This window comes from Panthera uncia, chromosome X, assembly GCF_023721935.1.
Source record: "Panthera uncia isolate 11264 chromosome X, Puncia_PCG_1.0, whole genome shotgun sequence".
Lineage (NCBI taxonomy): Eukaryota > Metazoa > Chordata > Mammalia > Carnivora > Felidae > Panthera > Panthera uncia.
In genome coordinates, this window is record NC_064817.1 from 40241953 (window position 1) to 40312447 (window position 70495).

Consider the following 70495-nt stretch of genomic DNA (forward strand, 5'->3'; position numbering starts at 1 on the left):
TTTAAACTTCTGACAATCTGTATGCCTGAAACTGTCTCTATTCCACCTTATATAAAAGTTCCTTTCTTTCAACACTTTGGAGTTATTACACCCTAGTCTGCTTGCATCCGGTATGGTATTTTAGAAATCTGATGTCAGTTAAATTACTTTTGCTTTGTAAGTAAACTTCTATTTCTCTGTAGATGTTTTAAAAATCATTTTGGGGGGGCACCTGACTGGCTCAGTCAGTGGAGCACGTGACTATTGATCTCAGGGTTGTGAGTTTGAGCCCCATGCTGGGTGTAGAGATGACTTACAAATAAACTCTTTAATAAAATAAAATGAAAATACTTTTTGTTATCTTTCATAATCTGGAATTTTACTGTGTCTAGGGGAGTGTATATATGTGCATGTCTTTATCTATTCTGTTCAGCATACTATGATCCCTTTAAATCTGAAGTCATCTAAGTCTGAGATATTCTCACTCATTTTTTTAATTTAAGCATTCTGTCCTTACGAGGCTACTATTAGATGGGTCTTGACATGTATACATCTATCCTCCATATTAATTAGCATTTCTTTCATTTACTCCATCTCTATCCATTCCTCATCACGTTTCTTGCCTTTTCAAATGCATCTGTTTTAATATCCAACCTAGCCCACTGAATTATTTATTTGAGAAATTAATATCTAGTATTCCTAATAGTTCTGTAAGCAGAAAGAGCTGGGGTCCCCAGAAAAAGAAAAACAGACACAGCTTTCTTGACATAAGAAGTTATTTTAGGCCCCCAGTCGACTTGTAAAAGAATATAACAAACAGTCACTATCAGTCCAGGAGATAGTCTAATCCCACTCAAAAGTGAAGACTGACCAGATGCATGCTGAGTTATCTTTGCAGGATCTAAACCCCTTTAAGCACTCAGAGACTGGATGATCTGGAGCCAGAGAACTGATGATGCTGGCCCTTGCTGGCCCTTGTGACTTTGACCTGGACTCAGTCACCTTAAAATTACTTTTGCCCCAGTTCCGTGCTGTAATTCCCTATTGTGCAAGCCCCTTCATAAATATGTATGCACTCTTAGCTTAAAACTAACCTGGTTTTAGGGGCACCTGGGTGGCTCAGTCAGTTGAGCATCCGACTCTTGATTTTGGCTCAGGTCATGATCTCAAGGGTTCGTGAGTTCGAGCCCTGCATTGGGCTCTGTGCTGACAGCATGGAGCCTGGTTGGGATTCTCTGTCTCTGTCTCTCTTTCTCTCTCTCTCTCTCTCTCTCTCTGCCCCTCCCCCATACTCAAAATAAATAAATAAGCTTAAAAAAATTAACCTGGCTTTAGTTGTTGGAGGAGACACTGCTTTGGGAAATATCTCTGGTGTTCTCCTATACCTGTTGCAAGTAAAACCCTTCCTTTTCTTATTCTTTGGCTTAGTTTTGTCTTTTAGCTAGACACCTACCAAAAGGTGAACTCGGGTTCAGGTAAAAGTTCTATATAACCTTCTGGGAAGATATGTAGCCTGGACATTCCTTGTGGGTTTGAGGGTTTGGAGGTTGGTATGTCAGGGTAGAGAACTTCTAGAGTTGTCCTCTGGGCTCAGCTAATCCTTCTTTTCCCTCCCCAGCCTGTGACTCCCCAAAGAAACTTCCAGGACTTCTGCACCAAGTGAGGATGTAGAGGGGCTTCGGTGGGGGGGGGGTGTTATTTGTTGTAGTTTCCTAGCCCAGAGGGTGAAGGGAAGAATGCCTGCCTATATACTGGCTAGCCTGACTGCACATTTTCTATGAGCTTTCCAACCCCACTCTGCCCCGATGTAACCATGCCTCCTCAGACTGGCACTGGGCCAGCCCTGACACTTTTCTGCTTTGTGGTGCTTACAGGACAGGTAATGAGCCTTCCAAAAAATATAAGGAGACAAAAGGACACAGTTAGAGAGCTCCACCTCAGCTTATCCTCCATCGATGACCTCTGACCTTTTCCCACTCTGGGCCATCGCATCCCCGACTGGGGACCAAACCATCAAGAGTTTTGTGACTGGGAAGTATTCTGAAACCTGACCAGCTCCTTACCTCTTCTGTGGTATCTGCTTTTGCTTGTTCAACATCTTCATCTATAGCTACATTTACATTTTATTTATTTATTTGCTTACTTACTTATTTATGAGTTTGTTTATTTTGAGGGGGGAGGGGCAGAGAGAGAGGGACAGAGAGAATCCCAACCAGGCTCCATGCTGTCAGCACAGAGCCCGACACAGGGCTTGATCCCACACACTATGAGATCATGACCCGAGCCAAAATCAAGAGCCGGACACTCAACTGACTGAGTCACCCAGGTACCCTGCCTTTACATTTTAGCAGACATTTGAAGTCATTACTTAAGACAACAACAACAATAGCTGAAATAGATATACCAATTACCATGTGACAGGGGCTATTCTAAGTGCTTTACATATATTAACTCACGTAATCATCATAACCATCCAGTGAGTTCAATAACTATCCCCAGTTTACTCTTGAGTAGACTGAGGCACAGAAAGATTATGTGACTTACACAAGGTCACACTGCCAGTAAATTGAGAAGCCAGAATTTGACCATGTGCAGTTTGACTCCAGAGTTTACACTTTAAAAAGCAACTGTTCTACAATTCTACCATTAATTTGCATCTACAGTCATCCCTTAAACAACATAAGAACTCTCTTTTCTTTCCTCTTCCTCCCCTCATCTCCCATGTTTATATTACCTGGAATTTTAGTTCAAGATGGTGATCTTTAAATTTTACAATCAAAACTTATTTAGACTTTTCAATGAATGTTACTATTTTTCCCCTCACCATTGCTTACCAGAACCCCCTTCTGGCTCCTTAATCCAGTTTTCTTCTGCTGGATCACATACCCTAATAATCCTTTAAGAAGGGGTAGGTGTGTGATGAATTTTCTGAAATATTTTTGCTCTCATCTGGATTATCTTGTCTAGATACAGGTTTTTTGAAATATAGGTTCAAAGTTATTTTTCATCAGCTCTTTGAAGAACTCCTCCACTGTATTCTTTCTTCTCTCTTTTCTCGCTGGGGCCTTTCAGGATTTTGTTATCGTTTAGGATTTTATTTTTAACCTAGAAATTTTATTTCTATGGTGTGTGTGTGTGTGTGTGTGTGCGTGTAAATCATGCTTAGAATTTAGTGGCTCTTTTCAGTTTGATGATTGTCTTTTTTCAGCTCAGAAAATTCTAGAACTATTTCTTCAAGTATTGCCTTCTCCCCACTGTCTATTTTCTGTGTCTGAAGCTCCTATTTGATGAATGTTGAAACTTCTGGGGCCTATCCTCCATTTCCTCTATTTCTTTCATACTATCTACTTCTTAATCCTTTGTGCTGTAATGTGAAGTAATGCCATTGCATGAACACATTTTTTTTTCATTGAGCTACTCCAGTTTCTCTTATTGATCTGCAAAAGCTTGTTTACACATTAGGGATAATTACTTTTAATTTGTCGCATATTGTAGGAGACCAGAATATGCCACCCCAAAACATGCCTCTTTGGCATAAGGATGGCTTTGAGCTGATCATTCTGAGAAACAGCAGATAGAAGCTCAGGTCATGATCTCGCAGTTTGTGGGTTCGAGTCCTGCGCCAGGCTCCATGCTGACAGTGTGGAGCCTGCTTGGGATTCTCTCTCTCTTCCTCTCTGCCCCTTCCTGACTCGCATTTTCTTTCTCTCTCAAAATAAGTGAATGAACTTTTTAAAAAAATAATAAATAAGCTTTTTAAAAAAGCCAGCTTGTTGAGCTTTAGTGTTGAGCCTAGTGGCAGTAAGGAATGAAGAGTGAAATAAGAAGGATACCATATTCAACTACAGTCAACTGCCCTATTTCTAAATATAGAGACGAGAAAGATTATTATCTGTGGTGGCTTGCACATGCATTAAAAATTATCTGGGAAGATAAACAAAAAGTCTCTTAAACATCCAGAAACTTCTCTCATAAAGAAACACATGCGAATTTTAACAGCAATACCATTTTCACCTAGTAGGTTGGCAAAAAATCCATGTCTCATGACTCAGGATGTTGGCAAGGCTGTGGTGAAATTGGCACTCATACACATTGCCAGTGGGAGAGCAAAATGGCCATGCTGGCTCCTGTTGGACCTGCCATGCTTGTTTCTACCTCAGGGCCTTTGCACTTGCTGGGGCCTCAGCCAAGAACACTTTGTCTAAATAAGCATGGGACTCACTCCTTCTTGCCAATCTAGGACTGACTCAGCTCCTTGTCTGCTCGACAGTGAGGCCTCCCTGACTACCTCCTCACTGCCCCCTGCACACCACACTCACATCACTTATTTTCCTCACAGTGTGCATCTTTTTTTAAGCTTATTTATTTATTTTGAGAGAGCCAGAGACAGCTTGAGAGGGGGAGGGATAGAGAGAGAGGGAGAGAGAATCCCAAGCAGGCTCTGCACTCCCAGCACAGAGCCTGACGTGGGGCTTGAAACCACGAAACTGTGAGATCATGACCTGAGCAGAAACCAAGAGTTGGACGCTTAACTGACTGAGCCACCCAGGCTCCCCTCTAAGATTTTATTTTTAAGTAATCTCTACACCTCACGTGAGGCTTGAACTCACAACCCTGAGATCAAGAGTCGCATGCTCCACTGATGGAGCCAGCCAGGAGTCCCTCATAGTGCTCATCTTTATCAGAAATAATTAATCTCTTTTCCTCTCTTCTGCTAGATCAGGGATCAGCAAATTTTTTTTTCTGAAAAGGGCCAGATAATAAATAGCTTAGGCTTTGTGGGCCATGTGGTCTCTGTTGCAACTCGTCAGCCCTGCTGTTGTAGCAATAAATAACCATAAACAATATGTAAGTGAGCAAGCATTATTGTGTTCCAATAAAAGATTTGCAGACACTGAAATTTAAATTTCATACTTTTCTGGTGTCACAAATTATTCCTCTTCTTATTTTTTTTTCAAGCACTTAGAAATGTGCAAACTATTCTTGGCTCAGGCCATACAAAAAGAGGCAGCAGGCTGCTGAATTTGGCCTGTAGGTCATAGTTTGCCTACTCTTTTGCTAGAACACCAACTATAGGGATTATTGTCTGCTTGATTCAACCCCAGCACCTAGAACAGTGCTCTCAAGAGGCTCTCAAGAGGTTTCTTGAGTGAGGAAGTGAATGGAACAATGAGTTGAGGAGTAGCAAGTTTCTGAAGGAGTGGAGAAGTGAGTGAATACTTGAGAGCCAGTTCAGTCCTACTCTCAGGGCCTTAGTTTACCCCTGTCTGAACCTAGGCAGACTCCCCCAAGAAGACGTAGAAAGAGATGAGAAGGCTGAGACCAGAGTTGCAATGCAGCATCTTTATTCTTCCCCTTTAGCTCGAGGGTGATCCTGACAAACAGCTTCTGCCAAGAGAGGCAGAAAGGACTGGGCTGGGCAAGGATTCCCCAAAGACCTGGTCTCCTCCTCCTCCCATGGTGTTGGGCTTAGGGCCATGATCCAAGCTCAGCATCCCTGGGGAGGAGGGAAGTGGACCACTCTACAACCTCCGCAGCCCCCTACCTCCAACAGCCATGATAATGGGAACCAGCCACCTCCACACACCAGGCAGGAGGGACCCAGGAGAGGGGCCCCATCTTCCTCCACGTGCACAGGAGCATGCACACGGGGGCCCAGGGAGGAGCAGGGCATGGTCAGTGTCCAGACACAGGGCTCTGGACTGTGGCCCAGTTGGCAAACATAAAGCCTAGACTGATTGCCATGAAGAGGACCCCCAGGAGACCAAAACACAGAGCCTGTGGATGAGAGGGAGACAAGATGCAGTTGGTTGGGTCTCCACACCAGAGCTCCTCCTGAGAATGTCCTTCAAGCCCTCCATCCCCTCCAGAGTGCCCCCATGCATTCCAGACCCTCCTGCTCCCTCCCCTTCCTCAAAACCAGCCCCTTCCTAAGAATTCTTCTTTCATCCTTCTAGAACACTTCAGAGAGTATTCTCCTTTATCCTCATTGAAAGTGCTCCTGACCCTCTTCAAATAGTACTCCTTCTGTTGTCTGTAGAATGCTCCCTCTGTCTTTGCAGACCCTGCTGGTACTCTGTCTGCTCAGCCCCTTTCTAAGGCAATCTCCTTCATTCTTCCAGACCACCTGCTCCCTTCCCCCCAGCCCCCTCTTGAAAATTTTCTTTTTATCTCTGGCCATCCAGGAGTGCTCTCTCCTCAGAATTCTCCCTCTTCCCCCAACCCTTTCCTGGAATGCTCACCTGGATCTTAGGCCAGGAGTAGAGGGGCTCCACCTCAGTTGGTACAATGCGGAGGTAGAAGATGCTAGGAAGGATGAAGATGAGGCTAGGGGCTGAAGTGGACCCTGAAGGACAAGCAGGAGGGACAGAAGCCAATGTAAGTTTGGGGTACCAGGCCCGTATTAGGTGGGGTCTGGGATTGGGGTTAGGGGTACTAACCAATAACCCCAAAGATATCCCGGATGGTTGGCACACAAATGACAAGAACATTGACCAAGACAAGCAGGATCAGGGCTATGGCCACGTGTCGTGGCCAGCTGAAGTCTCTGCTTGGGAAGAACAGCTGCTGCAGGGCCCGGCGGATCTGTGGTCAGAGTAGGGCAGGACACCAGTCAGGGCCCACGTGCTGCCTCCCCACTCCATGCGGTCATCTGACTTTAACTCCACCCTCCATCTGAGCACCCATCGTGCCTCCACCCTGTGTGAGATGCCTGATTCCCCCTCCATCTGACTATCTACATGTCCCCCTTGTCTGACCACCCATCGGTGCCTCCACCTTCTGAATGAGCATCCCGCCGCCCTTCTGACAATCCATGTGTCTTCCTTCTGTCTGATCACCCATCGATGCTTCTACCCACTATCTGAAATCTCTGCCTCCCTGTCTGACCACCCTCTTGTCCTTCCATTCTGTCTTAGATCCCTGCCTCTCTTTTGCCATCTGACTACCTCAGCCTCCCTCCTCTGTCTAGTCATCCCACCTCCCCATCTGAGAGCCTTGGCCCCCCTTATACCTCACTACTTCTGCCTCCACTCTTTTTCTGTCCATCCCTGTTTCTTCATTCTGAGTGTCCATCTCTATGCCTCTACCCTGTCTGAGTATTCCTGCCTCCCTCTTCTGTCTGGCCAGACATCTGTGCCCCCTCCCTCCAACTGACTACCCCTCTCCCTCTCATTCTCTCTGCCCTGACATCTATCCCCCATCTGTGTGACCATCTATTTTTGCGTTCTCTGTCCATCTGCCAACTTTGCCTTCCCTATCTGTCCATCCCTGCCTCCTCCATCCATAAATCCACTCCTATCTCCACCCCCCAGTCAGACATCCATGCCTATGCCTTCTACATCCATCCACATCCCTCCACTCCATGGGCCCACCCTCAACCCCACGCACAGGGAACAGCACAACTGGCACAGTGAGAGTCACGGCGAGCAACACGGCCAGGCGCACACAAAGGATGAGCAGGTCCCGCTGGCTGTACATGTGCAGCATCTCCGCCTCCATGCTATCTGGGATGTGGGACATGGGACATGGGATGCAGGATGTAGTGGGAGCACTAGGACCAGTGTCCCAGAAACACAAACCCATACACACACACACACACACACACACACACACAACCAACAAAATCTACATGTGTGATGTGCACCCTCTGTTTGGAAACTGATGGGTCCAGGGCACGGAGGAAAAGCACTCAGGTTCCTGCCCCAGCAGTCTGCCCACTCCCCACTCCAGCCCCCACCCAACCGTGGCCCCAGCCCCACTTACTGTAAAAGGTGAGGTATCCAAAGGTCGCAGTAAGCCCATACATGCAGAACATGGCCCCAATGGACACGTTGGCCACAGCCTGCATTCTGTGCTTGGAGGGCCTGAGTCATAGAGGTTATGGAACTGTCATGCCCAGACCCCTGGACTTGGTACAGGCGCTTCCAAAGTAGCCTGCACTCTCCAGAGTCCCCTTGTTCCTGAGCTGACGTTCAGCTGGTACATGCTGGGATGCCCATCTCTACCTCCCCTGTGTGATTAGCCAGGCCTCCCTCTGTCCAGCCATCTCACCCCATATGACCATCTTTGTCCATCTCCTCTGTCTGCCCATCTCTGCCTTTCCCTCACATCTGACCATCCATGCTGTGCCCCCATCTGATCATCCACACATCCCCCTACCATATAATCCCTGCTCCCTCTTTTGTTCACCCATCCCCCATTCTATCTCCCCATCCCCATCTCCTCATCCCCATCCACGCATGTTACACCCTCCTTCTGATCATTCCTGCCTCCCCACTCTGTCCATTCACACTTGTACAGGATGTTAAAAGTAGAATATTTAAGCCCTAATCAGTAAAAAGTCACCGCGCTGCATTCCCCAAGACCACTTCAACCGCCCCCCACCACCGGCACCAACTAGCCACCATCAAGCTACAGTACAAGGACCACTTGAGGGGCTGTCAGACATTATGACTCTCCTACCAGTTGCTGGCCCATCACATATGCCCCCTTGCCTGCCCACTCACCGGCAGAGCTCTGTGTAGATGGGCAGCACCTCAGGGTGACAGACGAAAGCAAAAGCCATAATGGGCACCGTGTAGAACATCTAGGGGAATGGCCCAAGTACATGAGGTTAGAGCCTACAGGGTTATATCCCCTCCTCATCCGCCTGACCCCACCATTGCACTCCATATAAGACACATGGAAGCCCCCCGATATCTGATGCCCAGCTCCACTGTGAACAGAGTGCACCATGTGACGGGACCAGAGGGCCTAAGTGTGGTGCAAGCTCCAAACACATGCCTGCACACCCACCTGTGAGTCAACTGTGAACATATGGGCCTCACAGCTTCTGTTGAGTCCCTGGATGGGAAGGGCCGTAGGGTTCTTGCTCTCCACTTCCGTCTCATTGAGACCTACAGGACAGTCAAGCTGGAACTTCTTATAGATGACCTGGGGGAGGGTGGGGAAGCGAGGTCATAGGGAAGGCTATGACCCAATGTTCCAAACTCTTGCTTCACTTTTTCATGTTCTTCTCTTTCAGACTCACCGAGATGAGAAAAAACAGCATACAGGTCAAAGAGAGACCGCTGGTATATCCCAGGTAGCCTGCAAGAGGTAATATAGAGAGCCTCAGAAATCCAGGGACTCCCTACAGCAAATATCAAGCCCCAGTTTGGCCTTCAAGGCTACCTCACCCCAGTTAGGCCACATGTTGCACAAGCTTTTACTTCTTCCTACCAGCCTCCTCTCCACAGCAAACTCCTATTTATCTGTTAGAACCCACATCAAATAAGCTCACCCCTGGTATTCCATAGCCCTTGAAAATGGGGATTTTCTCAATCTGGCTCCCTTTTTCTGACTCCACTATCCAATGAACAACACAGGAAGCCTCTTACCCAAGTGTCTCATGAGGGCCAGTGGCAGGATGATTAACACACTGACAATGATGATGAGGAGGTTTCCCTTCAAGAACCAGCCCCTAGGGAGACAGGTAAACACAGTGACTAGCTGCCTGCCAAAGAAAACTGTCAGGCAGACAGTCATAAACGACAGCCGGACACACAGATTTCTACCTGCAGTCAGGGGAGGTGAGCTGACATCTCAGCTGTGAGAAGCCATTCAGGTGGTCACAGTGACAAATGGCACAATAGGATTGACAGAAACAACCAGACTGATTATCAGACTGTCAGTCAGACACTGTCAGAGGGACACAGCTAAGAAAGAACACACGCACAGCTGGACAAAACTGTGCCATCAGACTCGCCAGCAGACATACAACCAGATGGGCAGAAAATGCCCCAAATCAGTGAGACTCACACAGTCCAACACAGAGTACCAGACACAGAGTGAGTCATGACCCTGGTGTGTCTGACAGGCAGAACAACAGTCTGATGATCTGGTAGTCAGGCAATGATGCAAAGTCAGACAAGAAGTCAGGAACACACACATGTGGTTTTTTGAACAGGTCAAGGTTTGTCAAATATCTAAAAGTAGCCAGGCCAACTTGGCCATATAGCCAAAGACCGAACTAGAGACAAAATCAGCCAGCTGGCTATACTGTTGGAACCAAGTTCAAAAAAAGAGTGGAAACTGTACAGATATTGGAGGGAGGTACCCAGGTAAGACAGTTACACAAAATCAGGTGAAAAACTGCTCATTTGTTCAAAGGAATTTTATTAATTGCCTGCTATGTTCCAGGCATTCACACACTATCTCATACACACAGTTACACAGAAATAAACCAACAAAGCACCATTGGCCATATATATACAGTGGGAGATAATTATAATAATTAGACACACCTAGTCACACAGATTGTCAGATACCTAAATGGCTTCAGAATGAAACCAAAGATCTAACAGGATACACAGAGTCAGCCATTATATACAAACAACTGAACAGATTTAGCTAGCAGATGGATCCAAAATCAAACATACAGTCAACTAGACGCATACGTAGAACATCAGTCAAACACACACGGCTGGAACCATAGTACAGAGGACATATAGTCAGAGTAGAGGATCACACATACTCAGCCAGAGAGAATTTGCCAGAAAAAAATGGTTGCCAAATTAAACACACAGGTGGGATTCTACTGGAACATACAGTTGGAGCAAATCACATATACGTAGTTGGCACCACAGTTCGCTGCACACACACGGTTGCAGTTAGTGACCGTGCACTTCGAGCTAGACAGATTTCCGCCAGCCTGATGGACCTTGAATCAAACAGAATCTGCTGGACAGGGAAAGTCAGAGTAAGCAAATGTCAAACACACATGGTTGGGATCGCAGCATTCAGAACACAGCTGTAGTCAGTTGTCATACAGCTGGCCACAGAATCTGCCAGAACAGCAGTCCAGAACCAAATCCACAGAGTTTAGGTCTACTTGATATGTACAGTCGCCTGGTCAGTATCAGAGTGTACTGGACATATGGAGTCGGCTACCTGACAGAATCAGCCAGAACAAGTCACAAAAATCAACGTGTGGTCTGCTGTATAGTCAGATCAACGGTCACACTTTCTGTCGGCATCATAATATGTTAAGAATCACAGTCTGACCAGACTGGCCAGCCCAACAATCTCTGAACACCTAGAAGTCAGCTGAGCACAGAGTTGAAGATGGCAGCCAGACCGCACAGGTAGAGTCAGTGGCCTGCAGGCCAGAGCTAAGGGGTGTTTCTCACTCACCCCTCAGGGTCCATGTCCAAGAAGGTGCCGATAACCAGAGGGAGTTCGGATTTGATGATGAACAGGTAACTGGACATGGCTGGTGCAGGTGGGGGGAGGTATAAGCAGAAGGATTCCCTTCATCCTCCCAGCCCAGCCTGAGGAAGCCCATCCCACCTCACCCTCTTCCCCCAAGCTGATCCCCTACATCCCAGAGTCCTCACCCCCAACATTGTGCAGACAGATCACCGCAGCCACCACTACTTTCCCTGCAGGCCCCAGCGCCCTCTGTCCCAGCTGCTCATAGGCTCGGATGCCTGGGGTAGGGAGACAGAAAGGAATGCACTGTGGGTCCAGGAGGCTAGGCAAGGGGTAAGGAACTGGGGGGGGGGGTGGAGGGAAGCAGCTGAGGGTCAGGGAGCTGAGGAACTGGGGCTTGGGGTAATTGGATCTGATTGATGGAAGCTGGAGATGAGGGTTAAGCAGTTAACTTGGGCTGGGCTTGCAGTGGAGCCTGGGAGGTGGGACTCTGTGACCAGAGAAAAGGTTGGGGACCAAATGTGGGTAGTGGGTCGTGGGATTCTTGGGTTGTGAAGCTGGCTTCCACAATTAGGGGGAGCTGGAGACTGAGGAATGGAGGTGAGAGGTGGAGTAATCTGGGTGTGGGGAGGGTCTGAGAAATGAGGTTTGACGCCAGACTGAAGGTGAGGGGTGAGGATTGAGAAGAGGAGATCTGGGAGCCCAGATAAGTTCTGAAGGCCAAGGTGCGGTTTGAGGTCTGGAGTCCAGGGAGTTAAGTATGGGGTCTGGGGTCCTGGGTCCAGGATCTGGGGTTCATGTGGTACTTTCAGAATCTAGGGTTTGGGTTAAGGTCTAGGGTCTCAGGTCAGTGGGGTAGATCCAGAGTCTGGGATCCAAGATCTGCGTTGAGCTCTGGGCCTTACCTACAACACCGGCACAGGTCAGCAGGAGATGGATGGAATATGAAGATAGAAACGCAATGCATAGCAGCAGGGCCCTGTGGCAGATGGCACAGCTCAGACTTGGCCCCCAGGCCTCCTGCATGTCCCACACAGCACCCCTGCTCCCTGGCCCAGGCCACCCCGGCCGCCCAAGACTCACAAGAAGAAGAGGACCCCTGTGTGAGCCATGGCATAGGCCAGTCCCAGGATGCCACTGCCCATGATGGCGTTGCTGAGATTGAACACGGACATTCCAAACGATGTCTTCCCTTCGAACTGCGGGTAAGGGCCAGGCCGGGCACACATGGGGAAGGAGATCAGGTAACGGGACCAGCGCTGGGGCCCAGGAAAGACTAGAGGAGAAGTGACCAGGGCGGGGAGAAGCCCAGAAAGGACTATAGGATGGAAACTAGGAAGGAAAAAAAAAGTGGAAGCCAGGGAGAAGCTGGGGAAGCAAGAGCTAGGAAGGAAGAACTAGGAGGAACTTTGGAGGGGAGCAGCTGGAAATGGAGAGGAACAGGGGAGGAGGGCGGAGCAGCCACCAGAGGCAAAACAGCGAGGGAGGAAAGTGGCTGGGGGACCTGAGCGGCTGGGGACAGGAAATAGCCAGGCAGGGAACCCCTGGGAAGAGGGAACAGTAGGGGAAGAGATGAGCTGGGCAAGGTGAAGCCAGGACAGATCCTGTGAGGTCACTCACATCCATGAACTCGACTGGCTTCCTCCCAGGAGCAGGAGGATGGCTGGGCAGGAAGCCCTCGCGTTCCTGCCTGTAGCTGGAGAAGGCAGGGAAATTGGGGCTGGTGAGAGGGTAATCCTGACCTCTAACCTTTGTCCCCCTGGGCCCCCGACTCACCCCAGAGCATCCGCAGGGAGGGCTCCGTTCATCTTTGGGTCCTGAAGTTCCATCCTGTGGGCAGAGAAATGGGGGTGGGGATCAGAGATGGGGGAGCTACAAAGTAGGGAGAGCTAGAAGAATAGGGTAGGGGGTCAGACAGAGACAGATGGAGAAACAGAAACAGAGGTGAGGCAAGAGGAACAGGAACAGAGGGATGAGAGAGACTGAGAGATAAATGGAGAGACTCGAAGACAACAGTGAGAGGACGACAGAAAGAGATGGGAGGCAGAGAAGGGAATCGGAGGGGGAGGGATGACAACAGTTACTCAGACAGGCAGAAAAAGAGGGCAGCGAGAGACAAATAGAGGGGGAGAGGGGCAGAGACTGAGAGAAAGAGAGAGAGAGAGACCGACCCCACAGCAGACGAGATGGCCGTTTGGAGCTGGGATAGCCTGTCCTTCCAGAACCCACACTCACTCTGTTTCTCTTACGGTCTCTTTCCTTGCCACCTCCCCCAGCCGCCCCTTCCCTCCACCCTCACCGCTTGGCCAAGCCTCTTACTCCTTACAGGGACACGTGTCGGCCCAGCTGCCCCACCCCTCCTAACGCCCCCTACCCCGCCCCCTCCCGGCCTGGGCCCCGAGCCGGAGCCCAGAGCTGATGCAAGCTGTTGCAGGAGCTGGAGGTGGGGGGCCAACTTGGTGACCTTAACCCCCCACCCCCACCCCATGCTGCAAACTGCCCTCCGCCACAATTCTGAATATCCTCACTAGAGGCTAAAGACAATTCTCCAATCGGAGCCTCCTTCCAGGGATAGAAGTGACCCAGGGACCCCCACTTAATCCCCCTTTTAGAGATTAGATTAGCATTTTTCTCAGACCCCTGTCAAGTCCTAAACACTCGTTCTTCTGGCAGAAATAACTTTAGAGACACTTCCAGACTTAAGATCCTTCTTGGTCTTGGGGTGTCTCAGGAACCTGCTCTGAGCCCTAATTTCCCCCTCCTGACGATGAGCTATCTCAGAAACCTGCATCAAAAGCCCCATCCCAAGGCCTGATGTGTTTCCTGGGGTAGAGGTGCTCCAGGAGGGGCCCCTGTCTTCTGGATGGAGTGTCTCTGAAGATACCCCCTCACCCCGCGCGCGCGCGCGCGCCCAGAGCTCACTTCCTGGGAGTGCAGTATCTCAGAAACTCCCATTCAAGGTCCCCATCATTGCTAAAAGTGCCTCTGGGAAATCCCCTCCCCAAGCCCCTAATCCCCTTCCTGGGAAGGGGAGGGCTCTCAAGGAGTCCCATCCTCAGTCGCGAGCACTCTCTGGAGACTCTCAATCACTTCTGAATTCACTTCCTGGGAGCTAGGTACCATTCAATTCTCCACTAGGGCTAAAAATGTCTCCAGGGGAACCCCCCTCCCCGCAGGTTCCCCCAGAGAACCTCTCCCAGGATCCCCACTCATGCCTCGGGGTCTCCGGAGCCCCAACCCGGCCAGTATCCCCTCCTCACCTCCCTGCTCCTCTCAGCTCCTGAAGCCACCGTAACTCACTAGGGCTCTGGGACCCCACGGCCCCGGCAAGGCTCCCCTTCAGCGGACCCTGCCCCCGCCCCGCCCCGTAGCCAATCAGCTCCTCCGCGCTTGCTAGGTGGCTAATCAGCGCAGCCCGCGCCGCATCTGGCCCGCGGATTATTTTTTTTTCTAGGAAGAACTTTTAATTTTAATTCAGTTTCCCTCCATCTGGCTCTCGGCTGAGGACAGGGGGTGGGGGAGGAGGGCGCCCTCCTTCACCTGCACCCACGTGGAGAGAGACAGAGGTGTGTGGGGGCCTTGGGTAGGGGGAGGTGGACAGAAAGATTGAGGGGGTAGATCCACACTTAGAAGGACACGCAGGCAGAGGCAACTGACTCAGGGATCAGACACACAGAGGATGCAGAGAGGAGAGACAGACATCGTAAGGGAAACGATCACAAATAGAGAAAGGCGGGCAGGTGACACAACACAAGGACAGACAACAGAGAGGGCAGAAAGACAGCCATGTTGAGTGGTCGATAGGCAGAGGGGCAGCCATGGGGAGAAAGAGAGGTGCAGACAGACTCAGAAGCAGACGGGGGGAGGGGAGGCCTCCTCAGAAGCATCTGGAGGAAGGCGACAGGCAGTCAGGCCCAGTAATAAACAGGAGATGCAACTGGCAGACAGACAGGTGGACACAGCCAGACACATCCCCAGAGGCTGGGAACAGACACACCAGCAGAGAGAGACAAGGGGAAAGAGGGAGTGGTTGAGGTAGGGAGACACCTAGAGGGACAGATGACGACAGGCAGAGGGAGAGTCAGATTCAGGCAGAGGGACAGACAGGGTAGATGGACAGACCTGGGAGCGGCAGTGCGACAGGTGCAGGAAGACACAGCCAGGCCACTATGGGCTGACCTCAGAGAGAGAGCCTAGCTTAGGCAAAAAAAAGTGCTGGACCCCAGCCCAGGCATTGGGTGGGGATTGTCCACACCCTAACTGAGGAGCCCCACTGTCTGTCTGTCTGCCTTCTATGTGGGTCTGTCTGTTCACTCTCATCCAAGCATGTGACAGGCATGTCTGTCCCAGGCAAGGCATGTGTCTCCTGCACAGAGTCAGGCGGATCGGACTTGGGGTCCGGGCCCAACTCCACTGGGCTGCTTGAGGCCCTGGTGGACAAGAGGCCTCTGTCTGGGCCTCTTCACCCTCCTGCCCATCCCCCACAGGGAGCACAGAATTCCCGGAAAGGCCAGGGGCTGGCTGGGGCTTCAAAGCTAGCCTAGATGCCCCCACCCTACCCGCAGTCGGAGGAGGGTGAGGGATGGGGCGGTTACTTCCCCCACAGCAGGAGAAAACACTCAGGGGTCACAACCCCACCCAGGGGCTCAGAGGTAGAGGCCGCCTCACCCATCACCCACAGAAGTACAAACTTGCACGCAGACTCACAGCCACACACAGAGAATATGGGCTGACATAAGAGCACTCACAGACTGCGCATCGAGAGCCCAGGCCGTAGTACAGTCACACACTCAACAGCCATATCAAAAGACTCACTATTCCAGGTGTCATCACCCCCAGCCTCAGCGTCGGGTCCAGAGAACACAGACTGACACGCTATGGGCTCGTGCTGATTTACAGCCCCTCTAGACTCATGGACATCATCACCCAGGGACTCAACAGCCATACCCTAGGGAGCTGACAGGCAAATCGCGCACAGACTCACAGCTGCACACAGAGTACACAAATATGATTTCCTACAGCCGACAACATCATGCGTGGGCCCAGTGTCTCACAAATCAAATCAGAAGAAACACATATAGGGGTGCACAAACAGGGAAAGCAGGGAGGCAGAGAGTACACTTACTGTCATTACAAAGGGGGAAATCCAGAAAATACATCTCAAACTGCATGAAGAGGAAACAAAGGAACCAGAGAGTACACAAACAGCAGCACCAAAAGAAACACCCAGAGGGCACACACACCTACACTAGCTCACCACAGACAGACACAAACAGGGTGGCAGAGAAGAAAGGCACACAGACACAGGAGACACACGCCTACGGGCAAGACAAACACACTCAGCGCCCATCAGCATTACGAAGGAGACACGTAAACACCCAAGGAACATACACACGACCCCATAGAGACGAACTGCGTAAACAGACCACCGTTGCCATAGTGACACACCCAGTTGCCATAAAGGGAACACAGGAGTTGGACAGGCAGCCATAGTCACAAGATACACCCAGGCAAGTTGCATAGGAAGACACAAGTGGAGCTCACATACGTGTGTTTGTGGCTGAGAACATGTACAGGCAGATGAGATACATTGAGGGTATTCAAATACACACCCACACACCCACACAGATACACACCACAGAGTCTCCCCTTGTCTATCCCAGCCTACTCTGATGTCTCTCTCCTCTCATGGTCCTCCTCCCCCTAGAGCCATTACACATCTGTGCTAGAGGCTGGCCAGGGAAAGAGACACCTGTTGGCAGAGGCCTTGGCCTACATGGCTATGGTATGTGTGGCGGGTGGGGTTGTGGGGGGGGGGGTGGAGGCTAGGCAGATGTCTAGATTTCAAGAGAAGTCTGAAGCGTCCTGCCCAAAAAAACTAGTGTACCTTGGACAACAAACAGATGCCCCCCATCCACCACCTCCCAGCCCCAATGTCCTGCCCTGATCATTCCCTGGCCCTCCAACATTGCCCAGTGCAGGACCACCAGGCACACAGCAGGTGCTCAATAAATGCCACTTATCAAGCGCCATATTATCATCATTCTTATTTTTATTTCTTCCAAGCGAACTCTTCTCTGGGAGGGACGAACCTGCACCCAGCTCCGCACCCTATAGTTTAGCTAAGTTTCAGGGCACTGAAAATGGCAAATGTTCAACATATGCTGGTAGGAGGGAAAACAAAGGGAAAGGGAAATCTGGCTGCGGAGGGAGGGCAGCTTGCTTTAGAAGGAACAGATGTCTTTAAGCTTGACCGAGGCCTTGAGACTGTGCCAGGGATAAGAATGCTTTGTTAATTCACCGAAGTAAGGTCCTTTCTCGGGGTCATTTAAGGCTTTTGTTGGTTCAGTAAAGCAGACCCTTGTGTGACGTTTTGGATTCCTATCGAGTCTATTAAAAGTCGGCTTGGGTTCCTGTCGGTTCTTATAAGCAGATCCCTGCTTTTCATTAAAACAGGTCACTGCTCAGCAGCCTTCAGGGGAGGGAGCCACAGAGCAAAGCAGTTAACGGCAAGAGCTTTCCCCGCTCTGCCACTTACTAGCTGTGTGGCCTGGAGCATGTTCTGAAACCTCTCTGTCTCAGCTTCCCCCTGCGGCATAGTAACACCTAACTCTTAGGACCCCTGGGGAAACCCGAGTGAATTAACACAGGTAAAGCTCTGAGAACAATGCCTGACACACAGTAATTGCTCAATAACATATTTGTGAAAGGAATTAATGAATTCTTCTCCGCCTGTGAATGCAACCCCCTACTGGGCTGCATTTAGGATTCTAATCTCCCCTTTCAGGCAGGCTCCCCACTGAGAGACTCTTCCGTCCCTCAAAGCAGCCCCGGGGCAGCAAGGCTTTTTTGAGTCTGTGTCTAGTCCCCTGCACCTGGACCACCCCCGTCTTTCCCTCCCCCGGTTAGATGCCCTCCGGTACAGAACTGGCCTGGCAGCTCCCAGCTCCTTGACCTCTTCAGGAGGCTGAGGGGAGGACACCTTTACACTCAGTGGGGTGCCGGGTGGGAGCTGCAGGCCGACACCCTACTTCGGGAAAAGCCTGGGGAGTTCAGAGCCTGGATCCTGTCCCCCAATTCCCCCGGGCCCTGCTGGAGGAAGCAAGTTTCTTTGCAAAAAATTAAACATCCTCTTTGTGAGAGTCAAGAAAACAGGACGTGGGAAGCATCCCACAGGGTGAACATGGGCCCCCAATGCCTGGCACCCCCTCCTCTCTGTGGAGCAGAGGCCAGGTGGCTTGAACCCTTGCTTTCTCACACTTGCTCACCTCTGCAGGGGAGCCGTTGTTCCCACCGCCCCCACAAGGCCCTGGAGCGCTGCCACCAGCTCTTGCTTCCTCCCTGGCTCTCGGGAATCCTCCAGGAAGTGCTTTCTCCGTGTCTCTGCTTGTCTGTCCACAACTCCCAGGGCCTGGCATAAATGCAGAGCGCACCACTGAGGAAAGAATAAAGGACCAAAGCAACAAAAGCGTGGATTCAACAAACATCTACTGCATGCCACCTGTATGCCAGGCCCTGTTCCAGGGTCGGGAGGCAGCGGTGAAAGGGACAGAACAAAATTCCCACCTAGTGAAGCTCATATTTCTAAGGAATGATGAATCAATCGTTCAGTCCTTTGAATACTCACCAAGCTTGTTCTCACTTCAGGGTCTTTGCATTCGGTGTTGCCTGTGCCTGGAATGCTCTTCCTCCAAGTATTCCTAGGGTGCGTTTCCCTTTAGGTCTCAGCTCAAATGCCACCTCCTCAGAGAAGCCCTCCCTGACTATGCTGTCTAAAAGAAAAATTCGGGGCACCTGGGTGGCTCCGTCGGTTAAGCGTCCGACTGTTGGTTTCGGCTCAGGTCATGATCTCACAGTTCGTGAGTCTGAGCCCTCCATGGGGCTCTGTGCTGACAGTGCGGAGCCTGCTTGGGATTCTCTGTCTACCCCTCCCTCCGTCCCTCCCCTGCTTGCTGTCCATCTCCCTCTCAAAATAAATAAATAAACTTTAGAAAATAAATAAAATAAAAGAGCAACTCAAATCCTCTGCTACTCTCCATCGCTTTCACCCTACTTTATTATTCATCATGGATTTTATCACCACCTGACAAACATTATATATTTACATACACAATAGTATGTTTAATTTAGTACAGTTATTTTACTAAGTAAATGTATATAGATACCAGCATATTTATATATATCAGCATACACATTTACATATTATATGCATAAGATATGTGTATTATATGTACATGATACAAAATGCATAAATAGGTTATATATTTTCTTATATTTACATGTAACAGTATATTTATATTTATTATATTTCTTACTAACATATAACCTATATACTAGTGGATGTTATACGTCACTATATTTCTATATAATCACATACATATCAAGCAGCACATATGTTTATATACCTAATGTAATCTATATTCTCGCTATATATCTACAACCTGGGGATAATTACAGTAACTTCTTCATATGGTTGTTATAAGGATTAAAATGAGTTCAAGGAAAGAATTCAGCAGTGCACTGGAGCCAAGCACAGGTTTGCAGACTGCTTGTTCCATTTTCAGGAATCCTGTCAACCCGTTGGTAAAGAGCTATTGTTTAAAATGAAATAATATAAACTTACAATTAAATAAATTAGTTTTTTTAAAAGGTGATATTCAAAACTCGTCACTTCCTGATTATTTTACTACATTTCATTCTTTATGCTCTTGAGGAAATTTACCCCTATTTGAACTGTATGGTAGAAATATTACATAATGGTGCACTACCGCCATCTCTTCCGAACTCTGTGTTCCGTGACTACACTTTGGTAATTTAAAATCTGACAAGACGATACTATGGAAACCATGTAAACCTGGCAAATGTGAGAAATCAGGGCTTCCCCCCCCTTTCCCCCCGCCCAGAGAATCGCTTGTTAGCCATTTACCAGCACATCACTGAGAGCACTTTAGGTGCTTTGGCACATTGTAAACGCTATAATGAATGTTTCCATTATTCTATTTGCTTGTGCACTGGGTCGCATGATCTTTTTTTGTGGGTTGAAGTTCAAAACGTTTGAAGAACACAGAATTACAAAAGGACAGACGCTGTGCTAAAGTACACGCATTTAATCCTCCCAATAACTCTGTGAAGCCTATATTAGTGATCCCCATTTTACAGAGGGAGAAACTGAAGTTCTGAAAGGGTACAACTGAAGCAGCGCTATGAATTGGCTGACGTGGATTCGAATTTTGGCGCACAGCGGCTTCAGCGATTTCGCGCACTAAATTAACGCACTTTGCTCACTCTCACGTTTGCGACCCTAGCAGTAACTTCACCTCGCGCCACGCCTAAAAGGAATGGGTGCCGTCGTGCTCGTTGCATCTTGGGAAATGTAGTCCCCAGTGAACCCGATGGTCCAAAAACACGAGGGGCGGGGAGTAAAGCGATCTTAGCCTTGGAACACGAGAAGGGTCCGTTCTTGAGCCTCGCGACATTTCGGCGTCCCGGTGCGCGATTTCAGCGGCTTGGGTCTTGCCCGTTGCATGCTGGGAACGGCAGTCCGCGAGACCGGCTACGTCGACACAAGATGACGGGGCTCACGTCGTACGTTCAGGTTGGCCCCGCGTCGCGCCGGAGCCTTCGCGTTCCGCGATGACAGGCCCCCCACGCTGTGGGGGCCCTTAGGCATGCGCGACAGGCATTCGGGTTGACTGAGAACACAAATTGAATCAGCCTTGCGACTTCTGGCCGGTGTGCGCTCTCGCCGAGGCTCGGGCTGCTCACGGACCGGTCTCCTTCGTCCCCCTTCTCCCCACTCCGAAAGCTAAGGTAGGCCCTGGGGTGCGGAGGATGGGGGTCCAGGCCGAGACGGTTGAGGCACACCTGCTCTGTCCCGCCGACGAGGGAAGGAGAGAAGTTCGCCTTCCGTGCTGCAGCCGAGTAGTCTGGGCGCCTGGTGCCGGGTGGGCTCCAGACCCAAGGTTTGTCTTTAGAAGGGAACCGCTGTGCGGGGTGGACGGAGGGGTGAGGGTGGGGGCTCAGGGGTCCAGATATCGGCGGAGCCTCCTTGAGTGGCGTCCGGTGGTCCCAATGGGGACATGGACATTGAGGTAATGATGCGAGATCCGGAGTGTGGCCAGAGGACTGTTTAACGGAGGGGGCGGGTAGGTCGCATGAGAGTAATGAAGGTCTGATGGGCGTGTTACCGGGGAATCAGTGGGGGGCTAATAGGAGTGTTTTAGTCAACATGCTCACGGGGGCAGGGGTGTGTTCATTGATTAACGAAGGGATGGTAGAATGGACAACTAGAAAGAAATTGGATAATTGGAGGTAGATGGGGTGTGATCTGTGATCCCTGAGGGATTGCTGGACGTGTGGTATTAAACAGGTTCATGAAGAGCGGCAGGCGATAGTAATCAAAAGGATAATGGTGAAGCAGTGGAGGGATAATAGAGGCCAGTGGGAGTTATGATCAAGGAACTAATGGGGTCAGTGATCAAAGAAAAGTGAATGAGAGGTTGAAGGTGGGTTGTAGTCACGGGCTTTAGGTAACCACGGCATGATAATTGTGGAATTAATGGGAACAGAGTGAGCAAAGGGAGGGTAATAGTAAGCTGCTGGGTGTGGTCATCAAGTGATGATTGATTGGGCGCTTGGGTGGCTCAGTTGGTTAAGCATCTGACTCTTAGTTTTGGCTCACATGATCTCACAGTTCATGGGTTCGGGCCCCACGACAGGTTCTTCACTGACAGCGGGGAGCCTGCTTGTGAATCTCTGTCTCCCTCCCTCTCTGACCCTCCCTGGCTTGTGCGCTCGCTCGCTCTCAAAAAAAGAAATAAAAATTTAAAACTTAAAAAAGTGATTATTTGAGGGGGCAAGGTGGGCATTGAGGGAGAATGGGGAACTGATGGATGGTCATCAGGGATTAACGTGGTAATGAAGGGATTACAGGTGACTAATGGTGTGATGTATGAGGGATCAATTGGAGGGCTGAGTTAATGGGAGCTGATAAATCATAGTCACCGAGAGCTTAATGGGGAGTTAATAGGCCATGATCCTCTATGTATTAATGGAGGTTGATAAAGATGTAGTAATAAAGGAGTTACTGGGGACCTAATCATTTTGGGATTAATGGGGAATGGTGTGGAGAGAGATTAAGGGGGTGAGGAGTACAAGGAGGTAGTATTAGGATAACGAGGGCGAAAGCAAGGGATTGACAGCGGGATGATAGGGCTGTGTGAATCTAGGGGCCATGAAGACAGCTGGGGAGATGGTCAGTGAGATGTTAATGGTGGATGGAGAAGGGTTCAAAATGAGAGTTGTGGGGCTAAGTGTGTGCAGCATGGGTGGCAGCAGTGGGAGGTCAACAGGGTCAGTAATGGGTCATCTAGAAGTGTTGGGTTTGGGGGATCTGTGAGGTGAGTGGGGGGATCTTTGAGGGAGGAGTAGAGCCTTAGAATTCAGTGATGGGGTCCCTCGGGCCTTGTGAGGTCAGTGGGGTCAGTGACTGGGCTCCACTTTTCCCATCTGCTGAGTGATTTGTCATGGGGCTCATGGGGAGTTTGTGTGGTTCTCACTGCCCTGCAGAAATAGGTGGTAGCCCACTCACGCAGTTACTGATATAGGGTGGCATCAGCTTACTGTTGGCAGGTCCCTGGGCAAACAGCGTGTGAGATGGGACGGACATCAAAGGACAAGCGGGATGTCTACTACCGCCTGGCCAAGGAGAATGGCTGGCGTGCCCGCAGTGCCTTCAAGCTGCTACAACTTGATGAGGAATTCCAACTCTTCCAAGGTCCCCACCTGGCGGGCGAGTCACCGGGGGATGGGGTGGGCAAAGGGAATGGACAAGTGGGCCATGTCTGCAGAGCTTCCTGTGGTAGGTGGGCTGACGTGGAGAGTCTGTGGGACAGGGGACAGGTAGGAAGAGGGACAGGTGCTTGAAAGGAGTTGGGCATGGATAGAATGTGGGAGAGGGGTGAACTTTGCAGGGCTCGGGGTTGGGGAGGTGGGTGCAACTGACCACTACACCTTCCTGTGTGTGCTCAGGCGTGACACGGGCAGTTGACCTGTGTGCAGCCCCGGGCAGCTGGAGCCAGGTGCTGAGCCAGAAAATTGGGTGAGTGTGGAGTCCCAGATGGGGTGGCCGGGAGGGGAGGGTAGGCCAGGTCAGGGATGAGCCAGGAGTGAAAACTGGGTTGACATGGGCCATGCTGTCTGCAGGGGTCAGGGCTCCGGCCATGTGGTGGCTGTGGACCTTCAGGCGATGGCTCCATTACCAGGTGTGTTACAGATCCAAGGGGACATCACCCAGGTAAGAGCATGGCTGGGGGTGTTGGGGTATATCTGGGGCGAGAGCCCCTCCAACCTGGGGGCTATGGAGAGTGGAAAAGAAAGAGCAAGAGAGCATAACCTGAGAGAACCCAGAGAGAGCGTAACAGTGGAGAAACAAGATCCGGCAGCTCGTCATCGCAGAGACAGCCAGAAATGACAGTACTAGGTCCCGAGAGATGGAGCCCAGTCTTAGACCGGCAAAGCCTGAGGGTCTGGCTGACCCAGGGTTGCTGGCTAGGGCCGTGGGCAGGTGGGGTAAGAGGGCTGCGGACAGGGGGCCTGGGACCACTCATCCTCCCTCTCTTCCATAGCTGTCCACTGCCAAGGAGATCATCCAGCACTTTGAGGGCTGCCCCGCGGACCTAGTGGTGTGCGACGGGGCTCCCGATGGTAAACAGCAGGGGTTGGGAGGCCAGGCGGGGGCCCTGTGTGTGTCCTCCTCTGTGGCTCCCACCTCTGTTGGCTTCTTCACTATTTCAGCTACTCCCTGCCTCTCCCCTCTACTCTCAGCTGTTCCCTGCATCTAGTAATTTCTCCCTACCCCTGCTTCCTGGTCTCTGCCTCTCTCTCCACACCGTACCATTTTGGTTTTGTCTGTTATCTCCCCTTCCCTTTGCTCATCTCTCACCTGCAGTTGTCTATTTCTATTGTACTATGTGTTCATTCATTTTTTTTTCAATCAGCCATTCATTCAATGCACATTTATTGAGCGCCCGTTGTGTGTCGGGCACTGTTCTACACGTGGGAAAAATATTTGTGAATAAAATTCTACTAATCTGATCTCATAGACCTGATGTTCTAGTGGAAGCAGATGGAAAACAAACAAATGATAGCCATGTAGCATGTGAAGAGGTGAGTGGTACCATGAGGAAATCAATGAAAAGGAGGAGGAGACAGGAAGTGCCTGTTGGAATTTTAAGTAAAGTGGATGGGAAGGCCCCCCCACCCTGACTTTAACACAGAGACCTAAAGGAGGTGAGAGTATGTCAAGGGCATATCTGGAGAAAGAACAATCTGGGCAAGAGGACCAGTCAGTGCAGAGTCCCCAAGGTAGGAGCGTGTTGGGCATGTATGAGGAATAGCAAGGATATCAGTGTGGTTGGATCAGAGTGAGGGGAGAGTGGTAGGAGATGAGGTCAGAGAGGTGACGGAGGGCAAGATCCCGTGTGGGTCCTTGTGGGCCACAGTGAGGACTGTGGCTTTTTCACTGAGATGAGAGCTCGGAGGAAACCAGGAGAGGGTTGTGAGCAGAGGAGGGCCATGCCTGACTCAGGTTGTAACAGGATCCCTTTGGCTGCTGTGAACAGTGTGAGGGTCGAGGGTGCAAGGAGGAGGCCACAGCAGTAGTCCAGGGAAGCGATGACAGTGGTAGCGGTGGCGGAGACGGGAAGAGGGTTGATCCAGGAGATCTTTTGAAAGTACAGCCGACCAGACTTGCTAATATTTGAACGTGGATGTGAGGAGAGAATGGAAGGTGTATGGTACTAAGGCTTTTGGCTGGAACAGCTGGAAGGATTGGATGAGATGGGGAAGATGGTGTAAGGAGTGGAGTTTGAGCAGGCAGGTCAGGAGTCTGGTCTTGGACATGTTGAGTCTGATCTATAGTCAGGCGTTCAGGGGAGCAGTCTGGGTTGGAGGTAGAAGTGATGGTAATGGTACTCGTGTAGGAATGCCTGGCTGGCTCAGGCAGTAGGGCGTGCGACTCTTGATCTCGGGGTTGTAAGTTCGAACCCCATGTTGGATGTGGAGATTACTTTAAAAAATAAAATCTTTGAAAACAAATTAATGATACTTATGTGTAAGGTTGTTTTGAAAATTAAAATGAGTAAGGGTTGGGAGGTCAAAATAAGCCTCCAATTGGCAGATATTACTTTGCAAGCAGAACCTTAGCAGTGAAAGAGCCTGGGATATGCTTTTAGCATTCTGACTTCTCTGGGACAGGAAGATGGCCAGAACTGGATGGCTCCCCCTAACACTGTTCCTCTTGCCGCAGTAACTGGCCTCCACGATGTTGATGAGTATATGCAGGCCCAGCTCCTCCTAGCTGTGAGTAACCTTGGCTGCCCCTGCCTCAGTTTGGACCCCTCATGCCCGTCTCCACCTCAGCCTTAGCCATTTGTCCCACCCACAGGCTCTGAACATTGCTACACACGTCTTGAAGCCAGGGGGCTGCTTTGTAGCCAAGGTAAGTCTCAGAGAACCTGGTGAGGGGTCAAGAGAGGTCCTCGAGGGCTGCCCTCGTGCCTTCATCTCTGCCTCCTCCCCCTACAGATCTTCCGAGGCCGGGATGTGACCCTGATCTACAGCCAGCTGCGTGTCTTCTTCTCCAGTGTGCTGTGTGCCAAGCCCAGGAGCAGCCGCAACTCCAGCATAGGTCAGTGGGGTGGAAAGGCCGGGCAGGTGGATTCGCATCTTGGGGACACATCCTGTGCAGGGCAGAGGCAGCAGTCTCCCCTCACTCCACCTTCCACCCACAGAGGCCTTCGCTGTCTGTCAGGGTTATGACCCCCCTGCGGGCTTCCTTCCGGACCTGACAAAGCCCCTGCTGGACCACTCATACGGTGAGAGCCAGAGCCCTGGGCCTCTCCCGGGGGAGACTTCTGCCCCCTTATGGAATTTCTATCTCAGGAGGGCCCTCAGCCCCACCCCTTGGTGGAAACTTACCCTTTGTTGAAATTCTGTCCCAAGATGATCCTTAGCCCCACTGTGTGGTAGAAATTCCACCCCTGTATGGATGTTTTGTCCTAGGAGGACCTTCATCCTGGTCCTCTAAGGGTTACTCTCAGGTCTGGTGAACATTCTGTCCTGAGTCCTGCCCCAGTGGAGATTCCTCCTACCTCAGATTCTAGCCTAGGAAGACTCGGTCATGCCCACAGGTGGATACTGCACCCCTGCATAAGAATTTTGCCCCGAGAGAGTCTTTAGCCGGTCCACAGTGGGAAAAGGCACAGAGTCTGCTCTTAACTTAAGCACACTTGAGTGAGACAGAGTTCAGGCAGCGTATGGTAGAATGGCAGGTGGATATAAGTGCAGTGTGAGGAAAGCAGGGGAAGGTGATATTTTAGAACAGGTGATCATGGAGGGCTTTCCTAAGGAGGTAATCTGAACCAAATGAAGTATTCCTGGTGAAGGAGTGTGAGAGTAGCTGGTAGATACGTGGGGAAGACTCCGTACCCTTGCTGCAGCCCAAGTCCTAACTGGTCCCAGGCATCCCAGCCCTGTCCTGTCTTATTTCTCCCTGCTTGTCAGATCCAGACTTCAACCAATTAGATGGACCCACTCGCATCATTGTGCCATTTGTGACCTGTGGGGACCTGAGCTCCTATGATTCAGACCGCAGTTACCCACTGGACGTGAGTGCCTGACCAACAGTAGGTGGATGGGGGCTCTGTCCTAGGTTCCCAGGTCCTCACTGTCCCCCCACCATGTGTCCCTGCAGCTGGAGGACGGCTCAGAGTACAAGTACACTCCACCCACGCAGCCCCCCATCTCACCACCGTACCAGGAGGCCTGCACGTTGAAGAAGAAAGGGCGGCTGGCCAAGGAGATCCGCCCCCAGGACTGCCCCATCAGCACTGTAGACTCGATGCCCCAGCCCCTGGCTGCTCCACAGCGCCACACCCTGCTGCCCTCTGAGGTCTGGAAACACGTGTCCCTGAGCCCAGTGACACACCCCCCCCCCCAGCTTTACCTGCACCTTGTTCTACGCCCAGATCACATGGTTTCTGGGGCCAAAACACTCCTCCCTGCCTCCTAAGAGCTATAAAAATCAGTGGGTAAGACCAAGTCTACTGAATGGAAAAGCTTAGGCAAGTATCTGAGTCCTTTTTCTTTTTCTTGGGTAGGTGGAAGACAATGGAATGAATTGTTCGCCTTAATACATTCAGGTAAATTTGCCTTTTTATCTAAGAGTTTGAGTAAAGGGCACCTTCAAGAAAAAGCTCAGTAAAATTTCACCTTTGAAATTTTTACTTCGATTGGTAAGATTTCAGTCAGCCAGCCTTTACAAAGTACCTGATGCTGTGTGCCAGGAACTGCTTTAAGCATTTTACATATTGAGGCATTGAGTAAACATTTATTAAGCACATGCTGTTTGCTGGGCATTGTTCCAGGTTGGGAGATAAAGCAGGGAACAAAACAGGCAAAACTCCTGGCCCTCGTGGATCTTCTAGATTGGGAAAGAGGTAATAAAAACAGCTTATGAGTGCAGGAGTTTCTACACATGCATACACATGGACACACCCACTACATACACACATATATACATACATACACATTTATAGCTCACATTTCCCTGTAGCTTGAATTGTAACATTGTATATATACACAGGTGTATTATACACACACACACACACACACACACACATATATGAAGGTAATATGGGATATAAAATTTTTTTTAAGTTTTTTTATTTTGAGAGAGCATGAGCAGGGGAGAGGCAGAGAGAGGGGGAGAGAGAATCCCAAGCAGGCTCCACACTGTCAGCACAGAGCCCAACACGGGGTTTGAATGAGTCAGATGCTTATCCAACTGAGCCACCCAGGCACCCCTGAATATGTTTTTAAATAAAGTAGGGTAAAGAGAATCAGGAATTCTAGGAGTGCCAGTTTGCAGCTTTTAAAAGGGTTGCCACGGAAGGGCTCGCTGAGGTAATGTCTGAACAAAGACCTGAAGGAAGGTGAGGCAGGGGATCTGTGTGTTTATCTAGGGGAAGAGCGTTCCACGGAGAGGGAATAGCACATCCAAAGACCCTGAGGTGGAACCATGCCTGGTGTGTGAGGCAGCAGTGAGGGGCCAGTTTGCCTGTAGCAGAGTGGGCTAAACCTGTCTGTGCTGGAGGACTTCTCATCCTCGGGAAGTCATGTTAGAGGAAGTCCCTTTCTGACACTGGCATAGCAGGTTTTTAGACCAAGTCTTCTGTTAAAAAAAAGAAATGAGAGGTGCCTGGGTGGCTCAGTCACTTAAGCGTCCAACTCTTGATTTCAGCTCAGGTCATGATCTCATGGTGCATGAGCTCGAGCCCCACCTCAGGCTCCGCACTAATGGGCTCTAATTTAATGACACAGAGCCTGCTTGGGATATTCTCTCTCTCTCTCTCTCTCTCTCTCTCTCTCTCTCTCTCTCAAAAATAAATAAATGAAATTTAGAATCCTTTTTTAAAAAAAAGAAGCAAAAAGGATACCTTTTTAAAAATGAAACAGTGAATCACAGTGGGAAAACATTATTTACCATCCCTATATATAATATCCTCTATATTAAAAAGCTCCTATAGGGGCACCTGGGTGGCTCGGTGGCTTAAGCGTCTGACTTCAGCTTAGGTCATGATCTCACAGTTCACAAGTATAAGCCCCACATGGGGCTCTGTGCTGACAGCTCAGAGCCTGGAGCCTTCTTCGGATTCTGTGTCTCCCTCTCTCTCTGTCTCTCCCCCACTCACTCTCATAAAATTTCTCTGTCTCTCTTTCTCTCTCTCTCAAAAATAAAATATTTAAAAAAATTTTTTTGAAGAAAATAGAATAGCTAACAAGCACATCAAAAGCTGTCTCTCAGGGAAATGCAAGCTAAAACTAAGATGATTGGCAATACTAAGTGTCTGGAAGAACATGCAACAATGGAAACCCTCATATATACCAGTGGCAGCATAAAATGGTATGGCCACCATGGGAAATTGTTAGCCATTGTCTAAAGCTACATGTGTGCTAGTTCCACTCCTGAGAAATAAGTACTGGAATTCCTAGCGGGCACTATTTGTACCCCCAGACTAGATAGAGCCCAAACATCCATTGACTATAGAATGGATCATTAAATCATAGTATATTCAGGAGCCCCTGGGTGGCTCAGTCAGTTAAGCAGCTGACTTCAGCTCGGGTCATGATCTTGCGGCTCGTGAGTTGGAGCCCCACATCAGGCTCTGTGCTGACAGCTTGGAGACTGGAGCCTGCTTCGGATTCTGGGTCTCCCTCCCTCTCTGCCCCTCCCCCACTCACACTCTGTCTCTCTCTTTCAAAAATAAATAAACATTAAAAAAATAAATCATGGTATATTCACAGCAGAGAACTACACAGCAATGAAAATGAACATTCTACAGCTATAAAAAAATAACACCATGTCACTCATTAAACTGAACGTATATAAAACATTTGTGTATTTGTTAAGGTTCACAATAGAAATGGGGGAAAAGTCACAAAACTGTTAGTACCTGCACGAACGATCATTACAGCAGAAGAAAGTGGGAAATGTACTTTTTAAAACTTTCTTTCTCCTTGGTTTTAGTTAGCTGGCAGTCTGATATAACTCGGAAGCTGTTTGCTGTCAGGAAAATGAGAACTGGCATTGATGAACTTGTTTTCAAAAATCTCATCATCGGGTCCTGAGCATCCGAGTGGGAACCTGCAACAACCACCATGAACACAGCAAGGAAAGAAACATCACGGAACGCCTGTCTGTGCTGCAGAGGGGATTCTTGAGCCAGGTCTTGCCTCCTCTCTCAGTCTTTCCAGGGGCATCCTGGTTACGTCCAGAATTCACCCCCAAAACAGGGATTCTTAACCCAGATAGAAATCAGGGGTATCTGTGAACATAACGGTGGAAAATATTACATCTTTATTTTCACTAATACTGAACTGAAATTTCACTAATATAACTGAAATGTAGCTTTACCCCCAAATACAAATGCTGGCAACAATTCACAATACTAAAAGCAGTGCCTGTACCTTCCCACCAATACAAATCAGTTCCTTTTTAATGTTGAGGTTTTTGCAGGCATCTTGAAATCCTGTTCACGTTTATCACTACTTTGAATTATAGAAGATCTTATAATTTGATGTTCTAATAAAAAAGTCAATATATTACTGTATCCCAGTATTGTTTCATTTGAATATATATAGTAATATTTTCCCATTGAGGTATAGTTGACAATAACATTATATAAATTTAAAGTATACAACTGAATTTGATACATACCTAACAGTAAGTTAACATGCATCACCTCATGGTTACAAATTATTTTCTTGTGATAGGAGCTTTTAAGATCTACTCTCTTAGTGGCCAAAATGAACAAATCAGGAGACTATAGATGCTGGAGAGGATGTGGAGAAACGGGAACCCTCTTGCACTGTTGGTGGGAATGCAAATTGGTGCAGCCGCTCTGGAAAGCAGTGTGGAGGTTCCTCAGAAAATTAAAAATAGACCTACCCTATGACCCAGCAATAGCACTGCTAGGAGTTTACCCAAGGGATACAGGAGTACTGATGCATAGGGGCACTTGTACCCCAATGTTTATAGCAGCACTCTCAACAATGGCCAAATGATGGAAAGAGCCTAAATGTCCATCAACTGATGAGTGGATAAAGAAATTGTGGTTTAGGGGCGCCTGGGTGGCGCAGTCGGTTAAGCGTCCGACTTCAGCCAGGTCACGATCTCGCGGTCCGTGGGTTCGAGCCCCGCGTCAGGCTCTGGGCTGATGGCTCGGAGCCTGGAGCCTGTTTCCGATTCTGTGTCTCCCTCTCTCTCTGCCCCTCCCCCGTTCATGCTCTGTCTCTCTCTGTCCCAAAAATAAATAAAAAACGTTGAAAAAAAAAAAAAAAAGAAATTGTGGTTTATATACACAATGGAATACTACGTGGCAATGAGAAAGAAGGAAATATGGCCCTTTGTAGCAACGTGGATGGAACTGGAGAGTGTGATGCTAAGTGAAATAAGCCATACAGAGAAAGACAGATACCATATGTTTTCACTCTTATGTGGATCCTGAGAAACTTAACAGAAACCCATGGGGGAGGGGAAGGAAAAAAAAAAAAAGAGGTTAGAGTGGGAGAAAGCCAAAGCATAAGAGACTCTTAAAAACTGAGAACAAACTGAGGGTAGATGGGGGGTGGGAGGGAGGGGAGGGTGGGTGATGGGTATTGAGGAGGGCACCTTTTGGGATGAGCACTGGGTGTTGTATGGAAACCAATTTGACAATAAATTTCATATATTGAAAAAATAAAAGATCTACTCTCTTAGAACCTTTCACATATACAATATTGATAATTCTAGTCACTATGAAGTACATTATATCCCTGAACTTATATGTATAACTCCAAGTTTGTACCTTTTTTGACTACCTTCACCCATTTTGCCCCCTGTCCCTGGTGACCACTGATTTGTTGTATGTTTCCTTGAGTTTGGTTTTTTTAGATTCCACATGTAAGTGAGATCTTCACTTCCCAGTATTTGTCTTTCTCTGACTTACTTCACTTAGCACAATGCCCTCCAGGTCCATCTGTGTTGTCACAAATGGCAGGATTTCTTTCCTTTTTATGGCTAGATAATATTCCATTGTATATATAAATACATACACCACACTTTCTTTATCCATTCATCTGTCCACAGACACCTAGGTTGTTTCCATAATTTGGTTATAAGATCCCCTATTAAAGATGTCAGAAAGGGGGCACCTGGGTGGCCCAGTCGTTTAAGCATCCGATTTTGGCTGAGGTCATGATTTCACAGTTCATGGATTCGAGCCCCACGTCTGGCTGTCTGCTGTCAGTGTAGAGCCTGCTTCGGATCCTCTGTCTCCCTCTCTGCCCCTACCCTGCTCACTCTCTTTCTCTCAGAAATAAACATTTAAAAAAAAAAAGATGTCAGAAAGCCTTGATTGCAGTGCTGAATTTCTACAATTTAGCAAACAGGAGCTGACAAACTCACCAGCTACAAACTCACCAGAGCCTGGTTCTGCCTGTATCTTTACTCCTGTATCTTCAGAAACACGTTCTCTGTCCATGCCTCCGTTCAGTGGCCTCAGGACCACGCACATCCCAGTCGGTGACCCTAGATGTTTCTGTGTGACCCTAAGGATGTCCATACTGAGTCTGTAATGCCAGATGTCGGGGGTGGGGGACACACTATGGAATGTTAACCCAGGAGTTTTGTCACCTAAGCAGTGTGACCCCAGAAGTGTATGACAAAAGTGTCCTCACAACAGCCTATGTGACCACAGCAGTATCCACACCCATTACCGCACAAATTCAACATGTCTACACTAGAATCTGAGGCCCCAGGAGTGCAAACCTATCCCCATCGCCCCAAGAGTATCCATCTAATCCAGGGGTATAGGGACACCTGGGTGACTCAATCGGTTAAGCATCCAACTTCAGCTGAGGTCACAATCTCGTGGTTCATGGGTTCGAGTCCTGCGTCGGGCTCTGTGCTGACAGCTCGGAGCCTGGAGCCAGTTTCAGATTCTGTGTCTCCCTCTCTCTCTGTCCCTTCCCTGCTTGCACTCTGTCTCACTCTCTCAAAAATAAATAAACATTAAAAAAAATTAAATTTCCAGGAGTGTAAACACACCAGCCTTTGGGACCTGGCGGGTATCTGCATCTCAGGCTCTATGTCCCTAGTTGTGTCCACCCCCATCTGTGTGACATCCAACATATACACACGCAAGTTCCTGTGATGAGAGCAATGCCCAGTCCCCAGAATGTGTGACCCAGCGATTTCCACACCCCTGAGTGTGTGGCTCAGGAAGGACCAGCCTGACCCAGGCCCGGTCTCTGCCTTCGAGAGCACCCCGTCTGGCCCTGAGTGCGGATACCCTAGCCTTACAACTCCAGGGCTGTCCATGCCCGTCGATGTGACCAAAGCCAGTTTATTCACAGAGGTATGTGTACCCCATGCCACGTGTCCCCAGTTGAGCCTTTACCTTAATCTGACTCCTGGAGTATTTCCACCCAAGTCTGTGATGATAGTTTATTTTCCAGTCTGTGAACCTAGGCTTGCCATGACCTGATCTGTGTCGCCCCAAAAGGGCACACACCCCAGTCTGACCACTAGTTTGTCAGTTCCTTGGACTGTGTGACAATGGATATCCGTTCCCCAGTCTATGTCACCTCAGGGGTCACCACACTTCAGTCATCGTCTCCCCAGGGGCGTCTACAACGCAGTTCATGTCACCACAAGGTTATGTGCACTCCAGTCCGTATGATACCTGGAGTAATCAAAAACAGTCTCTGTGACCCTCTAAGTGTCCAGATCCCAGAGCTCGTGACCACAGAGTTGTGAAAACTCCAATCTATTTGACCACAGATGTGCCCCCTGCCGAGTATGTCAGTCCGTGGTAGTGCCCACACCCCAGTGACCTCACCAATGGTCATATGTCAGCCTTTGTCACCACAGGAGTGTTCCTCCACATGTGATCCCGGGAATCCCCAGACCCCAGTGTGTGTCCTCAGGAACATACCCCCATCTGTGTTACTGCAGAATTGTTCACACCCCAGCCTGTCACCATGGGCTTTCCACCTCCCGGTCAGTGTCCCCTAGGAGTGATCATTCCCCAGACCTTGAAATGCCAGAAGTGTCCACACCCCAGTCTGTGTCACCCCAGGAGGGCCCACAGCCAGCCTGTTTCTCTGGAAATGTCCACACAATAGCCTGTCTGTGTAACCCCAGGATGATCAACTTTCTGTGTGACCACAAAAGTAGCCACCACCCAGTCTTCGTGTCCCAAGGGTGGCATACTCTTACCTGTGTGACTCCCAGGGTTTTTACACCCTAGGCTGTATGGTCAAACAAGTCTCCACGCCCCAAACTCTGACACCGGGGAGTCACTCCCTGGTCTACAACTCTAGGATCGTTTCCACACGTCAGTCTCTGTGGCCCCAAATTCATTCACTATATTGTGTGTGTGGCCACAGGAGTGTCCATTTCCCAGTCTGTGTGACTCTGGGAGTAGCCAAGCTCCAGTCTGTATGATTCCAGGAGTGTCCACATCCCAAACAATGTGAGCAAGGGGGTGTCTACACCCCAGTACGTGGAACCACGAACATGTTCTCTTCCGTGTCTCTATGACCACGGATGAGTCCCGGTCGTGTCCACATCCCAATGTTTGACTACAGAAACCTCCACAGCCCAGCCCGTGTGACCCCAGGACTGTCTACCCACTCAGTGTGAATCCAGAAGTGGCAACAGCTTTGCCTTATGTGACCAAAGGTGTTTCCACACCGCAGTCTCAGTGGCACCATGAGTGTGTTCATGTCAAACTGTGATCACAGAGGTGTCCACACTTCAGCCTGGGGGACACCACAGGTGTCTGCAGCCCAGCCTGGGATGTTCCAGGAGTGGTTTTGCCCCAGTCCAGCCACTTGAGGAGTGTCTCCCCGCCCCAGTCTCCATGACCTGAGTGTGTCCACACCTAAGTTTCTGTGACAGAAGCTATGTCCAATCCTGAGTGTATTTGACTCCAGTGTTGTCCAAACTGCACAGCGTCCAGCACAGTGTTGTGCATGCCCCAGTCTGTGTGGCCTCGTGAAGGTGTGCTCCCATCAGGACGACCACAGGCGTATGAAATTCCTCCCACCAGGATGACCAACCTGTAATGACTGGTGGGTCCACACTCCAGTCTAGGTGACCCAGAGAGGACACCCCCCCCCAATCTGGGGGACCAAAGAAGTCTCCACATCCCAGTATGTGTGGCCACAGGGGTGACGATCTCCCATTCAGTGTGACCAGAGGAGTACCCACGCAAAATTCTGTGTGACCACAGGGGTGCCCACCCCCCATCTGTGTGTCTCGAGAGACATCTCTGCTCCAGTTAGTGTGATCCCAGTAGAGTCCACACCACAAGCTGTGTGACCACAAGAGTGTCCATGGCCAAGCCTATGATAATCCAGGAGTATCCATGCCACAACCATTTGGCCACAGTGGCAGCTACCTCCCAGTTCATGCATCTTCAGCAATGTCCTCGTCCTAGTTTGTGACCCTAGGCATCTCCAGAGCCCAGAATTTGTGTTTTTTTTTTTTAGTTTATTTATTTTCAGAGGGGGCGCACAGAGAGAGGGGGACAGAGGATATGAAGCGGGCTCCACAGACAGCAGAGAGCCTGATGTGGGGCTTGCACTCACGAACTGGGAGATCATGAGCAGAGCAGAAGTCAGTCGTTCAACCAACTGAGCCACCCAGGTGCCCCAGACCCCACAATTTGTGATTGAGTGTGTCCAAAGTTGTGATTGAGTGTGTCCAGAAGATACCAGATCATAGTCCATGTGACCCCAGGAGTGTCCACACCCCTAACGAGGTGATCTGAGAGGTGTCCAAACTCATCTGTGTGATGCCAATGTTGTCCACACACCACTCTGTATGGCACCAAAAATGTCCACATACCAATCCCTAGACTCTAAGAGAACACATCTCAGTCTGTGACACTTGAGGAATAGCCACACCCCATTCTGTGTGACTTTAGCCATGTCCACATCCCAGTCTGGGTGACCCCTAAAGCCTCCACATCCTAATGTGTGACCCCAGGAGGGACCAAATCTAGTCTCTGTGACCCTAGGAGGTCCACACTCCAATCAGTATGTCCCCAGGGTTGCTTACACCCAAATCTAGTGACTTCATGAGTGTTTACACCGCCATATGTTTGATCCTGGGAGGGTCCCCCCACGACTGTGTGACCCTGAGAGGATCCATACACAAATCAGTGTGACCCTAGAAGGAGTCATGTCTGGAGGAAGAGTGATCCAAACAAAGGGAAAAGCCCGTGCAAAGGCCCTGAGGTGGGAGCATTCTAGGTACATTAGAGGAACAGAGAGGAGACCAGTGTGGTGGGAGCAGAGTGAGTGCAGGGGCCAGTGGCAGGAGGTGAAGTTGGAGAAGTGACAAGGGCTGGGACTGGAGAGCCTTGTAGGCCACAAAAAGGACTTTTGCTTTTTCTCGGAGAGATGGAAACACAGCAAAGGTCTGAGCAGAGGAGAGCTGAGGGCTGACTTGGGTTGTAACAGAAGCCTCTGGCTGCTGTGAGGACGGACTGAAGCCCCCGAATCAGATCAGAGATGAGGCTGATCTGTGAAGGGCAGTGGCCCCAGGGGCCAGCACCAGAACCACTTGACAGGTTTCGCCAGGTTTCTGTGTAGTAGAGTTCCAGCCCTCCTCCTGTCCTCCAGAAATGGGAGAAGCCATGGGGACTGAGTGAAGATGACCTCAGTATAAGACCTTAGGTCAGCCCTGCCTTTCCCCAGGTCCCGGGTTTTCCCCTTTGGCAGATGAGTATAAATCTTTCCTTCCCTGCCAGTCTCTCCTGAGAGTCTCTACTCACCAATTCTCTCCAACCACACCAGCCTCCTTGACGTTCCTCAAATACACCAAGCACTATTCCCACCTCAGGGCCTTTGCACCTGTCATTGCCCCTGTACCTGGACACTTTTTCCAAGATATATAGGTAGTTCACATTTACATGGCTGCCCCCTTCATTTTCTTTTCTTTGCTTAAAGATCATCTCGGGAAGCCTTCCCTGACTATGCAGAACAGCACCCCATCCCTCTCTAACCCTGCATCTTGCCTTGTTTTCTTCACAGCACTTAGCACTTCCTAATAATAAACATCTACTTGTCAAGTCAGCCAGGGCCCTGAGTGTAGCCACCAGGGAGGCGGGGTACACAGGGCATACACAGGTGGAATTTTGAAGGGACCATTTACGGAGGTACAAGGAGGGTTCAAGAAACCAATCGCGCTGCTGAGCTGCCTCAAGACTGGCAGTGGAGGAGTGCTGTGACCATTCCTAGGCTTGAGAGGGCAGGAAAGGAAACAGTGTTCCTGAACCCTAGGGGAAGCTGGAGCCCAGCGCTGACTGGTGAGCACCTGGCTTTCTGTGTCCTCCCACTGTCCAGTTACCTGCCAAGGCCTCTCAGGCCAACTCAGTTGGAAGCCAGCTATGGCAGACTCCAGCTGATAAAGTTCACACAGTCAACCTCTTGGGACACAGAGCAGGGGAAGGAGGGAGAATGGACTGGGAGACAAATGGAATATCCAGCAGCTTAATTTAGTGTTTTCTATCATCTATCAAATAATACCGAGTGGGGCGCCTGAGTGGCTCAGTTGGTTAAGCGTCTGACTTCGGCTGAGGTCATGATCTCGAGGTTCGTGAGTTTGAGTCCCGCATCGGGCTCTGTGCTGATGGCTCGGAGCCTGGAGCCTGCTTTGGATTCTGGGTCTCCCTCTCTCTCTGCCCCTCCCCCACTCGCAGTCTGTCTCTCTATCTCTCAAAAATAAACATTAAAAGAATTATATAAATAATAATAATAATAATAATACCGAGTATGGGAAGTCCCTGAAGGACTGGGGTTTGTATGTGTTGTCTTTCCTTCTGTGTTTTTAGTACCTAGAGCTGTACCAGGCACATAGTAGGTTCTTTTATTTTTAATTATTTTTTTAATTTTATGTTTATTTTTGACAAAGAGAGAGAGAGTGTGAGTGGGGGAGGGGCAGAGGAAGAGGGAGACACAGAATCCCAAACAGGCTCCAGGCTCTGAGTTGTCAGCACAGAACCTGATGCGGGGCTCAAACTCATGGACCACGAGATCATGACCTGAGCCAAAGTCGGCCACTCAACCGACTGAGCCACACAGATGCCCCATTTTTTTTTTTTTTAGTTTTTTAAATGTTTATTTATTTTTGAGAAAGAGTGAGTGGGTGAGGGGCAGAGAGAGAGGGAGATAAAGGATCCAAGCAGACTCCTCACTGTCAGCACAGAGTCCGATGCTGGCCTCGAACTCACGAACCATGAGATCATGACCTGAGCAAAAGTCGGACGCTTAACCAACTGAGCCACCCCAGTGCTCCCATAGTAGGTTCTTAATAAATACTCACTGAAAGAATAAATGACATAAAATAATAGATATAAAAGTACAATGCAAAAGCGAAAGGATAAACCCCAGACAGGGAGAAAATATTTTCAAAATGCAGTTCTTGGCAAAGGACCAGTATCCAGAATATATAAAGAATTCCCACAGTTGTATAAATTGGTACAGCCACTGTGGAAGACAGTACAGAGTTTCCTCAAAAAATGAAAAATGGAAATACTATACACTGTAGTAATTCCGCTACTGGCTCTTTACCCAAAGAAAACAAAAACCTAAACTCTAAGAGATACACGCACCCCTATGATTACTGCAACATTATTTACAATAGCCAAGACACGGAAGCAGCCCAAGTGTCCATCCACAGATGAATGAATAAAGAAGATGCGGTGTATATGTACAATGGAATATATGCAGCCATAGAAAAGAATGAGATCTTGCCATTTGTGACAACACGGATGGACCTAGAGGGTATTATGCTAAGTGAGATAAGTCAGGGAAAGAAAAGTGCCATATAATTTCACTTATATGTGGAACCTTACAACAAAAGAAATCAACAACAAACACAAAGCAGAAGCAGACCCGTAAATACAGACAACAAACAGGTTGGTTGCCAGAGGGGTGGGGGTGGGAGGAAGGGCTAAATGGGTGAAAGGCAGTGGGAGGTACAGGCTTCCAGTTATGGAATGAATCACAGAAATGAAAGGCACAGCGTAGGGAATATAGTCAATGGCATTATAATAGCACTGTATGGTGACAGACTGTAGCTACCCTTGTGGTGAGCAGAGCATAACACGATCATTATGTTGCACACCTGAAATTAATGTTGCAATTTGTGTCAACTATACTACAATGCAAAAAGTAAATAAGGGGCTCCTGGCTGGCTCAGTCTGTACAGCATGCAACCCTTAATCTCGGGATCATGAGTTCAAGCCCCACGTTGGGCATGAGGCCTACTTAATAAAGAAATAAATACATAAATAGAAAATAATAAAAACAGAATTCCCACAATTCAATAAGAAAACCAAAAACCCAAGGGCGCCTGGGTGGCTGTCGATTGAGCATCCTACTTTGGCTCAGGTCATGATCTCATGGTTTGTGAGTTTGAGCCCTGCATCAGGCTCTGTACTGATAGCTCAGAGCCTGGAGCCTGCTTCAGATTCTGTGTCTCCCTCTCCCTCTGCCCTTCCCTTGCTCATGCTCTGTCTCTCTCTCCCTCTCAAAAATAAATAAAAACATTAAAAAAAAAGAAAACCAACAACCCAATTTTTGAAATGTCCAAAGATTTGACCAGACACTGCACCAAAGAGGAAATACACATGACATTAACCTGTGAGAAGATGCTCTACATCATTAACCATTAGGGAAATGAAAAATAAAAACCACAGTGAGATACACTGCACACTTATTAGAAGGACTAGACTGAAAAAAGCCTGATCATGCTAAGTGTTGAGGAAGATGAAACTCACCTACAGTGCTGGTGGGAATGTTAAATGGTACAGACACCTTGCAAAAACAGTTTGGTGGTTTCTCATAAAGTGAAACATACATTTTCCACATGATGCAGCAGTCCAACCCCTTGGTATTTATCCAAGAGAAATGAAAACATGTTCACACAAAAAACTGCACACCAGTAATTATAGTAGCTTTATTTGTAATCACTCCAAACTGAAACAACCCAAATATCCTTCTTTTTTCCATTTTTTAAAGTTTTATTTATTTAAGTAATCTCCACACCCAGTGTGGGGCTATAACTCATGACCCCAAGATCAGGAGTCACATGCTCAAGGCTCCTGAGAGGCTCAGTCGGTTAAGCATACGACTCTTGGTTTGGGCTCAGGTCATGAGCTCACGGTTTTGTGGGTTCAAGCCTCGCATCAAGCTCTGGGCTGGCAGCACAGAGCCTGCTTGGGATTCTCTCTCTCTCCCTCTCCCTGCTCCTCCCCCACTCACGCTGTCTCAGTCTCTCTCAAATAATTTAATAAACTAAGGGGAAAAAAAAGAGTCGCATGCCCTTCTGACTCAAAGTAGCCAAGTGTCCCATCAAATCTCTTTCAATTGGCCAATAACCTAACAAATGGATACATCCTTACTTAGTACTCAGCAATGAAAAAACAGACTACTGATGCATACAACATAGAGGAATCTCAAATGCACTATGCTAAGTGAGGGAAGCCTGAATAATAAGGTTACGTACTGTGTGATTCCACTTACACGGCATGCTGGCAAAGCCAGAACTATGAGAATAGCACCCAAAGCAGGGGTTTTAGGGTGGAGGGAGGGGCTGACTTCAACATGGTCACACAAGGAACTGTTCAGAGGGGAGAGAACTGCTCTGTGTCCCACTTGTGGTGCCAGTCAACTGACCATTTTTGTTTGTCAAGCCTCAGAGAATGGTATGGTACAAAGGGGGAAATTTTGCTGTATGTAAAATATACCTCAATTAGGGCGCCTGGGTGGCTCAGTCAGTTGAGTGTCTGACTCTTGATTTCGGCTCAGGTCATGATCCCAGAGTGGTGGGATCAAGCCCCACATCAAGCTCTGCATCGAGCATGGAGCCTCCTTGGGATTCTCTCTCTCTTTCTGTCTCTCTCTCTCTCTCTCTTTCTCTCTTTCTCTCTCAACACCTGGGTGGCTCAGTCGGTTAAACCTCTGACTCTTGGTTTTGGCTCAGGTCACGATCTTGCAGGTCATGAGTTTCAGCCCTGCATCAGGCTCTGCACTGGTAGTGAGTAGGGAAAGGGTTACATTAGGCAGGGAGAGAAAAGGGGCCTTGAGGGAGGCAGAATGCAGCTACTCGTGGGAGGCTGAGAAAGTAGCAGCAGCAGCAGCAGCAGCAGCTGAGTTTGGGGAAGAAGAGGATGAGATAAATGTGTTCCCATTCCGCCCGGGCTAGGTGCCATGCATGGAGTCTCACAAACTTTCTGATAAGGTCCCAAAAGCCAGGGACAGAAATCCCCAGCAGTTATTATAAAGTCAGGACCCCTCTCGCTCTTGAGAGCTTTGTACTTTCCCTCAATAAACTCTATGGCTCTGCTCACTCTCTGTTGTCATCCATCTGTGAGATTCATCCTTCGATTCCATGAGACAAGGACCAGTGTCCCTCCCACCCTCCAGTAACATTTTGGTGCCGAGACCCTGGGACCGCCAGAGGGTAACAGTGGACTCTTTCCTTTCCTTTTCTGAATGCAGGATGTCCTTACCAAGACTCTCAAAACAAGGCACCTGTCGGCCAGTTAAAAGCAGGTCGTGTGGCCGCCAGTCTCGAGTCTCAGGCTTCTGGGTAAAGGTTGGTCAATCCCCCCTTGTGAAAGGGGAACGTTGGCCTAACCCTAACCAGTTCCCCTTTCTGCTCTTGGTTTATTCTTCCTTCCCCTGTCCTTCTTAAATGCCTTCTAAAACCTCTCCAACCCCGATGATCAATATGCTCCAGCAATTAGGGGCTCGTCTCACGATCTGGAATCCCTCATTATAACCGTGGCTCGTTCTCCACCAAACACCTGGGGATCTCTTGGGTGCAGCAGTTTCATAGGGGGCCCTACTGATTTTGTCACTTAGGGAGGAAATGCTGTTTGTGTAGCTGTCAGGACCTCCCCTTTAAAAGTGTCTCTCGTGAGAGTCTCGATGAAGCAGAGAGATCTTTCCCGTTTTTCTGTTGTTTGGGGAGACAAATGTTTTATTGTCAGATATGACTCAGTCTTCCGTGTGGTCAGTGCTCTAGGCTTGAATGCGAGCAGACAACATTTGGGTCATTTCCCCTCATGACAAGCTAGAAGCAGCTTACTATCGTCAAGTGTTTTGTATTCCCTTGGTGTTGAACATTAAGAATGGGACGAGAGATCTACCATCAGTGCCTTCTCTGTGGGCAGCACCAGCGGGAACCTTAACAATCGGGACCCATCTGCTGATAGGATGTGAGGCATATAGGAAGGAAGGATGCTTGGGGGGCGGGGGGAGGTGAGGAAATAATGACTGTGTGGACTAGATTCCATGGGTTGGGGGTGCAAGCAAATTGGTACGACCGCGAGATGAGGGCCCTGTCAAGGGGCCTCCAAAGACGGAGGTCGTCAGAGACCCTCTCGGTTATGGGAAAGGTTCATCCAGGGGCACACATAAGGACTGGCGATCCAGCACTCCGAACCTGCCCTGTGGCTCCCATTGGGCACCCGAGACACGTAAAAGGATGAAGACCGGCCCTGGGGGTCACGGCCCAGGGAAGCCTCCTCCGTACGCAGCACATGCCTCCCCGTAACCGCCCCAGCTGTTTGCTCGCACCCATAAGCTTTACAGATAACAAACCTTGAATCACTAAGCTCGCCAAACTCCTTAAGACATTTAGAAGGATCCAGAGGAAGGAAGGCAGGGTTGGGTGGGGGCTAAAGCAGCGGGTCACAATGGCTACCCCGCTCGTCCAATCCTTCTTAGACCCAGGGTTCGAGGCCATCCTCTCACCTTGGGGAGGGCGGGTCAGGGACGCCTTGATTCTACAGGGGAGAGCTGATATGCTGGGATGCTTCATAGTCACTCTATAATATAATAGGTACGGAGATTCTTGAGGTTCTCGACTCCTACCCGGATGGCCAGATGGGTCACAAACCCTCTGCAATGGGGAACTCCTCTGGAATGTGTTCTGAGAAGTTGGGAAAGATTTGATCCACAAATGCTCAAAAGGGAGAGCATGAAGGTTTTTTTTTTGTTCCCAGGCTTGGCCTCAATATGGCCTGGGGGATGGGGAGTCCTGGCCTCCTGAGGGAAGTATTCAGTACAGTACTATCTTACAGTTAGATCTATATCGTAGAAGAGAGGGCGAATGGTCAGGAGTTCCTTATGTAAGACCTGTAAGTTAGGTGCCGACCTCCCGGCCCCTGTAAGGAGCCCAGAAGGGCAAGTGCTTGCAGACTTGCCTGCTGAGGCCTCTTCTCAGGAAAAGCCACCTGTTAGACCTTCATGTCTTCCTTATCCAGGATTGGCAGGGATGAGAGATCCTCCCCCTGAAAGGAAGGCACATTCAATGAATCCATTGACCGAAAAGCCTCCTGGTGAATTTGGCCCCATGACGTTTCCATTTTTCCTTGCAAGATTCTAAGCAAATAAAAAGAACCTGTGCAAATTTGCAGACAACTATGATCGATATATAGAAGTGTTCCAAAACCTGACCCAGGTTGCTGAAGAAAACACAGGCCATCCCTAATGAAGGGGACTCTGACCCTCTCTTGCTGTTTCTCCTAATACACTCTGGTTACGCTAACTGTATATGGGGGCTTATCCCTCATTCATTTCCTGGGTCAATGACCATGATGATTAGGGCCAACGGTCTCTGGTTGGTGTACCTTGGGATAGAGACACTAAGCAATATTCCCAAGCATCTGCCCAAACTCCTTTTCTTTCAGGGAAGTTCCCGGTCTTCTCTGGCCTGAAATGGACTGCCTAATTCCACTTGTTGGTAGAAGAAAATCTGTATCTGCTCATCTGTCCGAGCTGACAAGCTCTGGGACCAGGAGACCTTTTTCTCTGCCCTCTGGCCTTTTATCAGCCTCCAGACCTCTTGGTGGCACCTCACCTCTTCTGCCTTCCCCTCCCCACCCTATTTCTGTACCACGTGGGTGCAGCTTCCATAACTGACTCCTAGACCATCTGGGTGCCTCTGGCACCATGGGTTCCTCCTCCTCCCCTCGCTGTCAAGGAGCCAAGAACACCCCCTTAGACTCACACCGTCCACTTCAGACCTCCTCACTGGTGCCCCAGGTAAAAATTGACAATGGGGAACTTTTTAATGGACACAGGTGGAGCGTAATTAAGACAGACGTGTTTTTTGAATTATCAGAGTTAAGTATATAAAACTTTTTCTACGTAGGTTTACTGAAGGTCAAATAAGCTCATAAATATCTCTGTTGCAATTTGTCAACAAAAAATGGCTTAAAATGATGGTTAATTTTGTCTGTCTCAAAGTCTTCATGCGTAACTGTTAAGGTAGCTTTCAGGGTCTTTGGCTACGTAAAACATTAAAGGTTCACTTAGATAATAAACTGGATTGAATCCATTGGACATTTAGGCCTTTTCCAAATCAAATGGAATATGAACGCATTGCTTCCTAAACATAGGTTTGTGCTTTTGGCTAAGAGGCAGAAAAACTAAGGATATTTAAATCTGTTGAAAAAAAACATGGTTTGTGCTTAATTGATTCATACATTTGCTATCTACAAAAATATTCTGATGTCACGGACAGTTCACAATTGGTCACTACTGGAGACTAAGGTTTCTAAGAGTTAAAACTCTGCTAAATGTAATTAAGCAATGCTCCACATTTGTATTGTTTCTATTTAGCAAAGGAAAGGGTGCCTGTGCCTTACGAGGAATGGATAATATATGATGGGCTTCTACCGGGATACATGGGAGCCATTTTGCTACACTTACCCCGCGGTATGCTGATTTGTAACCAGGTAGATACTGTAAAGTGGACATCCACATGGCTGGAACATATTTATGTGGGCACTGCTGAAAAAAGCAAGGGAATAAACCTCGACTTTGGCCCTTTTAGCCCCCTCGACGGCTGATTTTATCCTTACAAAAACGGTTTTTGCCAGCCTTTTGAAATATATTTGTAAAGAGGATTACTGTTGGGCCAAAATAAAATTAGCGCATCCTTCCACAACCGGGGAAGTCTTCCACCTCAACCTCCTCCTCTTCGGGTCCTCGATCTATATATCCAGACTTAAAAATGTGAACTTCTGCTCCCTGCTGCCCACTTTACCCAGGCCCTTCCCATAATGTAACAGGCTTGTTGCCCCTACAAGAAGCTAGAGTGACAGAAGGGGGGACGCAAGGAGGCACCACCATAATAACATTACAGGTAGCTTTTTCATTGTAAGATTTAAGACAGGTAAAAGGATATCTAGGTAAATTTTCTGATGATCTAGATAAATATACAGAGGCTTTTCAGAATATTACATATGTTTTTAAATTGACCTAGAAAGATATGAATGATGGTGTTGTTAAAACAGTTGCTTAAGGAGACAGAGAAGCATGAGGTTCTGGCAGTGGCTGAAAGACGTGGGAATGGGAAACTAATGAATTATCATGGGGCTGGAGTTCTTATAGGGAATTTCCTGTTTCCTACTGGGGCCCAGGTAGATCCATCCCAAGATCCTAATTGGGACTATGACCATCCCATTGAGGAAGGATATCGCCGCCACTTCCAAGCTTGTGTTTTGGAGACATTAAGGAGGTCTAAATTTAAGCCCTTAAATTGTGCTAAATTAGCCACTATTTTATAAACACAGAATGAGAGCCTGATGGCCTTCCTGGAGAGGTAGAGGGAGGCTCTCATTAAACATTTGGCCATCTCCCCTGACACCCCTAAAGCTGAGATGATTTTAAAGGACAAATTTGTCAATCAGCCCTAGATATTCAGAGAAAATGCAAAAATTGGCTGTTGGCCTGGAAGGGACCCTGGGGGAGCTCTTATGAGCTGCCAATCAGGTAGATTACAACTGAGATCAAAATAATAAAAAAAAAAAAAAAACAGGAAAGGAGGCTTAAGAAAAACCTGAGGCCTTAGTTGAGGCCTTACACTCTATGTCAGACCAAACTTCCTGAGGTCCTGGCACCAAATGCCATTTATGTGGCCAGTTGGGACACTGGAAACAAGACTGCCCTCTGAAGGGACTGCAGAAGTCAAAGCCCTGTAAGCCATGCCCCTTGTGTGGAGACAATCACTGGAGGTCTGAATGCCCTCGGGGACCTCTATCTGCAAGGGCTCAGATAACCAGTGTCCCTGAAAGGGACTGATGGGTTCTGGGGCTTTTCGTGGTGGCTCCCTGGAACCGCCTATTGGAAGCCCAGAGCCTCGGGTAACTCTGGATAGAGAAGGAAAGCCAATTGATTTCCTTCTTAATACCGGAGCCACCTTCTCTGTCCTTTCCTCTCCCGGCCAACTATCCCAACATAGCATAATGATTAGATGCCATCTCCAAAACAACTTATGACTAAATTTTTCCCTCAAGCCCCTGGGATGCATATGGGGAAAGCAAGGGACATTATAACTGAATTAGCGACTATAGTGCTACTAACTCCAGGACAGAAAATCGTGTGAGTTTGGGGGAATTACTGGATATTGTAGGCTGTGGATACCAGGGTTCAGGAAAATAGCTCACCTGCTCTATCAATATTAAAGGAGACTCAATCCCACCTACTCTCCCAAGGAAATGAACTGGGGCTGACTCCCAGATACTGTCTCCAGCCCTCGGGATGGTTACAAACAGAGCCAGGCAATTACTAATACCGAGCTCCCAGAGCTGGAAGAGCATTAAAGCACTGCATCAGGCCTTTCATTTAGGGAGGGATAAAACTTATCAAATGGCCCAAAGGATGTTTACTGGGAAAAATTTGTCAAGGACAGTTCGGCAAGTAGTAGCGGCCTGTGAAGTCTGTCCTAGAAGCAATCTTCTCAACCAGACTTGCTCTCCCAGGCAATCAAGGACCTGGAGGCTATCCAGGGAAGACTGACAATTAGATTTCACTCACATGCCAAGGTCAAAAAGGTCCCAACATCTGTTGGTACGGGTTGATACTTTTACTAATTGAGTAGAGACCTTCCCCTGCAAGACAGAAAAGGTGCAAGACGTAATAAAAGCTGTGCTTTATAAAACAAATTTTTAGGCCGGGTTCAGTTTACCTACAAATTTGCAAAGTAATAATGGTAAATGGCTGTCTTGGCTCTTTCTCCGGTAGGACTCCCGGCTTTTGGAAAAGTTTTACACTGCAAAATAGAGCAAACTGTCTGCTTGCTCAGCAGAACACCAAATGACACCTCACAAGCATTAGATGCTTTAAATCAAGAATGAAGTGAAGTTAGGGCCAGACTCTTGGAAAATCGAGCCACCACGGATTACTTACTGCTCCTCCATCGCCTGGGTGATGAGAGATTCCCTGACATGTGTTGTTTCAATATGACCAATAATTCCCGTAATCTCACAGCTGATAGATGACATTTGGACACAATTAGGCAAAGTTAGGGTCTCTCCTGGATTGTTTGACCGGTTTGGGAACTGGGGACATCTTAGAGATGTCATCTTGGTGGTCAGTGTAATCTTTAGTTTGTGTTTTCCTCTTTGTGTCTGCCATTGTTTGTGCCACCTCCTGCCTGCCAGCCTTCCTGTAGATCCACACCGTGGGCCACCCGACATCCCCTTGAGTAGACTCTGACTGCTGTACCCCCACACTGTCCCTTGTCAGCTTGAAGAAGCCAGAGCAGTCATCATCCCTGTTCTCTAATGGCAGTTAGGGACCCTATTCCAGGGGGGAGAAACAAGTAGGGAAAGGGTCACATTAGGCAGGGGGAGGTAAGGGGCCTTCAGGGAGGCAGGCTGCAGCTACAGGTGGGAGGCTGAGGAAGCAGTGGGGTTTGAAGGGGAAAAAAAAGGGATAAAAGTGTCCTGGACTTGCCTGGGCTAGGTGCCATGCGTGAAGTCTCACTAACTTTCTGACAAGGTCCCAATAAAAAGCCAGGGACAGAAATCCTCAGCGGCTACCCAGTTGGGACCCCTGTCACTCTTGAGAGCTTTATACTTTCTTTCAATAAACTCTACGGCTCTGCTCACTCTCTGTTGTCCGTGAAATTCATTCTTCGACTCTGTGACAGACAAGGACCAGAGTCTCTCCCACCCTCCTGTAACACTATGAGTGGTGCCACTCAGCTGACTATTTTTGTTTGCAAAGCCTCAGAGAACGGTATGGTACAAAGGCGAAATTTTACTGTATGTAAAATATACCTCAATTAGGGCGCCTGGGTGGCTCAGTCAGTTGAGTGTCCAACTCTTGGTTTGGTTCAGGTCATGTCCCAGGGTCGTGGGGTCCAGCCCCACATTGGGCTCTGCACTGACCATGGAGCCTGCTTGAGATTCTCTCTCTCTCTCTCTGTCTCTCTCTCTCTCTCTCTCAACTTTTTTTATACCACAATCTACACCTCCTCTCTGCCCCTAACTCCTTATCATATAACATGTCGAATCTAACATACCACATAATTCATGTGCATATTTCCTGTTTATTGTCTGTGGGCATGTACACTTCTCTAGGATGGGGATCTCTGTTTTATTCATGAATTATCTCAAGCATGTAGAGCACATAGTAGGTGTTCGATAAGTGCTGTGAATCAATGAATTAAAGACTAGAGAGAATCTACACATTTTCCACAAAACTGATTAGAGGCAAATCTTCAAATGCAGATACCAAAACAGAGATTTATTGTAAGGATCTTCTCTAAAGGCGAAACCAGAAAAGCTAAGCAAATCAAGCAAAACTAGGTCTTTAGGTTGTTACTTTTTAACTCAGAGAAATCCATATTACGACAATTTTTACTTCCAATAAGATTACAGCATAAGAACAAAATTTATAGGTGTGGAATTTTATGGTGCTGATACAAAAAAAAACATACATTGACTAAGAACAAGCTTGTATTTGTATTTCTCAGTATTTTATTGCCTTAGCCAGAATGTCAACTAACTATATAAATTTCAAACATTTAAGAGGTACAAATCAACTCACTAAAATATCTGTCAGAGCTTTCTGCATTAATCAAATTTGATGTATTATAACCTACAGGGGAAAAATATGTGTGACAGAAACTCAAAAATAATTGAATGAGCATAATATTCAAAAGCATGTACTTGAATTATTATGCTTAAATGAAGAGAAAAAGAGCAATTTCTTACATGTGGTGAAAGATTTTAATCCAATTGGACACCCTCAAGTTATATTAAAAATATGTTTCAGTCTCTTCCAATTGCTTTAAAGAATAGTTGTAAGTTCAACACTCAATGCTCACTAATTTTTTCAGTATTTATTAATTTTGTAAAAATTATTTTAAGTTTTGACCAAAGATAATTCCTCAATTTGAATAAGCAGTTTCTCTCTTTAGCCAAGAACCAACATTATGTTTGATGGTGAAACACCAAAGGCATTTCCATTAAAATTTTCAAGCAAGAAAAGTAAAGGATGTCCCATCTCAAATATTATATAACATTTTCTGAATATTCTGGCAAACTCATAAGATATGAAATAGAAATAAGAGACATAAATAGTGGAAGGAGGAGAGGAATTATTATTTTTAATCAAAAAAATGATATACTTGGCCAGTGAAAATCTCTTAGAATCTTTAAGAATTTCACTAAAGTGTTGGTAAAATGCAAAAACCTACTATTGTAAATAAATATAAAAATGCTAAAAATATCAAAAACAATTCTCTCTCTCTCTCTCTTTCTCCCTCTTTCTCTCTCGGCACTTGGGTGGCTCATTCGGTTAAGTGTCTAACTCTTGGTTTTGGCTCAAGTCATCTTGCAGTTCATGAGTCTGAGCCACAAATTGGGCTCTGTTCTGGTGGTGTGGAGCCTGCTTGGGATTCTCTCTCTCTCTCTCTCTCTCTCTCTCTCTTTCTGCCCCTCTCTCAAAATAAATAAATAAACATTAAAAAATATTCTCTCTTTACCCCCTCTGCCCCTCTCCCCTGCTCATGCTCTCTCTCTCTCTCTCTCTCAAATAAAAATAATATGGGGTGCCTGGTTCAGTCGGTTAAGCATCCAACTTCAGCTCATGTTTTGATCTCACAGTTCATGAGTTCGAGCCCCGCATTGGGCTCTGTGCTAACATCTCAGAGCCTGGAGCCTGCTTCAGATTCTGTCTCTCCCTCTCTCTCTCTCTCTGCCCCTCCCCCACTCACGCTCTGTCTCTCTTTCTCTCTCAAAAATAAATATTTAAAAAATTTTTAAATAATAATAATAAAGTATACCTCAATAAATGTAACTTCTCATATGCAATATTTTGCAAGCAATAGAGAATTCTTTGTCTATAAAGAGGGCACTCGTGGGATACCTGGCTGGCTCAGTCAGCAGAGCATGTGACTCTTGATCTCAGGGCCATGAATTCAAGCCCCACATCAGACACAGAGATCACTTAAAAAATAAATAAAGATTTTTTTTAAAGGGCACTTGTGATGAGCACTGGGTGTTGTATGGAAGTGTTGAATCACTATATTGTACACCTGAAACTATTATTACACTGTATGTTAACTAACTGGAATTTAAATAAAATCTTTAAAAAGGGGAGGGGTGCTGTGATCGTGCCTCATCTCCACGTGGTTTCTGCACAGACCTGTCTCAGAAATGCACCTGAGGAAAAGAAGGAGCCGTGGTCATACTGCTGCAACTAAACATAGTGCTTTGTTGACTATCAGGACCTGAATTGTGCCCCCTGTACCAAAAAAAATTCGTATGTTGGGGCCCTAACCCCCAACATGACTATATTTGGAGATCAGGCTTTTAAAGAGGTAATAAAGATTAAATGGGGTCATAAGGGGGGCCCTAATCTTATAGGGCTGGTGGCCTTATAAGAGAAGTGAAAGAAATCCCCGGGCACTTTTTCTGCACACACGGGCACAGAGGAAAGACCATGTGAGGTCAAAGCTAGAAGGTTGCCGTCTACAAGCCAGGAAGAGAAGCCTCACCAGAACCAACCCCGATGGCACCTTGACCTTGGATTTTCCAGCCTCCAGAACTATGAGGAAATAAATGTCTGTTGTTTAAGCCACCCAGTCTGTGGTATTTTGTTATGGCGGCCCAAGCGAACCAATACATTGCTTCTCAGTTTCGGATCTGACTTCAGAAGACTCATCTTGGCCACATGCGAGGGCAGCAGTGTTCAAGTGAAAGAAGAAAAATGTGACATATCTTCCTTGTCTAGGTATGAAGGGGCCACTGGAGCTCAGAGAGGGGATGTACAGCCCCGGGGGAAACCCAGGGATGAAATCCGCAGCACTCTCGTGGATCAGTTTCCAGGAGATGTGTCCACACAACATCCTGGGCCATGCTGCAGTATGCGTAAGAATGGTTTGGGAGATCTCAGAACTGCCCCAAGTCTCCCTCTAAAGCCCCACCCAAAACTGGATCATGCCAGACTGTTCTCCCACAGAACACATGTGCAGTTTTAGAGCCATCAATGCCTTGCTTCAGGAGAGTAGCCGTGATGGTGTAATCTCAGGCCTGGTGGGAGCCCAACGGACAGGACTAATGTTGGAACCTCTCTAGGTGACAGGGGCTGGGGAAAGCTGGAGTGAATCGTGGGTCACATCTCATGTGAAACTTCTGCCAGATGCAGGATCTGGGACCAATTACCAGCTGGGCTGGGCTGGTGAATGAGAGGCTCAAAGGGCAATTGGGTGTGTGCGTGCCTGCATGGATGTGTGTCTGGGTGTGTGTGCGTATCAGCATGTGTAATGTTATGCGCGTATGTGCATGGTGCACTTATGCCTCTGTGTGCATATTTATAATGCTTCCATACGTGTATGCATATGTGGTACGTGTGTGCGTTAAAGCTGTGCTGCTTTGGCTACAGGAGATGCTAGGGTGCAGAAAAGCCCAGCAGATACAAACGGGCCTGTATCCTGACAAGCGTGTTTGTGAAAAGCAGTTGTGCATAGGCATGAGGACATGCTTGTGCATGAGATTCCAGTTCAAACCCCTATGGCCACGGATGCACGCCTGAGTGTTTGTGTCTAGGTGTGTACATGTGTACCCGAGGGTGCACATGCATGGCTATGTATGAGCACACAGGTGCAGGGGAGCCCAGTGGCCCAGGCTTATGTGTCTAGGGTCTGGGCACGTATACCCTTGGGGGCCAAGCGTGTGCAAATGTGAGTAAACAGGTGCATACGGCAGGGTGGAAATGGATGTGGGTACACATGTGGCCCTGGGAGCCTGTGTAAGGGCACGGGTGTGGCATGGTTGCAAGTCGTTGTTTATTTATTTATTTATTTATTTATTCATTCATTCATTCATATATTTTAATCTAATTTAACTTATTTGTTTTTTAATTTAAATCCAAGTTAGTTAACATACAGCGTAATAATGATTTCAGGAATAGAATCCAGTGATTCATCCCTCACATAGGACACCCAGTGCTCATCCCAACAAGCGCCCTCTTTAATGCCGATCACCCATTCAGCCCATCCCCCCACCCAACACCCCACCAGCAGCCCTCAGTTTGTTCTTTGTATTTAAGAGTCTCTTATGGTTTGTCTCCCTCTCTGTTTTTATATTATGTTTCCTTCCCCTCCCCTATGTCCATCTGTTTTGTTCTCTTAAATCCCACCTATGAGTGAAATCATATGATATCTGTCCTTCTCTGACTGACTTATTTCACTTAGCGTAATACACTCTGGTTCCATCCATGTTGTTGCAAATGGCAAGATTTCATTCTTTTTGATCGCCGAATAATACTCCATTGTATATATATATACCACATTTTCTTTATCCATTCATCCATCGATGGACATTTGGGCTCTTTCCATACTTTGGCTATTGTTGATAGTGCTGCTATAAACATTAGGGTGCATGTGCCCCTTCAAAACAGCACAGCTAGGGGCGCCTGGGTGGCTCAGTCGGTTAAGTGGCCGACTTCAGCTCAGGTCGTGATCTCGCGGTCCGTGAGTTCAAGCCCCGTGTCGGGCTCTGTGCTGACAGCTCAGAGCCTGAAGCCTGCTTCAGATTCTGTGTCTCCCTCTCTCTGACCCTCCCCCATTCACGCTCTGTCTCTCTCTGTCTCAAAAATAAATAAACATTAAAAAAATTAAAAAAAAAAACAGCACACCTGTATCCCTTGGATAAATATCTAGTAGTGCAATTGCTGGGTCATAAGGTAGTTCTATTTTCAATTTTTTGAGGAACCTCCATACTGTTTTCCAGAGTGGCTGCACCATTTTGCATTCCCACTAGCAGTGCAAAAGGGTTCACCTTTCTCCACATCCTCACCAACATCTGTTGTTTCCCGAGTTGTTAATATTAGCCATTCTGACAGGTATGAGGTGGTCTCTCATTGTGGTTTTGATTTGTATTCCCCTGATGATGAGTGATATTGAGCATCTTTTCATGTCTCTGTTAGCCATCTGGATGTCTTCTATGGAAAAGTGTATTCATGTCTTTTGCCCATTTCTTCACTGGATTATTGGTTTTTTGGGTATTGAGTTTGATACGTCCTTTATAGATTTTGGAGACTAACCCTTTATGTGATATGTCATTGGTTGCAATTATTTTTGTTGTCCCAAGTCTGGGTGTCTATGCTCATGCATCCTTTGGTGTCCATCAAAGTACAAGTGTGTGTACAAGGATACCACAAGTGTCTGGGCGCCTGGGTGGCTCAGTCCGTTAAGTGTCCCATTTCAGCTCAGGTCATGATCTCGTGGTTCATGAGTTCAAGCCCTGCATCAGGCTCTGTGCTGACAGCTCAGAGCCTGGAGACTGCTTCGGATTCTGTGTCTCTGTCTCTTTCTGTATGCCCCTCCCCTGCTTGTGCTCTGTCTCTCTCTCTCTGTCTCTCTCTCTCTCTCTCTCCTTCTCTCAAAAGTGAAGAAACATTTTTAAAAAATTTTTTAATAGAGTACCACAAAGGTCTAGGAAGCTGGACCATGATGTCTGTGCACATGTATATCTGGTCACCCGTGAATATGTGCATGCCCAAGTTCAGGTGTGTCCATGAACTCAGGCCCGGGCGTCTATGTACATGTACCCCTATGTGCCCATAAACATGTATGTGCATGAGTGCGTATTTTTCTGTGGGCCTGGGTCTGGGTGTTTGTGCACATGGACCCTGTATAAATGTGCACGTGTGGGGGCAACTGGAAGGCTCAGTCGGTTGAGCATCTGACTTCATCTCAGGTCATGATGTCACAGTTTGTGAGTTTGAGCCCCACATTGGTCTCTCTTTGCTGACAGTGTGGAGCCTGCTTCAGATCCTCTTTTTCCCTCTCTCTCTCTCTCTGACCCTTCCCAGCTTGCATTATCTCTCTCTCTCTCTTTCTCTGTCTGTCTCTCAAAAATAAATAAACATAAAAAAATTTTTAATGTGCATGTGTGTATGGATAGGTGCAGGTTGTGCCCATGGACCCAGGTGTCAGTATCTGTGCATGTATAGCTCTGGGGGTCCATGCCTGTGTGTGTGTGCATGGTTTCAGGTGTGGCCATAAGCTTGGGTCAGGGCATGTGTGTATATGTACCCCTAGGGGCCCACGCATGGGTATGCTCACGTGTTCAGATGTGCCTATGGCTTGGATCATGGTATCTCTGTGCGTATCTCCGTGGGGCCCAAGTGTGGCATCTGTGCGTGTGTACGTGGCCACGTGGGGAGGATGGGTATGTAGCTTCACTTCCACCTACAGCTGATGGGGGATTATAAGGGAAACCGAGGAATGTGCTTTCTGTAGGAATCTAGGGTTTGGCAGAACCAGGGAAGTGAAATTCAGGACCCTTTTGCTCTTCTTAAACCTTGTTACTTGGGACAAAGCTAGAGCTTGGAAAATGACCCTTCTTTCATTCAGTCCCATGCTCCCCAAGTTGAGCACTGTGCTGGGTTCTGCGACAACCCAGAAACGATGTGGCCAGACTCCAGACTCCAGGAAAGATGGGCAACGCTTGGAAGCCAGCATGTAAGAAGCAGAAGCACCAGGAAGCCACTCAGAGAAGGCAGAGGAGACCCAAGTAAGATTCCCTAGAGGGTGGGGAAGGAAGGCGCAGGAAATGGGCCCCATGGCATTGGGAGGGGCCTGGACACACAGGGATAGGAGTAGAGAGAGAGAAGTCAAGGTAAGGGAAACTCAGAAGACAAAGGCCCGGGAGTGGAATGGCATTGGTTTGGTCAGGAAGCTGCTTCTGGCTCTCCAGTCACTTGGAAACCGAGTGCCCAGGCCTGGGAGGGGCCCAGAGATCAATGAGGATTGGTGGGCAGGGGGAGCCATGTATCTGTCCAGGGAACAGGCAGCTTGCACTTCAAAGGCCACTGGAGCCTAGGATAAACCACGTACCCTTTCTGGGCCTCAGTATTCTTCACTGCCAAATAGCTTGCCTGCCTGCAGCCCAGGCCCGGGGAAGAATTTTGTATGAAAGAGCAGCCCGTGGCAGGGGTGCCTGGGTGGCTCAGTCAGTTGAGCGTCTGACTTCGGCTCAGGGCATGACCTCTGGGTTCGTGGGTTCGAGCCCTGTATCAGGCTCTGTGCTGACAGCTCAGAACCTGGAACCTGCTTTGGAGTCTGTGTCTCCCTCTCTCTCTGCTCATGCTCTGTCTCTCTCTGTCTCAAAAATAAATAAAAACATTAAAAAATTTTTAATGCACATTTTAAAAAGTGAAAGAAAAAAAAAGAGTAGCCCACGGGCAGTGAGCAAGGAGGTTCTCCCCAGGATTGGGCCACCTTCCTTCTCCTCTGCCATCTCTGAGTCCTCACACTCTGCCCCCAGGGGCAAGGCTTGGAAATGGGCTGGGGGAGCTGCAGGGAGGCCAGGCCTGGTGATGCTGCACCTCTGGGCTAGGAAGGCATTGCCACACCACTAGCCCTTGTTCCCCACCACCACACCCAAATACACCAGGGGATGCCCAGGGACCCCAACACTCTTCCTAGCTCTGGTTGGACGAGGGGTGACTGGCTGCTCCCGAATTCCAAGTCCAGCCCAGATGTAGAGGAGGGTCTCCCCTCCTGGTCTCAGTCCCCCAGCCCTGCCAGCTTCCCCGGCAAAAAGCCCCTTGGGTGTGGTGTCAGGACCTGCCTGTGCCCCCATCTCAAACCCAAAGCCGATGGTTTTCTTCTAGACCCTCCGGGGGACCACCACTCCTGACTGTGGAATGTCAGGCAGCAACCCACTGTGCGTTGATAAAAGACACTCGGCCAAGGCGGAAAGTGGGGACAGAAATGCAGCATGGGGCTTGGGGCTGTGTCCATCAGGAGGAAGGAACGTCCTTTTCTGAAGTTCGCAAAGGCACTTATGCGAGCTAGTGGCGCCCCTCAGCATCCAGGTCTTTAAAGGCAAAGTCAGGACAAGAGTCTGAAAGTGGATACAGCTCCCAGGGCTGGAAATGCCTTAGTTAGCCCCGGGATAGGCCTCTGAGCTGGAAAAAGCCTCAGCCTTTGTCTAGTCCAGCCCCCCACGGCGTCAGGAAAAACTGCGAAAGGCTTTTACGGGCACAGAACTAGCCCCAGGTGCGCTTTCAGTGGAACGCTAGTGTCATCTAGCGGACCTCCATGGCCTATCTGATCTATAGGGGGCATCAACCTTGACTCTGGTTGGGCCCTTTTGAAACTCTACAAAGATGGCAGTTAACACGTGCAGGGCAGATGATTTCTGCTCATAAACACACAAATGGATTTTGTCCTGTCCAATTATCACTGACTTCTGCCCTGAAGAAAAAAAGATGAGAGCCGCCTGGGTGGCTCTGTTGGTTGAGCTGTTGACTTCAGCTCAGGTCATAATCTCATGGTCTGTGAGTTCAAGCTCCGTGTCGGGGCTCTGTACCGATGGCTCAGAGCCTGGAGCCTGCTTCAGATTCTGTGTCTCCCTCTCTCTCTGACCCTCTCCCGTTCATGCTCTGTCTCTCTCTGTCTCAAAAATAAATAAACATTAAAAAAAAAGAAAAAGAAAAAAAGATGATTCCAAATAGAATAATAGATTCTAGTGCATCTATTGGCAAATTCATTTCAGTAGCCCCAGGAGCCTATCTATGTCTACTGGGCAGAATGTCCTTTGAGTTGATTTTAAGTCCTCACCAGTCCTCTCCTTCGTAAAAGACCTAACGAAAATCTTTGACATGGGTTCACTTTATATTTGTATGAGTCATGACATTACCATTTGTGAAATTATCCTTTAATACGATCAGCTCACAGCGCAGATGAGGTCACAGAGTGGAGGAGGGGAGGAACTTGCCTGAAGTGACCCTCAGGGGATGGGGCTGGGAGACGGAGCTGAATCCAAGCTATTCTGAGCTCTGCCCTGTTCCCTAGGTGTGGAATGGGGATGGTAACATGTCCTCTACTCTGAATATGCAGAATGACACTCTGGGGTGAAGACCCCCCCTGTTAGTTCCCACCCTCTGTGTTGTGCCCTGATGCAGATCTAAGACACAACCAGCCCCCTACCCCCGGGGCCCTCCAGGCCAGTGGCTTATCAATAAAATGCAGGTAATTGTGGCTCCTGCCTTATGACATGGAGAAGATTAAGCGAGATAGTGGATGTGAAGCTCTTCAAATAGTCCGGTGCAGGGGCGCCTGGGTGGCTCACACGGTTGAGCTTGAGCGGCCAACTTTGGCTCAGGTCATGACCTTGCGGTCTGTGAGTTTGAGCCCCGCATGGGGCTCTGTGCTGACAGCTCGGAGCCTGGAGCCTGCTTTGGATTCTGTGTCTCCCCCTCCCTCTTCCCCTCCCCTGCTCGCGCTCTATCTCTCTCTCTGTCAAAAATAAATAAACATTTTAAAAAATTAAAAAAACAAAAAACAAACAAACAAACAAAAATAGTCCGGTGCAGAGTAAGCGCTCAATAAATATCAGCTGTCAGGTAATAGGTCTGTTTGCTTTGCAGAATTTCCAGTGGTAGACATTGTGTAAAGGATGCTGTGGGGCACTTGGGTGGCTCCTCTGTTATGCATCCAACTCTTGAATTTGGCTCAGATCATGATCTCAAAGTTCATGGGATCAAGCTCCAAGTTGGGCTCTGTGCTGACAGTGTGGAGCTTGCTTGGGATTCTGTCTCCCTCTCTCTTTGCCCCCCCCCCTTGCATTCTCACTCTCTCTCTCAAATAAAGACACTTTTAAAAAAATTAAAAGGGGGCACCTGGGTGGCTCAGTTGGTTAAGCGTCCGACTTCGGCTCAGGTCACGATCTCATGGTTTGTGGATTTGAGCCCTGCATTGGGTTCTGTGCTGACAGCTCAGAGCCTGGATCCTGCTTCGGATTCTGTGTCTCCCACTGTCTCTGCCTCTCCCCCACTCAAGCTTTGTCTCTTTCTCTCAAAAATAAATAATAAACATTTTTTTGAAGTTTTTTTTTTTTTTTTTTTTTAATTAAAAGGATGCTCGCCTTCCAGGTTCTGGTGCGTAGCAAGACTTAGCTCCTCTATCCTTAGCCAAGACACCCAGTAAGTGCTCCCTGGGTGGTAGATCAGTGAGTCAGAGCCCTGGCCAGCAAGGACACGCTTGACTTGCTCTCTCTGGCAACCCCATGCCTCCACCCAGGAGATCCTGGGCCCCAGAGGATAAAGGGGGAAAAGTACAAGGAAAGGTGACTCCCTGCCTGGTAACTGTGGGGTGCTTGAGGCAAGTAAGCTCTTAGGGCCTTGGTTTCTCCATCTATACAATGGGTATGTGGAGCTGGAAATTGCTGAGGACCTTTGCAGCCACCGTTCAGGGAGAAACAGATGGTCTCCAAGAGCACAACAGCTAGAAGCTGAGGCTCTCCCAGGCCAGGCCTTGCTTTCGGTGAAAAAGCACAGCAGACAACAAAGGGAGAGGCACTCCCACACCCCCCACAAGAAGTTGCCCAGCAGGCTGAGTTGGCTCAAGAGTTGACTGAGAGCCCAGGTGCCCACGTTTCTTGGCTAGTAAGGAGGAAATTTTGGTTCACGTCACTCCTGAGGCCCACCTGGGGAACTTACAGAGGCCCGGGGATGGACTTAGTAGCCTGAGCTGGTCCAAGGTGAATGCATTCTTCAGGGACCTCTGTGTTGTGTCAGAAACACAAGTCAAATCATGGGGCGCCTGGGTGTCTCAGTCACTTAAGCATCCGACTCTTGATCTTGGCTCAGGTCATAATCTCACAGTTCATGAGTTTGAGCCCTGAATTAGGCTCCATCCACCCTATGCTTCAACCACACTCATCTCTCTTACAATTCCCAGAATTCCCCCATGCTGTTCCCACCTCTGGGAATGCCCTTCCTCCTCCTCTCTCTTGGCAAACACCAACAGATCTGTCAACATTCGGCTAAAGTGTCATTGTCACAGTGAAATGCTCCTTGGGGTTTCCACGGCATTGATCACAGAATCATGCAGTGGGATATGCCTGAGGATGTCTCTCCAGCTACACTGGGAGGCTTAAAAGGCAGGGAGTCGACACAATTCATCTTTAAAAAAAAAAAAAACAAACCCAAATCAGCTGAAGGAAGGCAAAGGAACTTACTCAAGTAACCAAAGAGACCTGGGCAGAGTGGGCATGGGACACATACCCCATCTCTCACTGGGAGTGGGCTCTGTTTTTATTTTGATAGCTTCGTCCTCAGTGGGCTCTCCTCATGTATGGCCACCTTGCCTCCACCTGAACAGCTAGGAGCCCTGAGAACCAGAGAGACCTTGTTCCTTGAAGTCCCAGCTTTAGGTCATGTAGCCCAGCTTGGGTTGCCTGCCCCCTTCCTGAGCCTGCACTCAGAATGACAGATTGCTTTGATGGACCAGGCTAGTCATGAGTCTACTCCTGGAGCTTTGCGCAGGGCAGTGCCAGGGGGAATTAGTCCCATTAAAGACCACATGCACTAGAGGGGCACCTGGGTTGGCTCAGTTAAGCGTCCAACTCTTGATTTTGACTCAGGTCATGATCTCACAGTTCTTGAGATCGAGTCTCATGTCAGGCTCCATGCTGATAGCATAGAACCTGCTTGGGATTTTCTCTCTGTCTCTCTCTCTCTCTCCCCCTACCCTGCTCATTCATTCCCTCTCTCTTTCTCCCAAAAATAAGTAAATAAACTTAAAAAAAAACACATGCACTAGGGTGGGGTGAGGTGTGTTGTTGAAAGAAAGTGGAGGGTTTAATGGAAGAGCAAAGGGGTGCTGAGTTAACAAGAAGAATATCTACCTACTGCAGTAGGCCACCACCGAAACCTTCAATGCAATCACTGGCAGCCTTAGTCCCTCTCTGCCTGCCATTAGGAGATCTTCAGTTTTATGCAGTAAAGTCACCTCATTTCTCTCAGCCACTAGAAATTCTGCCTCCCGTGACAGATTAAAGGGTAGTTTATACTAAAATGTCAACGTCTTCCAGAGGAGGTTAAACATGTTTGTGGTAGAGGCTGTCTAAACCACAGGAAAGGGTTCAGTCTAGTGGTGGGATTTAGGGCAGTGTGGCAAAAGGGCAGGGGAGATCTCCAGGAGGACTTCCAAGGACTCAGTGGACCAAGCAGCATGAGGTGGCCCAGGAGGAAAGAGAAACCTCCTTCCCATCTTAGGTCTCCATGCAAGACAGATGGCTCTCCCAGGCATGTCAGACTTCTAGGCTCTTATGTTCCCTTCCTCTGAGGGATCTGTTGGTCAGCCTGTCATTTCAGCTCTGTTCCAAAGCTGTTAGATAGGTGTGTATTCATCAAGCATCAATTTCTAACACTGAGGAAGGATCTTTCTAAGGAGGGAGAAGGTTCATTCTGGATGATTATAGGTATGTTCTGGATGGCAGGGTCAGAGGAGAGGTTCCAGGAAGCAGATGAGACAGGTAAGAACATTCAAATAATCATTGTCTACTCTTCCATCCATCCACCCACTCACCCTTCACCCAACCACTCACCTAGCCTTGCACCCATTCATCCACCCATCAGTGACCCACCTACCCATTCATCTACCCACCCACCCACACACCTACCTAACCAACCACCCACATAATAACTACTGACTGCTGTGGATCCATCCTACACTGTGCATCAGGAGCACAAAGATGAGTTGTGTCGACCCCCTGCCTTTTAAGCCTCCCAATGTAGCTGGAGAGACATCTTCAGGCATATCCCACTGCATGATTCTGTGATCAATGCCGTGGAAACCCCAAGGAGCATTTCACTGTGACAATGACACTTTAGCCGAACGTTGACAGATCTGTTGGTGTTTGCCAAGAGAGAGGAGGAGGAAGGGCATTCCCAGAGGTGGGAACAGCATGGGGGAATTCTGGGAGTTGTAAGAGAGATGAGTGTGGTTGAAGCATAGGGTGGATGGAGGGCTGAGGCAGAAGTTGACATTGGAAAGCTGAGCAGGGACTTTTAATTCCTGGCCCTGGGAATCCAGGGGTGGCTTTTGAGCAAAAGAGCCAGCACACAGAGTTTGGCCAAACACCTGGAAGTGGCCAGCCCGCTCTTGCTCCAGGCCTCAAGGAGACATGCCTGCTGGCCCACAATTCAAAGAAACAAAAGACTACAAACCTCAGGAAGGATGCCTTTATGGGAACAGTCTCTGAGATGGATGGACAGCTGGACACATAGATGCACAGATGGCTGGTTGGTATGCAGATGCAGTCAAGGACTCTGGCCCATGTCTCAAACTCTGGGTTCATGTGCCAGGGACTTGGGCATTAGGCATGTGCATCCCAATGTACCTGGCTCTGCAAGGCTGGGGGAGGAGGGGCTTGCAGGATGCATGGCCACATTGCCGAGGGAAGAGAAGAGAAGAGAGTCTGAATGTCGTGACCGGGGCAGCCATGCTGCTGATCATCTCTAACCAGAAGGTTCTTCTAGCTGGGGCTCTAGGAATTTCCTTGAGGGAAGCAGCTTCTTTTTTTCCCTGTAGGTGAATTTTTATCTAAAAACAAAAAACAAAAACAAAAAAACCATCCTAGGGGCTCCTGGGTGGCTCAGTCGGTTGAGCATCTGACTTCGGCTCAGGTCATGATCTCACAGTCCGTGGGTTCGAGCCCCGTGTCGGGCTCCATGCTGACAGCTCGGAGCCTGGAACCTGCTTCTGATTCTGTGCCTTCTCCTCTCTCTGCTCCTCCCCTGCTCCCACTCTGTCTCTGTGTCTCTCAAAAATAAATAAACATTAAAAAAATTTTTTTAAATAACCATCCTAGAGGTACCTGGGTGGCTCAGTCGGTCATCGTGTGGCCATGATCTCACAGTTCATAAGTTTGAGCCCCACATCAGGCTCACTGCTGACAGTGTAGTGTCTGCTTCAGGTCCTCTGTCTCCCTTTCTCTCAGCCCCTCTCCTACGCTCTCTCTCTTTCAAAGGTAAATAAACACAATTTTAAAAAATTAAAAATAAAATTAAAAAAACCCATCCTAGGCCTCTTGTCAGGAGCACTGGGTGCCATTGGCTCTGTTTGATGATGTTGTCTTTCACAGGAAGTAAGAGCCAAGAGGACCGTCGAGCATGTGCCCTAGGGATGACATACCTGGCAGGGAACAGGGCTCAGTGGCTGAACAAAACCCCATGCTGCAGCCCACCAGGTGTCAGGCCCGGTCAGAAGAGGCCTACAGCTGTAAAAGCTTGACGTGAGATTGGGGAAGTCAGATCTTGGGTCACCAGAGGGACCTGGGGCGGGGGACAGTGTCCCAGGAGCCCCTTGGTTGCTGGGAGCTGTGGAGAGGCCTCAGCTGGCTCTGGAAGGGAGGGGGCAGCAGCTTGCAGGTCGGGTGAGGCAGGGAGCTGATGGCAATAAGGCTGCAGGGTAAGGAAGAGCCCCAGTGCTCCCCACCCCAAAACCAGAGATGGATTTGGCGGCCCCATCCAAAGTGCTCCCCAGGCAGGCAGAGGCCAGCAGCACCCACCCCTCCCTCACTTATGCTATTTGGCTACTTGATAAAGTCCCGTAGTCAACACTTGCTGGACACTGCCTGGAAGCCCAGCCTGGCCCAGTGCAGGCACTGGGGTCCCAGACAGGACAGAGGTGCAGGCCCTGCCTAGTACCTGTCTGCTGTGCAATGAGGCTTATGAAGACGGGATCTGTCAAGGTGTGGGAGTCACCGAGGCAGGGGGTAGGAAGGCCTTTCCCCCACCTCAGAGGCAATAGCAAGGTGGATCTTCAAGGGAAACTGCCAGAGCTCAAGGATGAGAAGCAGAGGCATCCCTGGCGGAGAGCACGGCATGGGCAAAGGTGTGGAGGTGTGCAAAGGGAAACAGAGATGGGAATGAGGTGTGCTCCCCATGACAGGTTCTGTGAGGAACCAGACTCTGGGATATGGAACAGCTGCACTGGGGAAGATGGAGCCTCTTCAGGCTGAGACCTCACTGCCTAAACCTCCTTGAGGGTAACCCAGGTGTGGGACTTCCCTTAACCCTCACCTCAACCTGGAATCTTATGACTCCCTTCTATAGAGAGAAAGCAAGGCAAAGAGGAAAAGAAGCCGTCCTTCAGAGAAGAGCATGTGTGTGTCCTGAAGAAAGTTCTGTGACCGATGCAGGGAGGACCACATGTTGGAACTTGGCTGGGCCAGAACGGGCTTGGGGATAGGTCCTGTGTCTGCTGGTCATACCTCTGCTTGGGGTCAGCCACCATGGTTTCCAGTTTTCACCCAACTACCAGCTCATGGTGGGACTTTGAGGAAGTCACTATCTGTCTAGACCTCAGTTTCTCCATCTGTTTAATGGCATTACTGATGCTCTACGCTCAAGGCCACTTAATTAGGAGTCTGTGGACTAGAGGTTCCAAAGAGACCTCGAACTTGCAGCAAACTCCATTAAGTGCTGTTGAAGCCCTCCAGCTAAAGACCCCCCAGGAATACACCTGTGGTTCAACAAGTTGGGTCCATTGCTTGTTGCAACAAGAGAGAGAGAACACTGTGGGAAACCGTGGCATGTCTCAGCCTCAGCTGTTAGAGAGGACTTCTTCTAGGATTTGGGCCGGTTTTAGGTAATTTGGTGGCAGGTTTAAGGAAGCAGGGCTGTGCTCTGGCTTGGAAGAAGGCTGATTCTAAGACTGGGTATCTTAATACATTTTATCTAGAAAGAAGGAAGACTAGGGTGAGGTTAAAGTTGAAACTGGTAAAGAAGCAGCATATTAGCCAGGTTAGGGGACTATTTGGTCATTTTTGTGGCTTGGACAATGTCCATGTTCTGTCGGTGTTCGCACGTGATTATGGAGTGGTCCTGTTTTTGTCTTGATCGATTGCAGTTGTAAAGTGGCCTTGTCTGAGGTGGATGCTCTATGAAACTGATCATGTTCAACAGTAGGACCCCAGGGTCTGGCTGCGAGTGTGAGGCCAGCTCATGGATGTGGGGTTGCTTTTCTCTTTCTCAGGGTGTTCCTAAGGAGAGAGCTTTGATCAGGTTTTGATCAGATTTTCTGGGATCTCACAAAGAAACAAATGCTTAATCTCTAAAATCACCATAGCCCAGATAGGCTTTGAATAACAGATACCTATCCATAGATGGTCCTTCATGTGGGTCATCACACGTGGCCTCAGTGGCTGCCTCCATGAAATGGGCGGCTCCTATGACAGCCCCAGGTTGTGTGGGGAAGAGCTTGACAGCCCACAGAGGCTTCAACAGTGCTGGTGAAATTAAATCATTCTGGAAAAGTGACTTTGTGAAATTAAATCCTTCAATCTTAAAAACAACATGGACCATTGAACGGCAGCAAAAAAGACTGTTGGGCTTTTCTTCTCTGTGCTTTTTATTGTTTTTCTTAAATTAAAACAATTTTTTTAAATGTTTATTTTTGAGAGACAGACAGAGCACGAGTGGGGGAGGGGCACAGAGAGAGCGGAAGACACAGAATCCGAACCAGGCTCTGAGCGGTCAGCACAGAGTCCGACGCGGGGCTCGAATCCACCAATCGTGAGATCATGATCTGAGCCAAAGTCGGACGCTCAACCGACTGAGCCACCCAGGCGTCCCTAAATTTTGTTAAATGTTTATTTATTTTTGAGAGAGACAGAGTGCAAGCAGAGGAGGGGCAGAAGGGGAGGGAGACATAGAATCCGAAGCAGGATCCAAGCTCCACGCTGTCAGCACAGAGCCCAATGTGGGACTCGAAATCATGAACCGTGAGATCATGACCTGAGCGGAAGTCGGGTGCTTAACTGATTGAGCCACCCAGGTGACCTCTTCTCTGTGCTTTTTAAAATGTCCTTTCACAACCCCAACAGTGGGGAATTTGGCATCTAACAAAAATGCATACGTGTTTCTCTTTTGCCCTGGCAATCCCTCTTCCAGCAGCTTGCCTTGAAGATACACCTCCCACAGTGTGAAAATACATAGGTACAAAGTCGTTCGCTGAAGCATGGTTGATAATTGCAAAATATTGGCAACAATATCAGTTCCTGCACATAGGCAGTGGCTGAATAAACTGTGGTACGTTCACTCAATGGAGTCTTACACAGCTGTAGAAAGATCAATGCTATGAACTGATGACAAGTGATTCCAAGGACATATGTTAAGTGAAAAAAGGAAAGCGCACAAAAGTATCTGGACCTAGAGGGTATTATGCTAAGTGAAATAAGTCCCACAGAAAAAGACAAATACCATAGGATTTCACCTATATGCGGAATCTAAAAAACAAAATAAACAGACATACACAGATTATATGGATATATAGGATTATGTCACTCACACTCTGTCACTCAAAAATAAATTAAAAATGTCCAAAAAAAAAAAGGGGGTTGGGTGCTCAACTGAATGACCCACCCGGGCACCCCATAAATAAAAAAAAATTTTTTTTGAGAGAAAAGTATCTACATTATGCAACCCTTCATGTAAGAAATAAGAGGATTTAAGTAAAACATGTATATTTGCATATCTTTACAAAGAGAAGCATATTAGGGACAAACCAGCAGCCATTTTTTTAAATTTTTTTTACTGTTTATTTATTTTTGAGAGAGAGAGAGAGAAGGCAGAGCGTGAGTGGGGGAGGGGAAGAGAGAGAGAGAGAGAGAGAGAGAGAGAGAGAGAGACACAGAATGTGAAGCAGGCTCCAGGCTCTGAGCTGTCAGCACAGAGCCCGACGCTGGGCTTGAACTCACAAACCATGAGATCATGACCTGAGCTGAAGTCAGACCCTTGACCAACTGAGCCACCCAGGCTCCTGGAAATCAGCAACTATTAAAGTTGGTTGCTTGGAGGGGCTGGGTGGGAGCAGGCTAGAAAGAATAGAATGGAGAAGTGATACTTCTCTGAGCATACTTGTTGGTATAGTTCTGACTTTTGAAACCATGTTAATATTTTACATACTTAAAAAATAAAATTAACAAGGATCGGGAAAATCCTAATATGGAATACAAACAGAAACAAATTAACCTTAACTGTATTTCAAACACAGCCACACTGAAGGAGAGCAGGAAAAAGAACTAACCCAAGTAACTTTTGAATATGGTATCCATCAGACTGAAGACAAAAGGACTGTGACAAATATTGACCTCTAGTTGGTAGATGTGCCTTCCACAGTAGTATCAGTTAGTGCATCTGAAACTACTGAATGTGTATCTTAGGATTGAGATAAGTAAATTCTCGTGGATAAAGAGAATCCGGTTTCTCAGTACTGGATAAGGGAGTTACAAATACAGAAAGCGAAAGGCTAGGATGAACACTCTGGTGTTGGATTGGTATTGTAGATGTCAGTAGGAACTCATAGAATTTAATATATAAGTAGAAATATGGATGTGTGGGTGGACTTACATACATATGTATATATGGATTCACTACATACATGCATCTATATTTATGTCCTAACTCTGTCCTCTGAGAAGGCCTTGAATCAGCAACACTATAGAAGCAATGAGCACTTCTAGTGCCCAGTTCTTGGTTTCCTAAATGCCATTTTCCACTAAAAGGAAACAAGTCTTCTTGGAGGAAATGGCTGACCCCAGAGTCATGACAGGGAATGTAAGAACTGGACCTGAAATATCCTGATGTGATATAAAGGAAAGATGTGCTCAGAAAATGATGGAGACATGTCATAAGGACACAGGAACCAGTTGGAGAAGACTCCCACTGGCCAAATCTGGAATTAGAACATTAAAATAAACAATGAGAATTCTTTTCAACAAATGGTGCTAGGCAAACTGGGTATCTGCATGCAAAAGAATGAAGTTGGAATCTTACCTCACACCATATACAAAAATTAACTCAAAATAGATCAAACATCTAAATGTAAGGCCTAAAACTATAAAACTCTTAGAAGAAAACATAGGGGAAAGCTTCATCACATTTTGGGTTTGGTAATGGTTTCTTGGATAAGATACCAAAAGCACAGGCAACAAAAGTAAAAATAAGTTGGCTTTGCCAAAATTAAAAACTTCTGCTCATCAAAGGACACTATCAAATGAGTGAAAAGGCAACCCACAGAATAGGGTAAGAATACTTACAAATTATATATCTGATAAGAGGCTAATGTCCAGAATATATAAAGAACTTCTACAACTCAACAACAACAAAAAACAAAAAACCCAATCTTAAAATGAGCAATGGAAGGTGCGTGGGTGGCTTAGTTAAGCATCTGACTCTTGATTTCAGCTCAGGTCACGATCTCACGGTTCATGGGTCCCAGCCCCGCATAGGGCTCTGTGTTGACAGTGTGGAACCTGCTTAAGATTCTTCTCTCTCCCTCCTTCTCTCTCTCTCTCTCTCTCTCTCTACCCCTCCCCCCAATTAAATAAATAAACTTAAAAAAAAAACAGGGGCACCTGGGTGGCCCAGTCAGTTAAGTGTCCAATTTCAGCTCAGATCGTGATCTTGCAGTCTGTGGGTTTGGGCCTTGCATCAGGCTCTGTGCTGACAGCTCAGAGCCTGGAGTCTGCTTCAGATTCTGTGTCTCCCTCTCTCTCTGCCCCTCCTCTGCTCATTCTCACTCTCTCTCTCAAAAATAAATAAACATTTAAAAAAAAATAATAAACAAAATAAAATAAGCAAAGGACTTGAATAGACATCTCTCCAAAGAATATATATATAAATAGGGACAATAACCACATGAAAAGATGCTAAACATCACTAACCATTAGGGAAATATCATTCAAAACCACAGTGAGATACCACCTCACACCCATTAGAATGGCTACTATAAAAAAAATTTAATAACAAAAGAAGAAGTGTTGGCAAAGATACCCCTGTTGGAACCCCTATGAATCGAATGTAGGAGTGTAAAATGATACAGCCCCTGTGGAAAACAGTATGGTGGTTCCTCAGAAAGCAAAAAATAGAATTACCATAGGATCCAGGAATTCCATTTCTGGATATGTACCCAAAAGAATTGAAAGTAGGGACTCAAAGAGATATTTATAGACCCATGTTCATAGCAGCATTATTCCCAACAGCCAAAAAGTGGAAGCAACTCAAGTGTTTGTTGATGGATGAATGGGCAAACAAAATGTGACATATACATACAAAGGAATATTATTCAGTCTTAAAAAAGAAGGAAATTCTGATACATGCTCTAACCATGCATGAACCTTGAGAACATTATGCTAAGTGAAATAAGCCAGTCACAGAAAGGCAAATCTGTATGATTTCATTTATATGAAGTACTTAGAGTAGTCAAATGTATAGGAACAGAAAGTAGAATGGTGGTTGCCAGGGGCTGGAGGAGGGGGAAATGGGGAGCTGGTGTTTAATAGAATACAGAGTTACGAATACAGGGTACAGAGTTTAAGTTTGAGAAGATAAAAATGTTCTGGAGATGGATGGTGGTGTTGATTACACAACACTGTGAATATATTTAATGTTACTAAACTGTACACTTAAAAATGGTTAAGATGGCTGGGGCACCTGGGTGGTTCAGTGAGTTGAGCATCTGACTTCAGCTCTGGTCGTGATCTCATGGCTCGCGAGTTCGAGCCTCGTGTCGGGTTCTGTGCTGACAGCTCAGAGCCTGAAGCCTCCTTCTGATTCTGTGTCTTCCTCTCTCTGCCCTTCCCCTCTAGTGTTCTGTCTCTCTCTCTCTCTCAAAAATAAATAAACGTTAAAAATTTTTTTAAATGGTTAAGATGGTAAACTTTATTGGGGCACCTGGCTGGCTCAGTGAGACTGTTGATCTTGGGGTTGTGAGTTCAAGCCCCACTCTGGGTGTAGAGATTACTTAAAACTTAAAACAAAATTTTTTTAAAGATGGTAAACTTTGTTACATGTTTTTTATCACAATTTTAAAACTTATGCTCAGTGAAAGAAACAAGACACAAAAGATGACATATTGTATGATTTCATTTATACAAAATGTCCAGAATAAGCTAATCTACAGAGACATGAAGAGATCAATGACATTGTCTAGGACTGTCAGGGGCAGATGGGGAGTGACTGCTAACAAGCACAAGGCTTCTTTTGGGGGTGATTGAAATGTCCTAAAAATAGACTGTGGTGATTTTTACACAAGTCTATAAAATATACTAACTACCCTTGCATTATACAACTAAGACAGGTGAGTTTTATGGTATGTAAATTATATCTCAATTAAGCTACTTTCATAAATAAAGATGGGGGGCGCATGGGTGGCTCAGTCAGATAAGCGTCTGACTTTGGCTCAGGTCATGATCTCACCGCTTTTAAGTTCGAGCCCCACATCAGGTTTTGTGCTGACAGCTCAGATTCGGATTCTGTGTCCCCTCTCTGTCCCTCCTCCATTCATTCTCTCTCTCTCTCTCTCTCAAAAATAAACATTAAGAACATTTTTTTAAAAAGTCAAATAACAATGAGTGCTGGTGAAGATGTGGATAAATTGGAACATTCATACTCTGCTGGTAGGAATGGAAGAAAATGTCCTCATTCTTAGAAAATTCATATTGAAGTATTGAGTTGAAAAGGTATCACATCTTCAACTACTATCAAATAGTTTAAAAGAACTATAGATAGATACAGATGATAGAGATTAGAGACAGAGACAGACAGAAAGAAACGGGGAAAATATGTTGTTATTATGAGACTTGGCATTGACATTAGATTGACTTGCCAAACTAATAATGAAAAATGGGATCTCATTGTCTTAATTTGCATCTCTTTAATTATGGAGAGACTATTTAAAATGCCTCAGAAATCATAATCCATAATGACCACAAAGGCTAACTAAAAGATTTGACAAATACACCCACCTTCTACTAAGCTCCAGTGATAAAAACATAAAATACCACATCTAGTAGATGTGAAATGGTATCTAATTATTGTTTTAATTTTGCATTTCAATGACAACTAAAGAGATTGGGTTATCTTTTCGTATATTATATATATTGGTCATTTCAGGGGTCTTCTGCTGTAAATTACCTGAATATCCACTGTCCATTTTTCTAGTGTATTGTCTTTTTCTTACTGAGTTGTAGACATCTTTTATATGTCCTAGAGTCTAGATACTAGTTCTTTGTCATACACATCAAAAGACTACATGGAAACAATCAAGTCTGTGAAGCTCAGGGTCACCCATAGTGAGGATCTTCCAGTTTAAATGCCAGGTCTTGCAACTAAGGGAAATATTTCTGGCATATGCTGTGGGTCATTGTTGACTCTACTTGAGTATGTTTGAAAACTGAGGGAAAAATTAAAATGGTAATTCATAGAATGTAGTCTGTATTCTGCTGTTAAGGAAAGAAAATAATGTTTGTGCATCTGGACTATTATATAATAATAATAATAATTATTATTATTATTATTATTAATTTAATGAATAATTAACTGTTAAATATTTCCACTTGTAATACGTGAGTATCAATCTTATGAGTTAAAACTCTAACTTTATGCTAACATTTTTTAATGTTTATTTTTTGAGGGAGAGAGAGAGAGAGAGCAGGGAACAGGCAGAGAGAGAAAGGACACACAGAATCTGATGCAGGCTCCAGGCTCTGAACTGTCAGCACAGAGCCCACTGGGAGGATCGAACTCACAGACCCTGAGATCATGACCTGAGCTGAAGTTGGATGCTTAACCTAACCAGCTGAGCCAC

At 47.6% G+C, this 70495-nt stretch overlaps 2 protein-coding genes across 6 annotated transcripts; one reads left to right on the forward strand and one right to left on the reverse strand.

Moving 5' to 3' along the window:
- Positions 1–4874: 4874 nt before the first annotated feature.
- Positions 4875–14510, reverse strand: SLC38A5 (solute carrier family 38 member 5). Of its 2 annotated transcripts, XM_049643772.1 has the most exons (16): positions 14433–14510; positions 12949–13002; positions 12793–12868; positions 12256–12371; positions 12078–12151; positions 11358–11450; positions 11155–11233; positions 9360–9442; positions 9011–9069; positions 8776–8913; positions 8487–8566; positions 7744–7844; positions 7369–7484; positions 6420–6564; positions 6222–6325; positions 4877–5757 (listed from the first exon to the last, which is right to left on the reverse strand). In XM_049643772.1, exons 2-16 carry the CDS (start codon positions 12999–13001, stop codon positions 5656–5658), a joined length of 1419 nt encoding a protein of 472 aa, XP_049499729.1. In that variant the 5' UTR covers position 13002; positions 14433–14510; the 3' UTR covers positions 4877–5655. The 2 variants fall into 2 exon arrangements, with proteins under 2 accessions (XP_049499731.1, XP_049499729.1); XM_049643774.1 differs by lacking the exon at positions 6420–6564 and having other exon boundaries at positions 4875–5757.
- Positions 14511–20712: 6202 nt separating this feature from the next.
- On the forward strand, positions 20713–30344 carry FTSJ1 (FtsJ RNA 2'-O-methyltransferase 1). Of its 4 annotated transcripts, none has more exons than XM_049643776.1 (13): positions 20713–21134; positions 22790–22948; positions 23203–23272; positions 23377–23467; positions 23799–23877; positions 25481–25533; positions 25619–25672; positions 25759–25861; positions 25965–26048; positions 26737–26840; positions 26927–27124; positions 27333–27374; positions 29762–30344. In XM_049643776.1, the coding sequence occupies exons 2-12, from the start codon at positions 22828–22830 to the stop codon at positions 27363–27365; spliced, it is 990 nt and encodes a 329-aa protein (XP_049499733.1). In that variant the 5' UTR covers positions 20713–21134; positions 22790–22827; the 3' UTR covers positions 27366–27374; positions 29762–30344. The 4 variants fall into 4 exon arrangements, with proteins under 4 accessions (XP_049499733.1, XP_049499732.1, XP_049499735.1 ...); XM_049643775.1 differs by having other exon boundaries at positions 20713–20982; XM_049643778.1 differs by having other exon boundaries at positions 20713–20982; positions 26743–26840.
- The last annotated feature ends 40151 nt before the right edge of the window (positions 30345–70495 follow it).

What these genes read in the sequence shown, in the direction of transcription:
- FTSJ1 (XM_049643776.1), top strand. Translation starts at nt 22,828, where the DNA reads ATGGGACGGACATCAAAGGACAAGCGGGATGTCTACTACCGCCTGGCC. An exon ending in GGAATTCCAACTCTTCCAAG is followed by an intron (nt 22,949 to 23,202) that starts GTCCCCACCTGG and finishes GTGTGTGCTCAG; the next exon opens with GCGTGACACGGGCAGTTGAC. An exon ending in CCTGCTGGACCACTCATACG is followed by an intron (nt 26,049 to 26,736) that starts GTGAGAGCCAGA and finishes CCTGCTTGTCAG; the next exon opens with ATCCAGACTTCAACCAATTA.
- SLC38A5 (XM_049643772.1), bottom strand. Translation starts at nt 13,001, where the DNA reads ATGGAACTTCAGGACCCAAAGATGAACGGAGCCCTCCCTGCGGATGCT. An exon ending in TGGATACCTCACCTTTTACA is followed by an intron (nt 7,485 to 7,743) that starts GTAAGTGGGGCT and finishes CCCACATCCCAG; the next exon opens with ATAGCATGGAGGCGGAGATG. An exon ending in ACTCCTGGCCTAAGATCCAG is followed by an intron (nt 5,758 to 6,221) that starts GTGAGCATTCCA and finishes TCTCATCCACAG; the next exon opens with GCTCTGTGTTTTGGTCTCCT.